Source organism: Pinus tabuliformis, chromosome 5_1 (assembly GCF_031772625.1).
Source record: "Pinus tabuliformis cultivar Carrire ecotype Pingquan chromosome 5_1, CPIR1, whole genome shotgun sequence".
Lineage (NCBI taxonomy): Eukaryota > Viridiplantae > Streptophyta > Pinopsida > Pinales > Pinaceae > Pinus > Pinus tabuliformis.
In genome coordinates, this window is record NC_142305.1 from 980461209 (window position 1) to 980533297 (window position 72089).

The 72089-nt window shown below is 36.3% G+C and overlaps 1 protein-coding gene, 1 long non-coding RNA gene and 1 pseudogene across 3 annotated transcripts; all 3 read left to right on the forward strand.

Annotated features, from left to right (window-relative positions):
• Positions 1-30672: 30672 nt before the first annotated feature.
• LOC149168015 (uncharacterized) lies at positions 30673-31401 on the forward strand (annotated as a pseudogene). Its single transcript, XR_016260987.1, has 2 exons — positions 30673-30867; positions 31002-31401. The product of XR_016260987.1 is annotated as an uncharacterized LOC149168015 (transcript).
• Positions 31402-31635: 234 nt separating this feature from the next.
• On the forward strand, positions 31636-32322 carry LOC149168016 (uncharacterized). Its single transcript, XR_016260592.1, has 2 exons — positions 31636-31732; positions 31981-32322. It is a non-coding gene; the product is annotated as an uncharacterized LOC149168016 (long non-coding RNA).
• Positions 32323-33456: 1134 nt separating this feature from the next.
• LOC149168017 (alcohol dehydrogenase class-P-like) lies at positions 33457-35175 on the forward strand. The gene is made up of 7 exons (XM_089430669.1): positions 33457-33484; positions 33569-33651; positions 33847-33928; positions 34024-34094; positions 34286-34381; positions 34528-34689; positions 34877-35175. The coding sequence occupies exons 1-7, from the start codon at positions 33457-33459 to the stop codon at positions 34994-34996; spliced, it is 642 nt and encodes a 213-aa protein (XP_089286795.1). The 3' UTR covers positions 34997-35175.
• Positions 35176-72089: the final 36914 nt, after the last annotated feature.

Consider the following 72089-nt stretch of genomic DNA (forward strand, 5'->3'; position numbering starts at 1 on the left):
CTTGACTCGTGAACTGATCTGCTTCACCTGTCTCGTGGTGACGTGTCTAAGGAAAACCTTTCCCTTATGAAGACTACATCATAGTCTTTGTCTTCCAGCATTGCAATAGATACCAAGTTTTCTTCAGCCCTGGCACATACTTCACATCTATCAAGGTAATGCGAGCTCCATGGTCCCTCTGAAAAACAAATGTGCCTACTCCTGAGACACTATACTTTTCATCATTACCCATTGCTATGAGTATCTGGAGATCTTTCTCCTCCAAGGTATTGAACAAACTCTTATCGCCGGTCATGTGGAATGAAGCTCCACTGTCAAGAAACCAACCACATCCCACCATGGATGAAACCATGCATATGAATAATGTGAAATCCAACTCGAACTGTGAGGCCAATGCCTCACCTTCAGATCCTTCCTTGGATCCCATCTTGGATTTCTTCACTGGACAATTTGTAGCAAAATGGCCCACTTCATGACAATGAAAGCATCACACTTTCGATTTGTCAAACTTCTTCCCACCATGGGAAGAACTCAATTTGGGATGAGAATCTTTCTCCTTCCCTTTCTTTTCCTTACTCGCTAAGGCGTAGTTTTCTTCATCCTCCTTGGATGAAGAACCATCTCTGGTGCTTCTTCTTATCTCCTCCTGCATCAGATCCAACCAAAGTCGTTCCCAATTTGGCAGTTTCTATCTTCCATTTACTGAGTCTTGGTAGCTATGCCAACTCTTCGGAAGACCGAGGAGTGCAAGACTCACCATGTCATCATCGACTATCGTGATCCCTACACTTCCAAGCTCATCCCTGCAAGTGGTGAGCTTGTTCAGATACATAAAGATCGTATTGCCCTTTTCACACTTGATTTTCCGAAGCTTGTCTTTCAGTGCTAGCTTCCTCTGATTGTTGTTGTTCTGATATAGATCTTTCAATGTTTTCCACATCGAAAATGGTGTCTCCTTCCCATGGAGGCTCGAGACAATGTGGTCTCGAAATCCCTCCACGAGGATTCTCCTTGCTCTAGCCACACATTTCTTCCATTCCGCCAATTCTGTAGCATCAGTCAGCTTGGCGACTTCTTGATCAATGAAGTCCTTTAGACCATTATCCTCTAATACTACTTCCATGCAATCCTTCCAGGCTATATAATTCGAGTTGCCATCAAGGGCATACTCGAGTTTGAAACCGTTGAACGCCATTGGTGAAATTGAGATGTGATAAGAACTCGATTTCTATAATCAGGAACTTGAAACTTCGAACTTCTCCCTTCTTTGTATACTATTCTTTGCTTTGATCACATTTTCTCCGATACCATGTAGAAATTTCTCACTGTAGATCAACAGATTATGCAATATACTAAAGCAAAGTACAAGATCTACTTCTACAACAACCTTTGCGGAAGCTTAATCGAATATGAGCAAGATCAAGTAGAACACATATAACAGAGAAGAAGAAATCGTACACATGAAACAAAGAATAATAACTTGGGGAAAAACTCAACCTAAAACCCCCAATCTCTGTATTATCATATAAGTGGAAATATGTTTGAGTTACAAAAAGAATCAGCTCACAAGCTATCCTGCTCTCTTTGCAATTAAACAATGCTGCTCATAGACAATCAAAGGCTTCTCCAAACCTTCTCCTCTACCCTCCAAGCCTCCTATTTCCTTGTGCAGTTTTCCTTGGGGTCCAGTGTTGCCACCTGTGTGAATTGGCCTCTTCACACACTCACTAACCTCTGATCTAACTGCGCAATCTTGAAGGAGATAATTCCTTATGCATGGATGAGTTTCCTACATAGGAAAAATCCTCCAACTGATAGTACACTGTCCCTTCCTTTGATCTCAATTGGGTCTCTGATTGAACTGACATGCATGAGTTATTTATGAGAGAATATTCAGTTATATGGAGAGCAGTAGTTACATGCATGCAAGAATTAACTAACTGAACTCACAATTAATTCAACAAGCTGTTTCAACTAATCTAACTAGACTTGACTCAGTTAAATGAGCCAACTAATTACAACTCAATATTACAACTCATCCTTATCTCTTTAATTGATGGATAAATTCCTCAATCAATGGAGAAACTGTTGCATGTCCCCACATAGATTTCATGTTTGATTTTCTACAACTAATTAACTCAAGATGAATTAACTAATTATTTTAAAAATAACTGCTAAGATCAAATTCGAATTTTACTTCTCAATTTTAGTTCAGGGATTAACTAAAATTGGAATCCATCCCGAAATGCTATTTATAGCAATGCTATTTTTAGCACTTCCATTTTTCATTCCTTGTTTCTATGTCCAACACTGGTACCTGAACTGCTATTTATAGTAGTGCTATTTTTAGCACTTCTATTTTTAGCATTTCTTGTTGCTATTTTCAACAAAACACAACTCCCACACGGCGCTTACGTAGCTTATGGATGCATCCGTGGCGTTTGACGCATCAACTTTACTTCCGGGCCATGCTAGGCTCGTTTTATTCGTGCAAATAATAATTTTACTTTATACTTAGCCACCGGGGATATCTAGGTGCGCAAGTAGTTTGTGCTCGCCAAACCTCTCGGACCCTAGATCCCTAAATATGGTTGGCTCACTGTCATTCCATAACACTTATCTAACCTGGCCCACATTTAATTCTTTCACGAAACATGTGAACACGAAAATCCCAGATGTTTGAATTCTTGGATATATCCGCTAGAAATATAGCACATCTGGCTCCATGCCTTGAGCACCTTGACAGGCCCCACCATATATTTTGAATGAAATCCAACTTGTGATAATGTCCATAAGTTATACGAGTTTATTTTAAATCTGACACCTTCGCAAATATGCACAAGGGAAATCGGCCCAGATGTTTATAATGTTGATTTTTGTAGCTATTTTTGGTCTTCATAATGTATATCTGAGTAATTTATGTGTTTTTAAGCATGTTCTTCATGATAGAACAAAATAAAAATATTATTGAGTCATGTCCCTTTTGGACTTTCAAAAGAAAAATATTTGAATTTGTCAAAAGACAAATTTTTTGGATGTTACGCAACCAACTCACAAAATAGAAGAAAAGATGGATCAATGACTTAGAAATTAGCCTCTTCGAGGAGGAAACCTCCTTTACATTACATAAATGAACAATTCTTGTACAATACAAATGATTATACCTCCTTGCTATATATAGGAGTCTAAGGGGTCACAATATAATTAGAGCCTACATAACAATAATGATGTAAGGACACAAAAATAACAACAGTGGGATCTTATGGGGCATAACAATAACGATATGGGGGCTACATGGAAAAAATAATAACAATAGGGGGCTACACTAACAATAACAATAAAGGGGCTACACTAGTATTATAGGGAACTAACATGCCCCTCTCCTTGAAAAAAGTGTTGTCCTCAACAGTTGAGTAGTTCTTGATGCTTATGTATAAAATTCCCACGTGGAACCTTCAACAGGTAAGTTCTTCCACTTAATGAGATACTCTGAAATTGATCGATTTCGTAGGTGTCGGGTTCTTGTTTCCGTGACTGCTTCAGGCTCCAATATGATTTTTCCTTCTTCGTCAAGTTCTGGCAATATTGTTTGAACTGGGAGCTTGTCACTGATAACCTTCTTTAAGCATGAAACATGGAAAATTGGGTGTACTCAAGAAGATGTAGACAACTCCAATTTGTATGCCATAGTACCAATGTTTTGCAACACCTTGTAAGGACCATAGTACTTGGGTGATAATTTATTATCCTTCTTGACTTTCTTGAGGGGCATTTGTTTGAATGGTTGTAGCAGTAAAAATACCTAGTCGCCTAAATCAAAACTTCTTTCACTGCGATATTGATCAGCCTGTTATTTCATTCAATTCTGTGCCAAAGTGAGGTTATCCTTTAAGAGTTGCAGAACTTGTTGTTGATGTCGATGTGATCTTCCATTGCTTGAACCTTAAAATTTTCCCTTAAAGATGATGTGATGGATGGTGAATGATTTCCATAAAGTGCCATACATGGGATCATTTTTGTTGCAGTATGGAAGGAAGTGTTATACCACCATTCAACCAAATCTAACCACTTGACCCATTGTGTTTGTTTATTAGATACAAAGCAACAAAGATATCCTTCCAAACATTTATTCACTATCTCAGTTTTCCCATTAGATTGAAGATGATAAGATGAGCTAACTGAGTACCCAAACAAGAAAATAATTATGTACAAAAATTTCTAGTGAAAATGGGATCTCTATTGCTTACAATAATCTATGGGTTTCCATGTAGCTTTTGAATTATTTCCATAAATGCAGCAACAACTGTACTGACTCTAAATGGATGAGATAATGAACAAAAGTGTGCGTACTTGGTTAGTCTATCAACTACCACCATGATGACACTCTTTCCTTCAAACTTGGGTAAACCTGTGATAAAATCCATTGATACTTCCTCCCAACGTTGACTTGGAATGACTAGAGGTTGTAACAGACTCGGGGTCTTAAGTGTCTCAAATTTATTTTGTTGGCAAACCAAACATTCCGCCACAAAATTCTAAATATCATATTTAAGGCCATCCCAAAAAAATTTCTTTCTTGACCCTGTGGTAAGTTTTTAAAACTCCTAAGTGCCCTCCTAAGGGGGAGCTTTGCAATTCTAAAGGAATCTTTTATTTGAGTTGAGGATTCTTACGAAAATATAAGTGATCTTTGTACCATAATGAATCATTTTTCCAAATAAATGTATCAAATGTATTGGGATCTTTTTGCAACTTTTGAATGAGTGTCCACACCTCTTCATAATTCTTCTATTCATCCCTTGCTTCAGTTATCCAATAAAGTTGGATAATAGAAATGGCACAGAGCAATGCTTGCATATCCTCATCCTTTCTTGAGAGTGCATCTGAAACAAACTTTTGCTTCCCTTTTTTGTAGATGATTTCAAATTCATAACCCAACATCTTGGTGACCCATTTTTGCTGCTCTTCTGAAGATAATCTTTGTTCCAAAAAGTATTTAAGACTATCGTGATTTGTTTTTACCTTGAAGTGCCTTCCCATTAGGCAAGGTTGCCATTTCTTTAGTGCATGTAGTATTTCCAACATTTCCTTCTCAAAAATAGGCTTGTGGAAATACTTTCCCTTGATTAGATGAATTTCAAAAGTAACAGGTCTTCCTTCTTGCATTAAAACAACACCAATTCCATTTCTCGAGGCATCACATTCCATAATAAAGGTTTTTATGAAATCTTGTGTAGCTAAGACCGGTGCTTGGCACATTGCCTCTTTAAGATGTTCAAATGCCTTCGTTGCTTCTGGAGTCAAAGAAAATGCACCTTTATTTAGTAATGTTGTTAGAGGCGTTGTTATTCTACCATTACTCTTAACAAACTTATGATAATACCCTGTCAACTCGATAAATCATCGAAGATGCTTTAGGGTTATGGGGATTTTCCATTCCTTAATGGATTTAATTTTGTTAGGGTCTACCTTAACACCCTCATGAGATACAAGATGACCCAAATACTCCACCTCCTATACTCCAAAGAAGCATTTGGAGGTTTTTACATATAATTGTTTCTCCTCTGATAGTTTGAGTACCCTATCAACATGTTGAACATGATCCTTCCAAGACTTGTTGTATATTAGTATATCATCCAAAAATACTAACATAAAATTTCTAAGGAAGGGTTTAAAAATGGAATTCGTCAAACCTTGAAATGTGGAAGGTGCATTAGTAAGGGAAAAAGGCATGACCAAAAATTCATGATGACCTTCATGAGTTCTGAATGTTGTTTTTGGAATGTCTTCAGTCTTCATTCTAATTTGATGATATCCTGAAGGAAGATCCAGCTTGGTGAAATAAATTTCTCCCTGTAATTCATCCAATAATTCATGAATGACATGAATGAGAAATTTGTCTTTAACTAGTGAGCTTGTTGATCTCCCTATAATTTGAACACATATGCCATGATCCATCCTTCTTGTGCACCAATACTAATGGAGTAGAGAAATAACTTTGACTAGGTTGACTTATGCTGGCTGATATGGGCTTGACCCAGGTTCGGAAGAGTTATTTAGACAAATAAATCCCGCAGCTACCGACCCTTTCGGTAACAGCCCGCGGAGTGCGGACTGAGGTCTCACCCGAGGTAGCAGGGGAGGGTGCTGGAACCAGGTTTCCACACCTTTGGGATGTCTTGATGTGGTCTGGAAGGTTCGCACACCGTCTGCGGTTTTGCGCCACTCTACCCCGCGTAGATCGGGACCCAGGAAACTCCTTAATAGTTGTTATAGATTAGATCTACTTTTTATGGTCTTTAAGCAAAAATTTAGCAGAAATAACCAGTTCGCGCACCTAGAAAAGATATAAATTTTCATAAACTCATAACATAAGCATAACAGTTGGATCAACCATAAATTAGCTAGCTCCACAATAAGTTAGATTTAACACATAATTTCTGAATCAACTTATATGTATTCAATTCCTTCACCAATACATCCATATCCGCCCTGCGCACTCAGCTGCAGGGGTCCGCGCACACAGCTGCAGACTCTACTAGGCCTCTGCGCACACAACTGTAGAGCCTCTATCTACCTGCCAACACCCTTGACTCAGACTTACAGACACTCCAAGGCTTTGCTTCTCAAAAACCAATTACATTTTAGATCCAAAGTACATACCAAAAAGCTACCTTCTACCCATAGAGCCTCGCTCTATTTATACATGCATATGGGTCCCCGGACCATGGGCAAGCCGACTTACTTCCTATTATTCCATATTATTTCTTGGGCGGACAACCCTTTGAATTGACTTATTTACAATTCGCGCTCCGCGCACTTCACGGAGTCTTTACCATACCTTTCCCAAAATTGCGGGCTTTGAGCCCCAAAACTATTACGCAGGCCCTCTGCTACCCAACAGTTCCCCAACACAATCATCGTGACTCATCCCGAGTCACTTGGCTGGTGTGACAATCTTCATATGAAGGTCAGACACCGATTTTTGTGGTTTTCTGGTACTTGCAGCAAACTCATCTGCAATCTGCTGTACTCGTTCAATGCGTGCCACCAACACATCAATCTCTACCATAACTTTTGCGCCAGGTGCATACTTTGCTTGCATGTGTGCCACCTTGCGCTCAATGGCGGTGGAAACCACGAATGCCTCATCGATCCATGGCTGGAGACATTCTTTAATCATTGCTTCTTTTTGGCGAGCAAGATCAACTTGGATTTTCAAATCCTGGGCCTCCTTCATCTTGGCCAAGCACTGCATAACCACAACCATCTATGCGGTCCCTTTGATATTATCATAGGCTTGTTGGAGCTCTCTTGCCTCATTTTCCAGTCACTGTAGGGCAGGATCTTCCTGGAGTGAAGTGAGATTAATAAGCGACTGAGTCAACAAGTCAGTGCATTCCTTCATGGAACGTGTGATCTTTTCCCGTTCGAAGCTAATGATGCTTTTGTGCTGCTCGGTGACCTCTGGTGGTGTCGATGGTTGTGCCTGCAGCTTCAGGTCTACAATCTACAAACTGAGCTCCAATTGAATCTTTGCGGCCTCCTTCTTTGCTTCACGGAACCCATTAGCTAGCTTGTGGATTCGTATGCCAACAGGTAAATCGGCCACAATCTCCAACTCTGGGGCACGACATGCTTCCCATACCAGTTGCTCCACTTGTTGACTCTATGCGATGGCTTTGTCCCTTAGAGGCTCAACTGTTCTATATTAATTCTTTGTTCACTGAGTACCTATTACACGCACCTCTCCCTGGCACAGAGCTCTATCGTGGCGTTATCCTGGAGCTGGTACAAGCTTTCGCGCAGGAGGGCAGCCAAATTGAGTCCCAGCCCCGTAAGCCGTCCTACCACAGCTCTGTCCTCCACATTTTCTGTTATCAATGCTCCTGCTGGAATTGCGATAGTATGAGCTAGTTGGGCCTTCAGCAGCTGCTCAGTGGCTGACATACCTGTAACCCCATGAGTAGCGGTGGTTCCCGTCTGCGTTGCCCGTGTCCCAAGTTCTTGTAGCTACGTGCGGAGCTCCCCCAACACAATCTGTTGCTCTGACATGGCGTCGTCTATTGCATCCCGAGTGGCTTTGCGAATGGTGTCCCCTATGTCACCTAGGTCACCCTTAGTCAAGGTGGTCAGTTCTTCGTCCCATTTAGACGCCTTGGCCTTCTTCTGTGGCTTCGTCCATTCTGTCGGTGCTAGCCGCTTTAAGGGCACCCCTGGTGGTTGATGGTGTTCCTTCCATCCCTCTCTCCATGGCCATCTCTTTGGGCACCTTCTGACGGCTTTCGTTCGTTGCAACTGCTCCAGGTGGTGGTTTGGCTATCGAAGTTTGTGCTTCCCGGGTCGCTCGAACTTCCACAGCGTGCTGTTCATTGCGCTTCTGCTGTGCGGTACGCTTTGCTTCAGCCTTTTGTTTCTTGATGGTGGCCTCATCGTGCCCCACCGCATCAGGTTTGCGCCATTCCGGTGGCCAAGTATCCAATACTACATCGATAACTTCATCAATGGCAAGGAAAGGAAGTGTAGTCCATGTTTGGTTGGGGTCCTTGCACGCCCGGATGTAGACAAAGTGCATGTCTGCTTTAAACTCAGCTATATGCTTCACACTATCATAGATTTCGGTGGACAACTGGGGTTGCCGGGTGACCCCGTGTCGAACGTCTTCCTCCATCAATATCCCAAAAATATTAATGCCCATGATTCTTTCAGCATCCCTGGTTGCCCAGAACGACGCAAATCTGGCGGCTTTTGGCCAATCCTGGTCCAAAGAGGGAACTGACTGTCTTCAGGTAGGTCAGTGGTAACCAGTACAATGGAAAACAACAACCACGCATAGTGGAAGGTCTTTCCCTCCTCTTGGAACTCCCTATAGTTGGTCAAGTATTCTTCTCACATGAATTGCGCCCAATTGAACCGTTCTCTAGCTGCACATTCCTTAGCTAGCACAATGACGATCGCTGGAACCTCGGTGCTGCGACATTTCCGCATCACTTTCCTGGCCAACAAATGGGTAGCAATGCAGACTTCTCTATCCGAGATACTATCAATAATGTACCCTCACTACCCTTTCTCTATCTTATATTCTTTTTCAGGGTTTCGGTCATCGTCACATCGCCGCTCTTATCGAAAATTTCCTTAGGGGTCTCTTCCTTCGCAGGGAAGTAGTGAGATCCTATGTATGAGTTTGGCTGTGATTTGGATGGGTTGGCCAAGCCATAAGTATCCGTCATGCACTAGACTCAGCAACTGTCTGATGACCAAGATTGTAATAGGGGGCCGGAGAAAGTGGGGAACAGATAGGAGACAGAGCAACCCGACATTCTCCACCTTTCGCAGCCATTCCTTTGGCTGAAGTGTCGTAACCATCCCTTTCGTGCTCTACTCCATTAATTCGTTAGTCGCCAAATGGGGAAATTTTGCTGTATCTGCAAGGTCCCAATCTTCAAATTTCATCGTCGTATACGGCCAGTCACCATACTTTCAATTGGAACCCATTTCGGAAGAGAGGGGGTGGTGATTATATTGTCAACATCATCCAGATTGGTAGGGACCTTAGCCTTCCCTTTGCTTGGAGGAACATACTTGGGACGACACACTGGCTGGACAGTTTCCTCGTCGCGATTTACTTCTTCGACATATGTCGGGGATCCCTTGTCCTCCTCATCGCTTTCAATGGTGATAGTTTTCCCCTTTTCTTCCATTGTGAGCTTGCTAGAGCATGGATTTTGTGGCGACCGCCTCACTGGTCCTGGTATCTGGGGGTCATTTTTGGTTCACGGCGTCCTGGGTGATTTAGGGAGTTTGGCTGCCTGCAGTGTGGGATTCTTTGGACTCTCTTTGGTAGGGTTTATTGACCTGAGGAATGACTCTCGGTATTCCTTTGGCAGTGCCTGAAAACACGGGCTTTCCTTCAATATTTTGTCATTCATCTTGCTCCTTTCGGCCAGAACCCAGGGTATCCAATTCTTCACAAGATCAAACTTTGTGGTATGCCCCTTTGCGTGCTTGATATATATGATTTCAAATTCAAAATCAGCCATTCACCCCCCTCGTGGCTCATTAATGTGAATTTGGTGGTTATCCTTATGCCTTAATTTCCCACTGCCTGCACCTCCGTGTCTTAAATGGTACATCTTGTCATGAGCAGTACCTGCAACGGTCACCTTCCATTCCCTCCCCGCAGCAGCGCAACCCTTGGTGCGTGGGTGCGTTCTATGCAGTTGACCGTCCTTACGCAGCTTTTCTGCAACCTGTTTTATAGTTCCATGCCGTCTTCCAACTACGTGGAGCGCTAGGAGTGGGCCTTCTATATATAGTTAGGTGGTCGCACCCGTCGTGTGGGTCTTCTGCTTCCTTACTAGCCCGGGCTGTGAGCACCATTCACATTCCTTTGTGTCTGATGGCGTATCACAGTTTGTGTTTCCGTGTGCCCTAGGGTGCAGGCACAACCATGCTAGTAGGGTCGTGGCTTGTCCTAATAGTGTAGGAGAGCCGGCCAGGTTTGGTGCCTTCAATAGTTCTTGCGTGTGGTTTGTGTGGGTAAGTTCTAATTTGATTTTATCAATTTCTTCATCTAGCTTTGCACTTTTCTTTCATAGTCTATCACTCATTTCTGCTAACTTGCAAAGTCTCATTTTTCCAATCCGAATGTCTTCCCATAACTGTTGAATTCTGTCACGCAGATCTTTAGGTGCAGGTCAGACCACGGGGGAAATGGCCTGTCCGACCGTGGATAGAGTTCCCTTGGCATACCCGACGCTAGGTATGGTCGTATTGGCCTAGTGGACCCTTGCTACACGCAGATTCAGTTGGTGCGATGAGCACACAACATATGGCCATGCCCTCTGTTGTAAATGGATGATTGCCCTATTCCAGTGTGCACGTCCTCCAATCTGTACACGGAACCGTCTTCTTCTTCTAAGCTTCCCCTGGGCATGCAACGCTTCGTCTGACGCACCATGCTACTTCTGGGCGACGATTAAGGTGCTAGGGTTGACGCACCGCCCCTCACTGGTTGTGTCGCTGTCTGCTGACCATGACCTTACTTCAGTGGTTACGCGCCACAATGATCTAATCATCATATTACAGTTGAGAGTGGTGACTTCCTGCAATATATTATGCCATCTTTCCATCTCCTTATCTGTATCTGATGTGCACGAACTATCGCGCTCCCATGAGAGTCTTCCGTCCAGTGAGGGATTCACTTGATCCTGAGCTCGCGCTGTTATCTGGTATATGCAGTCTAGTTCATCATCATTGTCCTCATCGTGCACCGGCTCGGTGTAGCGCTCTTTTTCAGCCAGGTCCAGCGGGACAATTACCCGTAGTGACTTTTTTCGAACGTCTTTTTCCGTCTTTACAAGTTGATGACCCCATTCATGTCCATGGCCCAATCAATTCCTAGCAAAACAGGGTAGGGATTAGTGTCATCCACAATTTCTATTACCTCGAAGTCGGTCTATGTACTTACGCCTTCAATGTCCATTATCACCCCTTGCAGTCAGCCCATCGGTAGGATCTTTTGCTGGTTGGCCATCCGTAGTTGAATAGGAGACCACTGTAGTGCGGGCCTACCCATGTGTTCCCATGTTTGCTTAGGTAACACATTCGCATCCGACCCTAAATCCAGAATGACCTGGTCCATCTCGTACTCGCCGATTTGCGTTGTCATACACATCTCCCGTCTAGTACACAGAGCATGTCTTCCCAGTTTCTGGACTACGCGTGGCTCGCCCGACCCTACGCACTTAGTGATCAGCTCTTATAGTCCCTTAACGACTGTACTGTCACGCAACAACTTCATACACGTTTCTTAAAAGGTAGTAAGCATATAGGGATCCATCCCTAGCTCAATTGGGTCCCTCCTACCTGGAGTAGAGACTTCTGTGAAGCTCTTCGGAGCTTCCTTCGGCATCTTTGTCCCTTGTTCCACTTCAAATTTGGGTTTCCTTGCAGAGGTATTGCAACCCTTTGCCTCTTTGGTAAACTCGTTCTGTGCATCTCCTCTCGTGGGTGCGTCGCTCCTCAATACCATATTTATGCTGGGGACTTCTTCGCGTGGTTCTGACCTCATCATTTGGACATTTTAGGTTGGAGTGGGATGTAATACTCCCTTTTCATGCATCTGGGCAATTAACGTCGGGCAATCTACCATTTCATGGTCAAACTGCTCACAGTATGGGCAAGATATCCTCGTCGGGTTAGTACAGTCGCGAGCGTAATGTCCTGGCCCTCCGCAGTTATAACAGATCAGCTGTCCACGCCCTCGCTCAGGCCCCATTCCTCTTCCTTGAAATCCCCCGCGTGGCCCTACGGCTAGGTCGAACCCTCGTGCTTCAGTCTGCACTTGATAAGCTAGGGTACTTTTCATCATTAAGTCGTAGATCCGACATGTTCTCTCATCGTGACCCACTGATATACAAAAGTTGCAATATAGCTGTTGCGAGGTCTGGGTATACTTCTGCAACAGGTGGCAGTTATCCGTTGCGTGCTTTCCACCTACTTGAAAAATTGCACACCAGAGTGCGGGTGCCACATTTGGCCTTGCTTGTACCTCCAGTTTTAGTGGCATCGGCCCCCCCCGCCAGATAGTTCGCAAAGACGGGGCAATGGTCTTTGTCGTGTGCTTGACTTTTGCATTTAATGCATCCTACCTCTATATGTGCCTCCGATTTGGTCGCCCTTTCTTGGCTCAAGCTTTGCATTTCTAAGCTCAGGTTTTGTAGTTGCGCGTGGATCTGCTGAACTCCCAACCCTGGATATTGTATTAGGGTTTCATGCAATCTCATTGTGGTTTCTAATGCTTCGGCTTGGGTTGAGATATTTTGCTGTGATAGTGCCGTCCTTAGATGTGGTGTCAAGGATGCCACAAATGACGCGCAGTGCTGCTCATCCGTTAATGTCATGTTAGCCTCGCGGATTGTTCTCTTTAATCTCTGATCCAAATCCCACAGGGTTTCACCTGGTAGCATCATTATCTCTTTGAACCAAATGATCGACTATGTCTCTGATCTTTGTCGACCAAATTCTTTATCTAAGGCATCCTAGATCACCGTTATTCCCGCATTCGGATGATCACTTGAGTACTTTATATACCACGTCAACGCACGGTCCTGCAGTGCACTAACCAGGGTAGCCTTTTTTATGTTATCATCCGTTATGCCTTGGGCTTCCCATACAACATTTACCACAAACCAGAACTGACCTGGTTCCTCATTTCCTGCACCCTACCGGCAACTTGACTGCACTCGCCATCCCGCCCTTCGGTGGTGGCAGAGGTGGGGGTGGAGTGGGTGAAGATGGACTTGACGTTGGAGAAGTAGGTGATGGCATAGAATAAGGTGGTATCAGTGGAAAACATTGCTTAATCAACCGAACTGTGCTTCTTGGAGAGAACCTCGCGAGCTCCTCTTCGCTCTCCCATGAAATAGAAATTAGCGGACTGTTCTCTAATCCTTTGATTCCTCGGTAGCCTCTTCCACTCTGCGTTACACCAGACATCAATAAATGCGCATAATATGTTTTTCACACAACAACATCTTAATCCAAGTGTTCAACGATTTAATATACTTACCCCGGGTCCTTGGAGAAAGCGCCTTTCTGATTCACTATAACTCACAGTTGTGCCTATCACGAACTCAGTAATAAACCCTCCTATTACCCGATCCAACCAGTGATCTTTTGCGTGTGCAATTTTATCTTTGGATGCTTCTAGCCTGTGCACCAATTCTGGAGTCCACACAATAGGTTGATCTAGTCTGCACCTTCCCACACTGTCGGCTAACCTTGCGATCCACTCGTACAATTCTATCGGGAATGTCATGAAGAAGATTTCATGGATATCTGTGTATATGTAACGATCCAACCACCCTTCCTCCGATATCCGTGGGTTTCTGTTTTCCTGAACCACGAACTTGTGAAGCTTCTGATCCAGCCAATATTCAAGCTCTTTCTTTGTAGGGTTCTAGTGTTCCAACATCAGACATCCCTTAGGCAGATCTCGATCCTGGCAATGGAACCATTTGTTGGCTTATATGGGCCTGACCCAGGTTCGGAAGAGTTATTTAGCCAAACAAATCCTGCAGCTACTGGCCCTTTCGGCAACAACGCGCGGAGCAGGGACTGACGTCTCACCCGAGGTAGTAGGGGAGGGTGCTGGAACTAGGTTTCCGTACCCTTGGGATGTTTTGATGTGGTATGGAAGGTTCACACACCATTCTGCGGCTTCGCGCCACTCTGCCCCACGTAGATCTAGACCCAGTAAACTCCTTAATACTTATTAATGCACTGTTATAGATTAGATCTACTTTTTATGGTCTTTAAGCAAACATTTAGCAGAAATAACCAATTCGCACACCTGGAAAAGATACAGATTTGCATAAACTCATAACATAAGCATAATAGTTGGATCAACCATAAATTAGCCAGCTCCGCAATAATTCAGATTTAACACATAATTTCAGAATCAACTTATCTTTATTCAATTCCTTCACCAATACATCCAGATCCGCCCTGCGCACTCAGCTGTAGGGGTCTGCGCACACCGCTGTAGAGCCTCTATCTACCTACCAACACCCTTTACTCACAGATGCTCCAAGACTTTTCTTCTCAAAAACCCATTACATTTCAGATCCAAAATATATACCAAAAAGCTACCTTCTACCCATAGAGCCTCTCTCTATTTATACATTCCTATGGTCTGCGGACCATGGGAAAGCCGACTTACTTCCTATTATTCCATATTATTTTTTGGGAGGAGAACACTTTGACTCGAATTATTTACAATTCGTGCTCCGTGAACTTTGTAGAGTCTTTACCATACCTTTCCCAAAATTGCGGGCTTTGAGCCCCAAAATTGTTACGTGGGCCCTCTGCTACCCAACAAATTATATCGGCCTCTAGCATTTTTGAAACCATATCTTCAATTTCACTCTTTTGGGAATAAGGATATCTGTAAGGCCTGATATTTGGAGGAACACTTCCTAGAATCAAGTGAATAACATGATCATAATCACGAATAGGTGGGAGGCCTTTGGGAGTCTCAAATACCTTGGAATTATTGTCCAAGACTTTTTGGAGATCTGGAGAAATAGATGATTTCAATGTTTTACCTATAATGAGCTTAATTGTGTAGTTATGCCTTGTTTTTATTTCTTAAAAAGATTTGTCATACCATTAGAGCTAATTATCTTCCCTGGTTTCCCTGCATTACCCATTAATTCAATTACCTTTCCTTCCCAAAAAAATTCTTGAAAGGTTCTTGAGAATTAAAAGCTATTGTCCCCAAAGATTGTAACCATTGGATTCCTAGTACAACATCAACACCACCCATTGGAATGGAAAGAATTGAACTATTCAATACATATTCCACCATAGTTAGCCTTATATTATGGCACTTTCCACAACAATTTATAGTTTCACCATTTGCAACCATCACTTGACACTCTGGTGTTGGATATAGAAAGAAATTTAATTCCTTGACTATTTTACAATGAATAAAAGTATGGGTACTACCTGAATCAATCAACACTATTACCTTTTTATTCTTGATATATACATCTACCTTGAGAGTTTGAGGAGTGGTAATTCCCACCAATGCATTACAAGATATGGTCAAATTCATTTATTCTTTCTCTCGGGTTGGTTCCTGATGTATATCTTATTCTTTTTATGTTTCTTGTTCCTTTTATTCCTCCTCTTCACAATCTATGTAAAATAATTTCTTCTTGGCACTCTTATGACCTTTAGTGTATTTTCTATCACAACTATAACAAAGTCCTTTTTCTTTTTTTTCCTCCAATTTTTGTGGTGTCAACCTTGTAGGTTGTGGAAGGCTAGAAGCAACAACACTTCCCTCTTTATAGTTGTGAGTGGTAGACTTCCTTGTTGCCATAATTTTACTTTCAAATTTTCTTGCCACCTTGAATGCCTTCTCTAATGAATCAGGTTCCCCAAGATGAACCTCACGTTGGATGTTATCCTTTAAATTTCCTATGAAGACATCAATCCTCACCTCCTCTGGAATATCATTTACCTTGATATTCAATCTTTGGAAGTCCTTAATGTGCTCCGCCATTGAACCCTTTTGATTGAGATTTATCACTTGGCTATAGAAGGTATTGCTCTTTGTATCCTCATAATGTGCTACCAATTCTTCCACAAAAATTGTCCAAGTGACAATTGATTTACGAGAACAAATCCATCTATACCACACAAATTGATTTTGTGCAAAATATAAAGATGAAATGCGTACCTTTTGTGTATTTGACAAATTATTTAGAACAAAGAATTGCTCCATATGTAGTATCCATGTTACCAGATCCTTTCCATAAAACTTTCTCATATCAATATTTGGAATATGGTGGGTCTTAAACTGAACATTGGAGTCTCTAACATCATGATTAACATTTCCTGTGTTCTCATCATGAGTTTCATGGAATACTTTTTCGCCATTAGGAAGCATTTCTTGTAGCAACTTTGTCCAACCTTCCTTCAAACCTTCTATGTCTACTTTTAAACCATCCATGTCACCTTTTCTTTTTGCTTTTAAACCATCCATGTCCCCTTTTAATCCATCCATGTGTCCTTTTAGTTCATATTTTCCTACTCTTTGTGAGAGTGGAATCTGTTGCCCTTGGTCCCATAATTTTGATATATCATGTTGCAATTATTCCTCTTCATGAGTCATAGTAGAGCTTTCTGAGGGATTAATGGGTGTATAATTCTTTGATTTGGGAGGAATTTTAGAACCAAATACTAATATATATGCTTTAATATTTACTTTGAATCACTTCAAACTATTTTTTCAAACAAAAGTTATGCAAAATTTAAAAAATACACACCTTTTCCTTACTTTTTAGGAGCTCGATATTGAATATGTTGTATCTTTGTAGTTTCAGATCTCCAAGGTCTAAAATTTTACCCTGTGGTAGCCATATGAGTCTTCTTTCCAGCCCCATAAGTTAGACCGATATTGGATTCTTCAAGAAAGAGTTATGCCCAAAATCCTATGATGACCTGATTATAGACTAGTTCAGTAGAGTGAACTTGTATGGAGTTCCACATGTCAATGTTTCCAACCTCGACCCTGAAAATCATACACGAAAAACTATAGTCTATGCACTTTTAGTCACTTTAGAAAAAATTCAAATCCAAGTTTTGGAGAGAAAGTTATGACTATTTTCCCTAGGTCACCTGTTTCAGATGGAATTCTAGAGCCTGCAGAAATCCTAACTTCCTCAGATCACATCTCCGAGAATATAGCGAACCAAGATCTGAAATTCATACACAAAGTTCAAAAATATTCTGTCTCCATGTGGTTGCAATTTCAAATTATGAAGCCTCATAGAAAAAATGTTATAAAAAAAAATCCAACATGACATGTTTGAATAAGTGAAACCCTAGAATCCAAAGCTCTGATACCAAATGTTATGCAACTAGCTCACAAAATAGAAGAAAACATAGATCAATGACTTAGAAATTAGCCTCTTTGAGGGGGAAACCTCCTTTACATTACATAAATGAACAATTGTTGGATGATACAAATGATTAAACCCCCTTGCTATATATAGGAGTTTAAGGGGCTACAATATAATTAAAGTCTACATAACAATAATGATGTAAGGACACAAGAATAAAAACAATGGGATTTTATGGGGCATAAAAATAACAATATGGGGCCTACATGGTCACAACAATAACAATAGGCAGCTACACTAACAATAACAATAAAGGGGCTACACTAGTATTATAGAGACCTAGCATTGGCTCTAAAAGTTAATGTCAGCCTCCTCCTATTCAACTCAGCCTCATCAATAATTCAACTCCAAGTTAAAAGTCACACCCATTCCTTGTCAAGTAAACCTAGAAAAATGCACTATAGTTTTCTAAGATAACTCACACTCTGAGGTAGAAAAGTATGAAGTCTGAGGCAACTGGCAAAGGGAAATATGAGGCAATGAAGATCAAAAGTTTGAGGCAACGAAGAAGGGTAACACTAAGGCAGCTAAGTCTGAGGTCTAGAGTAGTCAGCAAGGGTATATTCTACAATGCGAAGTGTCACCTATGAGGGATAGTTGAGTAGCATTTTTGAGGTAAGAACAAAGTATGTTTTTGGGCCAGATTGACTTGACTAGGAGGACGGACCATGGACTAGGTTTGATCTAGTTATTGACTAAGATGTATCTCTGTTGAATTAAAGATTTCTGTATTGAAAATGTTGTTGGGCTTTCCCCTTAGTGGTTTTTCCTAGGGTAAAATATTGTTCTCTTGTGTAAACTGTTTCTTTATTATTCTAATAGCATTTTGTTTATTGTTGAGATTATATGTGTAATTACTTTATGATGGATAATAAATGAAAAAAAAAAGACTAACTCAAGATTATATCATAAGAAGTAATTGTCTATTTATAGGATCATTTAAAAATTAACATATATTCCTAGATACATCTGATGAGTCCATATTGTATTTGACCCATATACAAAATTGCACCAAAAACATATTAAGACTCGGATACAACTTGATTCTCTACACTTCTGTTGTGGTAAAAAACACAACACCCCCATTTGAACTTTATTAATATCATAATAATAATGGGGACCCTTTTGTGTTTGCATTTGGCTTTTGGATCATTGGTTATTTCATTTTTACCTATTTTGGCTTGTTTTATTTTTAGTTTACCTTAATATTATTTCAATAAAACTTTGTTTTATTATTCATTAATTAGAATAATTAAATCAAATAGCCCCTGAGTCCATGAATTAGGTTATCATATGAATTTAATCCTTTTATATTTGATCCAAAGTGAAATCGGGCCTTGTTGGCTTATATGGGCCTGACCCAGGTTCAGAAGAGTTATTTAGCCAAACAAATCCCGCAGCTACCGGCCCTTTCGGCAACAGCCCACAGAGCGCGGACTGAGGTATCACTTGAGGTAGCAGAGGAGGGTGCTGGAACCAGGTTTCCGCACCCTTGGGATGTCTTGATGTGGTCTGGAAGGTTCGCACACCGTTTTGCGGCTTCGAGCCACTCTGCCCTACGTAGATTGGGACCCAGGAAACTCCTTAATACTTATTAATGAACTGTTATAGATTAGATCTAATTTTTATGGTCTTTAAGCAAACATTTAGCAGAAATAACCAGTTCGCGCACCCAAAAAAGACAAATTTTCATAAACTCATAACATAAGCATAACAGTTGGATCAACCATAAATTAGCCAGCTCCGCAATAATTCTGATTTAACACAGAATTTTAGAATCAACTTATCTTTATTCAATTCCTTCACCAATACATCTAGATCCGCCTTGCGCACTCAGCTGCAGGGGTTCGCGCACACAACTGCGGACTCTACTAGGCCTCTACACACACAGCTGCAGAGCCTCTATCTACATACCAACACCCTTGACTCGGACTTATAGACGCTCCAAGACTTTTCTTCTCAAAAACCCATTACATTTTAGATCCAAAGTACATACCAAAAGGCTGCCTTCTATCCATAGAGCCTCGCTCTATTTATACATTCCCATGGTCCGTGGACCATGGGCAAGCCGACTTACTTCCTATTATTTTACAGTATTTTTGGGTGGACAACCCTTTGACTTGACTTATTTACAATTCGCGCTTCACACACTTCACAGAGTCCTTACCATACGTTTTCCCAAGATTGCGGTCTTTGAGCCCCAAAACTGTTACGCGGGCCCTCTGCTACCCAACAGGCCTTTTAATAAATAACACATTGTCATAATGATAAAAGAATACTTTGGAAACCTTTTGTAAACAATGCACAATACATATAACAAAACCCTTTCACATAAATCACATATCAGTGTTTTTATTAAGTGTCACAACGCAAAACCTGCGATATACTTTCACTTCCAATTACCGACATGCGATATCGCATAAACCTCCGATTTCCGATATCACATAAACCTCCGATCACCAATATCGTGTCACCTCCAATTTGTTCCTATCACCAATGTGCGATATCACATAATCTCTAATTTGCCCAAAGCTCTGATACATGGACCCAATTTTGATTTATGATATGATTTAATTATTAAATTGCATCCGTCCATATCAGAACTCTAAAATAACACCTCCGATAATGCTTAATCTCCAATTGATGATATGATATGTGGATCCGATGTGATTTCTCATTATGTTTTAATGTTATTTCATGTCCACTATATCACAATTTTGAAGTGTATGTCATGTTGCGATTGTTTTAAACCTCTAACTCATAAAATCTCTGATACCTATCCACGTTTTCCACTGGTCACACTATGGTTTGATCATTGCTATAAGGTCGTGTGGTCACTATTTTAAGGTTTCAGGATGTTATTATGGTTTACAAGATTTGTATGATTTATAATAAAACGCTTATTGTTATGTTTTATTCCCATTGTAGGGATAATCCAGGGGTCCGATTCTGGAAGATATTGGACTTCCAATTTTATTTGGACAATTGAACTACTTCAATGCTTAAAAAGAACAGAGATTGTTGATAAAGCTATTCAAGTATTCTATCGGAAACAACCCTTCGACTTATTCAAAGTCTGTTGGAATAGGGTTCAGATTTAGTTTCTGAGATCTGCTAATTTAGGCCAAGATATCTGTTGGAGATTGATTTATTGTTTGTACTTCTGTTTATGTAATTTTAGTTGAAAACCAGTGAAAAATTGTTATTCTTTCAAATGTATAAATACCCATCTCTATTATGAGATCAAGGTTCTGATTTGAATTAAAAAAAGACACTCATATGTGCACTACTTTCTGTAAGTGATATTTTATTTTAATGTGGAACCATCAAGCATTTCTGGAGAAGGCATAACATGATTCTTCTTGGGCACTATTATTCTAGATTTCTCCCATCTTTGTTTTTCAAAATAAATTGTTTATTCCATTCATTCATATATATTGAATTAGACTTGGTATTTTTCACTATTGAAGTTACTGATGAAAGCGATATGCAATTCTGAATTATTCACTGAGTTTTACATGTCTATTGTCATTAAAATATAGTTTTGATTAACTATTTAATCACAATTACTTTTATCATTTAAGAGGTTCACTTCCAATTTTACTTATTTATCTATATTACTAAGTAATATTGGAAAAGTATAAAAACATGTCAACTCAATTAAGCTAGGGTATATGTAGTTAGTAAGTCAATATTTTAGGTTATATTAGAGTAATAGTTATGCAATTCATAACTTAGAGTACATAGCTTATCTTTCATTTATTCCTTTATTATACACTTGTTGTGAAAGGGTAACTAGTCCGACAATACTAGTTGGAGCCACCACTTCAACATATATAGATCTAAGTTATAGGTCTTGAATAGGTGGATTTCCCCAAATGCTGATTAGGAAAATTTTCCCGATTAACATTTTTGGTGCTAGAAGGAGGGCCCTAAGGCTGTGAATGGCAAGAAAATCTAAATAAAAAACTTCAAGTCATTCTAAGAGTCAATCCCCACCCAAATCACCTACAACTTCCAGATCTTCTTCTCCAAATCCCTAATCTGAGATTGCTGAACCATCTAATAGATATCCTAGCCTTGAAAAGGAATTAACCAGTGAAAATTTTGTTCATACTCCTCGGCTTGAGCAACCAATTGAAATTCCTAAGGTTGAAAATCTTATTGAAAAATTGGGTAGTTTTTCACTTTCTGAAAGACATACTGATCAACCTGAATCTTCTGAAGGAAGTATTACTTCCTCATTAAGATTTACAAGAGTCTTAACTTAACTTGTTCCCAAAGTGAGAAGCTTGGGATTCCCCCTTTTGAATTTCCATTACCTTTTCCAAGGAAGAAACTCACTTTTGGTTCAGATTCTATTGCTAGTGAGAATATCTCATCTCCTGTCACACCTTCATTTACCACATCTGCTTCACTATCATCCGATCATCCTCTAATCATCTCATCTAATTCCTCTCTTCAATCATCTTACTCATCTACAGTTGGAGCTTCATCATATACTGTTGTTACTACTTCAATTCCAACAAATCCTATAGTTATCCAAACTTCCACAGGAAATTCCAGAATGGATAATCAAAATCCAAACCCAAATCGAAATCCACCATGGAATAATCCTGGGGCAGTTGCCATGCCACCTCCATTGCATCCAATTCCTAATCACCCTAAAAACTGGTTTCCAAAGTTCAATATATAAAGCGACACTTCGACTGAAGAACACATTAATAATTTCATTCTTGTTATTACTTTAAACACTGTTAATCATGAAGACATTGTTTGTAGATTGTTCCCATACACCTTTGGAGAATGAGCGACCTCATGGTACTTTTATCTTCCTGCTGGTTCATTTGATGATTTGCATACTTTTGAAGAAGATTTTATTAAGAAGTTTAGTGATGATAAAATGATTGCAAGTTTGATAAATGAAATGTCTAATTTGAAATTCTCACCAAATGAAAAGGTCAAGGATTTCAATTCTAGATTTAATAAATTACTAAATAAAATCCCAGACACATCTCGACCCAACAATGAGGTGTTAATTGAATGGTATATTAGTTCTTTATCGGCTAACATTTCTATGTTTGTAGACAGGGCCAATAAAACGACATTAGTCGATAACATGAAAGAGGCCATTGCTGTTGAAAAACACATTTTGTCTTTGGAAAAGAAACCAGTGTCCAATGAAAAGAAAGTTGTAAAAAAGGAAAAGGAAGATCCAAGAAAGAAACCTTCTAAAGATGCATTCGATGTTGAAGGTCTACAAAATCTATTAAGTCTATGACAAATGAAATCATTGAATTAAAGAGATAGGTGGTAGAGAGTTCTTCCAGAAAAGGTTACAAACCCATGAAAATAAATCCACCTGCTCAATCAGTACCTCCTGCATAGATTTCAACTATTGATTCCGATGAAGAAGAGGAAGACAAAATGATGCCAGCTGAAGAGGAAGACGAATTTTTTTTAAATGAAGTTAACAACTTATGGGATTTCTTGCCTTTTTCTTTAGATAATGAAACAAAAGAAGAAGCAATGCCTGTTACAACAAGGAGTAAAGAAGTTGCTGATAATTCACAGAAAGCTCAGAAAACTACAACTACTTCTTATGGTAATAAAGGTATTCCTAAAAATAAATCCTCTTCTAATTCTCCTATTTCATCTTCAACATCCAAAACTCTGTTGATTTCTGACAATATTGATTACAACATAGTAGAATATATGAAGAAAACTAAAGTGAATATTTCTATGTTTGAAGTTTGCAAATTAAAACAACAACAAAGGTTACTTTTAAATGTGTTAAATGTTGTCCCAACTCCTTCTTTGCCTTTTGCTGCTGTCATTAATAAATCTTCAAAAGTGAAAAATTAGTCTTCTAATTCTATTCCTGAAAAATATCATCCTTCTGATTTTATTATGATTGGTGATCGATCAAACTCTCATACACCCCATTTTCTATTAACTTATGAAAATTTCAATAAAAATGTTCACAACTGCCTAGTAGACGCAGGAGATTCTTCCAACATAATGCCATTTTCATTCTATCAAAAGCTCAATGTACAACCTCTCAAGTCTGTTGTCCAAATTGTGCAACTAGATAGAACAAGAGTTAAAGTTATTGGAGAATTGAATAGGGTGTTAATTCGGTTGTCTTCTAATTCCAAAGTTTTCCAAACTATTGACATTCTAGTGGTTGATATCTTTGAGTTATATGGTTTAATCCTTAGCAGGGATTGGTCTAAAAAATTTCACGACTACTTCACCACTAACTGGCCTCACTTATGGCTTCCATATAATGGTAAGCCAAATAATATTAAAGTAGAACGTGAAAAACACATGAAACTCGCAGTCACTGATCTTGAAGAGGAAAACAAACCTGTTGCATTTACCAATAATATTTTGGGAAACTACACCACTGAGTCATTCTTTGGTTGTTTTTCAGCTGATATTTCTCCTTTACCTAAGGAATCTTGTCTCTTCACAGATTGAAATCTACTCCTAAACAGATTCCTCAAAGTGTGAAATTTTGTAGATACAAATGTAAATAACGTCAATGATAATGTAGATAATTTTTGGAAACTTTATTTCTATGGGTCCAAATCTAATGAGGGCGCAGGAATTGGTTGTATTTTGGTTAAACCAAACAAAGAGAAGATCATGATTTCTTGCAGACTCCAATTTGAATGCACTAACAACGTAGCTGAATATGAAGCAATAGTACATGGATTGCAGAAAGCTATCAGCCTTGGAGTAAAATTTCTAAAGGTATATGGTGACTCTGAAATTGTAATAAGACAGGTACGTAATACTATTCATTGCATTTCAAGTCATATTAAACATTATCAATCATTAATTCAGAAATAGATTTCTTATTTTACAACATTCAACATAGTACCAATTCCTAGGATTCAAAATGTTAGCGCTAATCGTTTGGAAAACACTACATCTAAATTAATGCCTCATGAAATTTTTAGCACAAATCAATTTTCTATTGAGTTGATTTTCCATCCTTTTGTTCCCAACAATATCACAAACTAGAGAGTGTTCAACGATGATGAAGATATAATAAAATTTCTCACCTCTGAAGGAACTTACACTGATCAAGTTATTGATGAAGAAGAACATGACAAAAATATTAATACTTCTTCTAATGATAAACTCAGTGAAAATTCTTTACCCATAACAGTAGTAAAACTTGAAGATCTTTACGATTTAAAAGACATATTCAGAAAACAACAAATTGTAAAGTTCAGAGAAGCACACTAAGATTTGAGATAATCAATATTATGACTGATCAAGAACCAAGGAATGCTAATTTAGGCCTTGGATTATCCCTTGATGAGAGACTTAGTTTTATTCAATTATTAAGAAAATACAGGGATGTTTTTTCTTGGAATTATAATGATCTGAAAACTTTTGATACATCAATTATTTAGCACACCATTCTGATGTCATCGGAGGTTAAACTAGTCCAACAAAAACTTAGGAAAATCCATCCCACTTTACAGTCTCAAATCAAAGCTGAACTTAATAAACTGCTCAAATCTGAAACCATATTTCTAGTTCGTCATTCAAAATGGGTATAGAATTTAGTTCCAGTTCGAAAAAATAATGGTGACATTAGGATCCGCATTAATTTTCGTAATTTGAATAAAGCTTCCCAAAAGGATAATTTCTTGTTGCCTCCTATAGAACAGGTTTTGCAAGCTGTAACAGACTCACAACTGATGTCCTTTTTATATGGCTTTTTCGGTTATAATCAAATTCTGGTTCATCCTGATGACAGGCTCAAGACGACTTTTAGGACCAAGTGGGGCACTTATGCATATCACAAGATGCCATTTGGTCTAGTCAACGTTGGAGCTATGTTTCAGCGAGCAATGGAGATTGCATTTAAAGGATTAATTAATAAATTTGTAGTGATTTACTTAGATGATATTACTATTTATTCAAAAAAGAGAAGTAATCACGTACATGATTTGAAATTAATTTTTGAAAGATGTAGGAGATATGGTATTTCATTAAATCCCAAAAAATCATTTTTTGCTTTAGATGAAGGTAAATTGTTGGGATTTATTGTTTCCAAGGATGGTATTTCTATTGATCCTGAAAGAATCAAAGCAATTTCTGAAATTCCTCTGCCCCACAATAAAAAATCAATGCAATCATTTTTAGGGAAGATTAATTTTGTGAAACGTTTTGTGCCTGATTTTTCACAAATCATTGCACCATTACAAAATTTAATTAAAAAGAAAACGGTTTATAAATGGAGTTCAATAGAAAAATCAGTAATTGATTCTAAGAAACATGCCATTATTAATACTCGTCTTTCTTCTCCTGATTTTAAAGAGAATTTGTATTATACACTTTCGCTTCTCATCATTCATTTGTATCAGTTCTAACCGAAAGAAATGAAGAAAATGGAGAGGCTTCGATTGCATTTTGCAGTTCTAATTTATAGGGAGCCGAATTAAATTATTCAGAAGTTGAGAAACAAGCATTTGTTGTGCACAAAGCAATCAAATATTTTCGGCCATTTTTTTTGAAAGTACATACTACTGTCATCGTGCCATTTCTAGCTGTTAGGCAATTGCTAGTGCATAAGGATCTCAGTGAGAAAAGAGCTAACTGGGTGATTGCACTACAAGAATATGATTTGGAAATCAAACCTGCCAAAATCATAAGAGGCCAAGGATTTTGTAAGCTGGTAACAAGTTCTCCTTCAATTTCATCTCAAGAAGACACAAGTAAAGAGGAACAATCAACTGAGGTATGTCTTATTGATTCAAATTCCCAATATTCAGATTTAATTTATTATTTGACTTATGGTCATGCCCCAGCTAAATTGTCACCAAAGAAGAAGAGAGCTTTGAGGCTCAAATAAAATAAATATCAACTTCTGAATGATATATTTTTTTCGCATAAATTATGATTCTATGCTTCTTAAATGTTTGGAAAAAGCTGAGTCTGAAAAGGTTTTGCAGGATCTTCACGATGGACAAGCAGGTGGTCATTATGGAGCAGAAACAACAACTCACAAGATTATCCATGCTGGTTACTATTGGCCAACGCTGTTTAAAGATGCTTACACCTATGCTCGAAACTGCAAAGTCTGTCAAACTAATACTAGAAGAGAAAATAAGGTTGATTTGCCTTTACAACCTATTACAATTGATCAACCATTTGAACAATGGGGCCTTGATGTAATAGGTGAGATCATTCCAAACTCTGCTAAGAAACATAAGTATATCATTACTGTAATGGATTACTTTACAAAATGGGTTGAAGCCATTCCTGTCAAGGTTGTTAATTCTGAGGTCATTATTGATTTTATTGAAAAAATACATCATAACTAGGTTTGGACTTCTGAACTCTCTCATGTTTGATAATGCTACATATTTTTTCAGGAATGCTATGACTGAGTTTGCTTTAAAAAGAGGCTTTAAGTTTAAATATTCATCTAATTATTATCCACAAGATAATAGGTTAGCTGAATCAACTAATAAAAATCTCTTAAGAATAATTAAAAGAACCATTGATGATAAACAAAAGAATTGGCATAAAGCTCTTCTTTTTGTTGTTTGGGCTGATAGGATTACTTTTAAAACATCTTTAGGGACATCTCCTTATAATTTGGTTTATGGCAAGGAAGTTATTATTCCTACCAATATTTCCTTGCCATCATTAGTCCTTGTTCAATCAATTGAAGCCCAACCATTCTCTTCTCTACAATATCGATTATCACAAATCATTAAGCTAGAGGAAGAAAGAGAAAAAGAAGTTAACATTTATGCCAAACATCAGGAAAATGTAAAATCATGGTTTGATTCAAGCTCAGTTGGGCATAAAGCTTTTGATATTGGTGACTTAGTGCCGAAATTGGACAAAGACCATGAGGAAAAAGGAAAACACTCTAAATTTCAAAAAATTTGGCTTGGACCGTTTCAAATTGTGGAAAAACTGGGCCCATCTACCTTTATACTTCAACATTTACAAGGAAGATTAGAATCCCTTCCTGTAAATGGGATAATTCTAATTTTTCTTCTTCTTAAAATTCATGAAATTGATTGTAAATATGTAAATACTCATTTGTACATATCAGTGTGTTTATTTTTGTTTATTACCACCTCTTTGGTTTGACACTTGGTAAATTTTTGTTTTCTGTTAATGAAATTCTTTGGTAAAAGGAAAAATATTTGGTTAATTATCAAAACTGTTATTTTTCAGATTCAAATTTGAAGATCTTATTCCATGAGTTTTTCCTTTTTCATTTTTGATGATCTCTAATTTATAACATAAGAGATAATATCGTTTTACAACAAACTTTTATCATAAACAACTCCTAAAGTAGCAAAGGAAAAAGAAAAGGTTTAGTGTTTTATCACTCTTCTATATCATCCTAATCTCTTAAGGAGAGGATTTGTCTCCCCATCTATGTTAAAATCATCAGAGTGTAAAATAAACTATTATATACCTGGAAGATAGGGGGTCTCCTTACAGAGCCAACCTACCATGATCATGGGCATTGATCATAGTGACATTATCTTATTTCGTTACCAAGCCAAGATAATGGCTTACAATAACTTGTTGTAGGACAAGAGGTCTCATCACGAGCCGACTTGTTCATTACTATCAATACTTGTGAATGGCATTGTCGAAATCTGGTCACCAAGCTAAGACAATGGCTTTCAAAGTAATTTAATGAAAATTGTATTTCCTCTGAAATATAAAATAATAGATGGGATATTGAATTTTCCTTGGGTTAAAAGGTAACCCTGTCAAGGCTATGGACGCTTGCTGGCAATAATGGCTCTACCTGTGATAATAAGAGTTCATCTTTTTATTAAACTCAATTAAAAGCTTTTTCTCTTTAGTTAAAGTTGTTATCAATTAATGACTGTTGTAAACATGTTTTTTATTTTATTATCAATACTAGAGATGTACAAAATGATTAAATTTCACTGTCCTTTACTAAGATTTCATTGAAAAATCTGAATTTTAGCATTTTGATTCATTTAACTTCATTCCTTTTTCTTTGGAGTTTCATCATTATTTTCAGAGATTACTGGTTCTTCCTGTGTGTCGCCATTGTTGTGGTAAAAAACAACAACACCCCCATTTTAACTTTATTATTATCATAATAATAATGGGGACCCTTTTGTATTTGCATTTGGCTTTTGGGTCATTGGTTATTTGATTTTTGCCTATTTTGCCTTGGTTTTATTTTCAGTTTACCTTAATATTTTTTCAATAAAAAATTGTTTTATTATTCATTAATTAGAATAATTGAATCAAATAGCCCCCAAGTCCATGACTTAGGTTATCGTATGAATTTAATCCTTTTATATTTCAACCAAGTGAAATCGGGCCTTTTAATAAATAACACATTGTGAGAGTGATAAAAGATTATTTTGGAAACCTGTTGTAAATAATGCATAATACATATAACAAAACCCTTTAGGATAAATCACATATCAATTTTTTTTATTAAGTGTCACAACGTAAAACCTGTGATATCACTTCACTTATGATTGTTGACATTCGATATCGCATAAACCTCTGATTGTCGATATCACATAAACCTCCAATCACTAATATCGTGTCACCTCCGATTTGCTCCTATCTCCGATGTGCGATATCACATAATCTCCGATTTTCTCAAAGCTCCGATACATGGAATCGATTTTGTTTTATGACATGATTTAATTATTAAATCGTGTTCACCCAGATCAAAACTTCAAAATAACACCTCTAATAATGCTTAATCTTCGATTGCTAATATGATATGCGGATCCGATGTGATTTATCATTACATTTTAATGTTATTTCGTGTCCGCTATATCCTAAGTTTGTAGTGTATATCATGTTGTGACTATTTTAAACCTGTGATTCATAAAACCTCCGATACCTATCCATGTTTTCCACTGGTCACACTATGGTTTGATCATTGTTATAAGGTCTGTGCGGTCACTGTTTTAAGGTTTCAGGGTTTTATTATGGTTTACTTTGTGATTTGTTAAGATTTGTGTTATTTATAATAAAGCACTTATTGTTTTGTTTTATTATCATTGTGGGGATAATCTAGGGGGCCGATTCTGGAAAATCTTGGACTTCTGATTTTAATCAGATAGTTGAAATACTTCAGTGCTTAAAAAGAACAGGGGCTGTTGATAAAGCTATTTAGGGATTCTGTTGGAAACAACCTTTCAAATTATTCAAAGTTTGTTGGAATAGGTTTCAGATTTAGTTTCTGAGATCTTCTAAGTTAGGCCAAGATATCTGTTGGAGATTGATTTATTGTTTGTATTTATGTCTATGTAGTTTTAGTTGAAAACTAGTGAAAGATTGTTATTATTTCAAATGTATAAATACCCATCTCGATTATGAGATCGGGGTTATGATTTGAATTCAAAAAAGACACTTATATGTGCACTAATTTTTGTAAGCGATCTTTTATTTTAATTTGGAACCATCAAGCATTTATGGAGAAGGCATAACATAATTCTTCTTGGGTACTATTATTCTGGATTTCTTTTGTCTTTGTTTTTCAAAAGAAATTGTTTATTTCATTCATTCCTGTATATTGAATTAGACTTGGTATTTTTCACTATTGAAGTTACTGATGAAAGCAATATGAAGTTCTGAATGACTCATTGAGTTTTACATGTCTGTTGTCATTAAAAGCTAGTTTTGATTAACTATTTAATCACAATTACTTTTATCATTTAAGAGGTTCACTTCCAATTTTACTTATTGATCTATATTACTAAGTAATATTGGAAAATTATAAAAACATGTCAACTCAATTAAGTTAGTAAGTTAACATTTTATATTATATTAGAGTAATAGTTATGCAATTCATAACTTAGAGTAAATAGCTTATCTTTCATTTATCCCTTTATTAGGCCGATAGGCCTTCCTTTGAAAGAGACTTTCGTCGTCTCTTTGTTCCTCATGCTGACACCTGGCGGAATGGGCAATTTGCTTCGTATTTGTTCAGGCTTGATTATCACGCTGACACCTGGCGGAGTGGTTTCTGCAGCCGATTTTACAGTCAGTTGTTACCCATTTTACGCCGGAGTTCCAGTACACCACTTGGGTGCAGCACAATCCCAAGTCCAGGTGCATACACCTGTCTGCACAAACTCACTCCTCCCTCTGCATTCGATAGGGTTTAGAGGTCTGTTCTCTGAGGTTCGTTGCTGCAGCTCCTCTTTTCTTCCTCTCTTGATTTTCTTGTTTGCCGACATCGACATTTCTTGTTATTCTTCAGCAGAGATGGCCTTCTCGTCTGTCTCCGTGACGGTGCTGATGCTCTCTGTCGCCTTCCTGTTGATTAATCTCTTCGCACCTTCTGCCAATGCAGAGGCTCCCGCTCCTGCTCCCTCGTCCGACGGTAAGATCTCGGTCTTTTATTCTTTTTTTTTTTTTCTGCTTTTTCCGACATTAAAGTTCTGTTCGGTTCGGTTCATTAGGGGATTCGTCACGGGATTTATAACAGGATTGAAGGAAATTATCTTGATGTTGCAGGCACCGCCATCGACCAAGGGATAGCATAAGTGCTCATGTTCCTGGCGCTGGCTTTGACCTACCTCATCCATCCCCTGGACGCCTTCCCTTACAATCTTTTCTGAGCTGCTGGAGATCCGTTATCCGTTTCTTGACAGAGACTATCAGTTTCTTGACAGAGACGAAAGAAAGGGCCTGGATTTGTATAATAGATGGAATTTGAGCATCGGATTTACGTTAGATGACGATGTCGTGCCTGGCAGATCCGAAGGGTTTATTTTTGGCTGCTATTTGATTTTTCTATTACTATTTGTTTTAGGTATTTGGCAATCTTTCTGATTTTTGACAGACACTCTGTAATCTTCACAATTTTTTGGCTCTGTGAATGCTATACTAAGTCTTTCGGACTGCTTTTGCTCCATTCTTGTTTAATATGATTGGGTGATTTTACTAATCCGCTAAATGTGGCGGTTATTTATGGGGTGTTGCTTCATGAGTTTTCATATGCGGTATCTCAACTTAAAATGCAGCTTGGCACTAATTTGATCAAAATGTCAATGTTTTTGTGGCAAGAGGAAGCAAACGATTTATCGGCAGAGAGGTTTCTTGGGATAGTGGGGAGTTTCGAATCTTTGAAGGAATTTGACATTGGACTTTGGCCATCGCTTGAAAAGATGTTGGTTCCTTTCTACAAGCTACTCGAGAGACTTCCCAATCTCGATCGTTTGGAGGTTCGTTGCATGTCTATTCGGGTAAGGAATTCATTTTTATGCTAATTTCTTCTTACTCTTATTCTCATTATGCATGTATAATGTTAAAGCCTTGCTTCCCATGGTATGATGACAATATGGAGTCCAAAGCTGTGTTGTGTATTTATGTGCATCGTGGGCAAACTGACCCGCTCTTTATTTATGTGCATCGTTGGTGTGCATCAGCAAAGGCTAGGGCTAAAATCTCATCTAGGGCAGAGTTGACTGATATGCTTTCTAATTTAATGCAGGAGCTAGCCAGAGATCCAGTACCAGCACGCTTAAGCATTCCGTTGATTAATCTTCAATTCTTAGGGGTAGATTTAGTTCAATTAGATGATAGGGAAATCGCCGTGGTAGGTTGCTTGCTTTAGAGCACTCCTGCTCTTAAAATTATGGACTTCATCTTACTAGAGGAATATGCGAAGACACAGTATATAAAGTTTTTGGAAAGGATATCGGAATTGGGGAGAGCTTCCACGCAGACAAGGATACACAAAGAGTGGTACCATAGGAGCCGCTGAAAGATACTCACTTCAGTAACCGTTGATTAAACATATAATAATGGAAGATACATATTCATATATTTTATTTTACAGTGTTCAAATGCATTTTAGAGGAATTTCCTTCTCGAGGTTTACTGTTTGAACAATTGATGGTATTCACTGTGTAGGCTTTCGTAAATCACAGTATTATATATCGAATGGACATGATTTTCAGACATCGATAACAATTGTATCAGCGTGAATATAAGTGTAATTTAGGCGTTCAAAGCTTTGACTAAGAAGAATTTGTTAAACACAATGGGCATTAATACTAAATTTTTTTTCTATTATTCTTCATCCTACAGTATTAGATGAGAAACCCAGCTTGTGTTAGACTGAGGTGCCATAAATGGACAAGTTCCTCATTCTCATGTTATCCATGATGATGAACCAGCCCATAGATGGATAAGTTTTACATTATCTTGGAGTTTCAAGTTACCAGCTGCTTGTGTGCAGTGTCTCAAGTATTGTAATTTCTTTTATTACACTAAAATATGTAATGTATTGTAATTTCTTTTATTACACTAAAATATGGAATGTATTGTAATTTCTTTTATTACACTAAAATATGGACTGCTTTTGCTCCATTCTTGTTTAATATGATTGGGTGATTTTACTAATCCGCTAAATGTGGCGGTTATTTCATTTCCTTTTTCTTTTTCTCACTAAACTGGATCTGCTATGCTGAAGTGCACTTCTGTAATCTAATGTTTAATTGTTAGCGAAAGAGATTAGTAAGCTTAACACTGTGGTTCTGCAAAATTAACTGTAAATCAATTGAACTGGAGGGTTAGTAAAGGGTTATTGTTGCATCAGATACACTAATTAAACTGTGAGTTAAATGCATTAAGTTTTAAAGGTTTCAACTTACTTTCAAGTGTTTTCTAAATTAAATATTGATTATTTTAAACTTGTCTAACCTCCTTGGAATGTTACCATGCTCATCTCTAAACACCCCCTGCCCCGCAAGGCCTATATTGCCCTTGGATCTCCTATCAAAACAGAATTTACTCAATGCAGAGCGACTCCAAGTCTGGATGCAGCCTGCCATTTATGCAAAAACTACTTTCCTGAATTGTAGAAGATTTTATAAGTAATTTTGAGATGATAATATATTAAGTTTGACTGAAGAAATGAAATAATTGACCTCGTTGACAATGTATAGTGTTTTACAAAGTGGGCATGTCAATTGCGAGGACTTTTGCTCGCTGTACTGTTAATAATTATAAAATCATTCATAATGGTTTCTTTGATTGGAATTGTTGTGTAAAATTCTTCTCTGTTGTGGAATCAGGGATGGGTGCTACTTTGAACGCAGGCAAATCCAAGAAGGGTTCGATAGTAGCAGTATTTGGCCTGGGGGCTGTTGGGCTTGCTGTAAGTACTAATAACAAGTGCCCTCTTTATGTTCCACTGTATGCATATTAGTATATGTTGCAGTTTTAAAGTCCTCAAACCTTTTTCTAGGGACTATTCTGTTCACTTCCCCTACCTGCATTTTCATTGGGACCAATATGATGAGGGTAGAGTTTAATTATATGTTAGCCTTCTGACCCGAGTTTAACTACGCAGGCTTGTGAAGGTGCAAGAATTGCAGGAGTTGCTCGAATAATTGGAATCGATTTCAATAATGAGAGATATGAACGAAATAATTGTATATTTCCCACTTCCATTATTGGAAAATCTGTGTACATATGTTGATATGTTGACTTGTAGAATTGCCTTTTTAACCCTTTCTTGTAATCTTTCCTTTCTCAGCAAAACAATTTGGAGTAACGGAATTTATAAACCCTAAAGAGTACGAAAAACCTATTCAACAGGTACGTTGAGCTGCCCAAAATGATCATCAAACTCTCTCCCAGATCAGAGTATTGGTTGCTTTTGACTAGTGTGGTACTTTAGTACTTAGGTGGGGGAGATTTTAAGTTTTCGCATGGAGTGCACTCATTCACCATCCATTCAAAGCAGTGTAGACTCTTAATTTCCAAACACTTATAAAAAATGTTTACAGGTAATTGCGGAAAAAACTGATGGAGGGGTGGACTGCAGCGTCGAATGCACAGGGAGTATTGAGGCCATGGTTCAAGCTTTGGAATGCTGCCATGATGTACTAGCTCTTGGTTTCCTTTGGTTTAAGATACATCAATCATTTCAATTCTAAGCTGTAGCTTTAAAGTTTAAACTGATTGCTTCGATTTAATTAAGAAAATGCAGGCAATGCATATGTTTGATATCAGAGTTTTGTTTTTGCAGGGTTGGGGTGTAGCCGTTTTAACAGGGGTCCCTCGTTCAGACGCAGTCTTTAAAACGAATCCTGTAAACTTTCTGAGCGAGAAAACGTTGAAAGGAACCTTCTTTGGAAATTATAAGCCTCGTACTGATTTGCCAGGCCTTGTAGAGATGTATTTGAATGGGGTAAGACTTCATAACATAGTTGTAACAACTTATTCAAACCATAATTGTAGATAATACTGTGTGGTCATATTTCCCAGTTGTTTTTTTTTTTGTCCGTACCATGACGGGAGCAATCTATGCTTATCATATCTAATTAGAGTTATAATTACGGTTTTAATCTTTCCTTCCTTGATTGTTAAATTTGCAGGAGCTTGAACTGGATAAATTTGTTACAGACAAGGTTTCTTTTGCTGACATCAACAAGGCATTTGATCACATGCTTAAAGGAGAGGGTCTGAGAACTGTAATTAAAGTCATCCAGGATTAGTGACAAATATGAACACAGTTGGAATATCTCCAATGTTATGAAGGCATGCTGAACTATTTCAAACTGTTATGTGATTAATGTCGTGGCTTTTATGTGTAACTATGGTATGCAATTAAAGTCCTGGAAAGCATGTAAACAGTTATAATAATTTTAGGGTAAGTATGATGTTTAAGTTTTGACACTGCTGCTTCCAAAACAACCATCCAAAAGGTCATTACTATAATAGCTTGATTAGAAATAGATTGAATGAGAAGGTCCAGATGGGGTATTCAATCATCTCCATCCATCTGTTCTGCATCCTCAGTGCTTACTTGAACAATATATCAGCCTTCATATTTATCCCTTGCAGACATGCTGAAAAGATAATGACATGGAATTTTTCCTTGCTTCTCTGATTCTGTCCAATGATGGGCCAGCTGCAAATTTTCCTGATTGAAATTTCCATTTGACCTCTCTGCAATGTGTTTGGAATCTCTTATCACCTATAGACAATTTAAACCTTTCTCTATTGCTATTTTCAGAATCTACCAAAAAGCATAAAGTTCTGCTCTGTTGTTTGATCCATCTCCTACAGCTCTGCTTTGAAACTGATCTCGTAATTGTCTCTTAAAGTAATGCCTCATGATCCACAATAGCTGGGATTACCTTGACAAGCCTCGTTGAAATAACTCCACACTATTGTTATATATATATCGGGGGATCTTAGTATTATTTGTTTCTTTTCCTTTAAAGGTGGCTGTGTCCCTTAATATGCATATCTATTCTTGTGTCAAACTTGATTAGGAATAACATCTTTGTTTTGAATTCTTTTCATTTCTTGCTAGCCAAATAGCTTAAGTCACTGTACAAGGACAGTCTGATGCCCACATGTAGTTAATACAGAATGTATTTTGAAAACTAGGATTTAGCTTTGTAGTGCTTGAATCATCATTTCATGTTGGTTTTCATTTGTTAGTAGCCAGATCATTTCTCTTACAATATGATTGTAATATATTTTGTTTCTCTTACAATACGATTGTAATATCTTTTGTTTCTCTTCTGTGGGAAATTTTGTACAGGAGTTCAAACAATGTATATAAATAGAAAGATGCAGAAAATGACAGTCAAATTTTGTACTTAGAATTATGACAAGAAAGCCCCTACTGGGTTTGTGAGGAAAGAGAGCTTCAACACCAGTTCTGTCTCCAACCGCCAAGATGATCAGTATGCTACTAACATGTTTAGTGAAGAATTTCTGCTATTCTCTTGTAATTTATAGGCCCCCAAAGCTCCTCATAGATTAGAATATTTGCAGGATGTTAATATTGTTGTAAGTTTGTAGTAATTGTGGAATGACTTACTTTTGTGCTGCTTCTCATCTTCAACAACAAGAGTTTCTGTGGTGAATAAGCAGAATCCATGTCCTGCCTTGTGAAGCAGCTCTCCACTGTGATAGCGTTCTTTGTAATGTCTCTGATAAATCCTTTAGACTTCTATTTCATTCTGTAATATGATGGGATTCACTCTACAGAGTCCATGTCATACCTTCTGAATCAGCTCTCCACTTATGTTAATTTTCTCTGTAATGACCCTAATAAATCCTATATAATGAGATTTCATTTTGTAATATGATGGTATTTCACTCTACAAGATTGGTTTCAGTTTTACTTGTATTGTGGTATATGAAATTTCTCAGTTTTACTTGTAATAGGATGGGATTTCATTCTGTAATATCATGGGATTTCCCTCTGCAATATTTGCTACTAAATTTTACAATTCCAAATTAATAATCCTATCGGCCTCTCTTTGTACCTTTTGGGACAATTGCTAGTTATACACTTGTTGTGAAAGGATAACTAGTCCCACAATACTTATCGGAGCCACCACTTCAATAGATATAGATCTAAGTTACAAGCCTTGACTTGGTGGATTTCCCCAAATGTTGGTGAGGACATTTTCCCCGATCAACAACTTCTTAAGACGTAGAAACTTTTATGAGTTTCTAAGACTTATCCTAGACTTCCATTGATTCATAGTGTTACTTAGAACACAGATTTGTATAGGAATGGAACCTTCATTCAACCAAAATTTCAAACATTGGTTCAAGCTAGAAATACAATAAAGATAATTCAATTACATGCCTAATAACATGTATAAGAGCAAGCTTGGCCATGTATAACATTGATCGATAATTTCAAACACAACAAAATCATATTAATCCACTTAATGGGTCCTATTGTAACTTATTTTTACCCTTACAATAGTTTGTAAATTTCCTTTTATTTTCAAAAAAAAAGGGAAAAGAGAAAAAAAAAATAAGGAAAAAATGGAAAAAAAGAAAAAAAGAAAAAAAAAAAAAAGAAAAAAAGAAAAGAAAAATATTTTTACCCCTGGAATAAGAGAGCACATTGAAATGCCGCTCTTTATGTTTTTATTTGGCAATTTACATAATTGTTTTTTTCAATTAAATATTGTAATAAATGTTGATGTGATTGTCGCCCACCGAAGACTTAATTTTTATGCAGCTTCTGACAGCTACGATCAAGCGTGCTAAGATCAATAATGCAAAGTGAATTGGGGGACCCCCCACTTTTCCGAGAGTTAATGGAGGGGTGGTCCACAAAGTGGTTTCCCTCGATCCCACTTTTGTTACATGTCCGCTCCTCATGCATTGCGGCACCTCCCCACATGAAACCACAAACTGCCACCCCCCCTCACAAACCGCTTATCTTACTCCACCCTTATTCTTGCCATTCTCACTTTCCGCCAACCTTTCGCTATATTTAGCCATGACTATCTCTCCCGCCAGATTTATCAGGTGACCATTATATCATATATTTCTCTCACCAACGTTCAAATGCATTAAATCCTTCGTGCCATTAACAATTATTCCGACAAAAAACCATTATGATTTCCTTATTAAAAGTTGTTATCACCGCCAAACCAAATTATTTTACAATTCCACTTACAAACAGAGCTTCTAGAATGATATCCATGCAGATTTCAGAAAATAGTAGCTTCCAATCATCGTTAGTCCTGGGTAAATTTTCAATTGTTCTCAGTACTTTTTATTTTTCCGAAATGGCCAGCCATAAAGGAAAATCTAAAGTATATGTAGACAATCCTCTGTTACCCCATGTGATCAATTTAGATGATATTCCCCTTATCGACACCCATTTCAAAATTACTGAAACCAATTGTGAATTCGACTTGTATGAGCTTCACAATATGGCATTTTAGAAATATGAAGACGCAAACCAAAAATTATCTTTCTGGGAATCCTTACTCCCTCAATTTTCTTTCCCTCAAACACATCATTTTCCAAAATTTGTCACCTATCGATACCTTCCCAGTCATAGAGTTGTAATTGCTCAAAATAATGAGACTCTTTTCTACATAACCTCTGAGTCAATTTTTCAGGCCCTATAGTTAAACCCTTAGAACTCCCTTCACCCTTTTTCCACTAATGCCCTTATGGAGATTTACCAGAGACTTTCTTTTTCAAAGAGAGTGCATATCTTTGAGTCTTTTCTACCAAAAAATTCTAAATTACCCAGGACAAACCCACCTTATCCCTCTGCAATGTTTCCTGAGATGTCTAGGCAGGTTATTTCCATGGTCTATTGTCTATTAGGATATCCCAATGATCAGTGGGTAGATGAATTTATTTTAGGGTTTTTATCAGTGTTTTCTTCTTGTAAAAAACCTTCAATTATGTTCAATTTTTTTATTTTTTTTTTATTTTTTATTTTAATTTTAATTTTATTTTATTTTTTATTTTATTTTTTATTTTATTTTTTATTTTTATTTTTATTTTTTTATTTTTTTTAATTTTTAATTTTTAATTTTTAATTTTTTAATTTTTTTTTTTTTTGTTTTTTTTTTTTTTTTTAATTTTAATTTTAATTTTTTAATTTTAATTTTAATTTTAATTTTAATTTTAATTTTTTATTTTTTATTTTAATTTTAATTTTTTTTTATTTTTTATTTTTATTTATTTTTATTTATTATTTATTTTATTTTATTTATTATTTATTATTTATTATTATTTATTTATTTATTTATTTTTATTTTATTTTTTTAATTTTTTTAATTTAATTTTTTTTTTTTTTTTTTTTTAATTATTTTTTATTTTTATTTTTTATTTTTATTTTATTTTTTATTTTTATTCATTTATTTATTTATCTATTTTATTTTATTTATTTATTTTGTTTTATTTTATTTGTATTTATTTATTTATTTATTTTTTATTTTTTTATTTTTTATTTATTTTTTTATTTTTATTTTTATTTATTTATTTATTTTTATTTTTATTTTTATTTATTTTATTTTATTTTATTATTTATTTATTTATTTTTATTTATTTTTATTATTATTATTATTATTATTATTATTATTTTTTTTTTTTTTTCAGATGCAATTCATGATATGTTCCTAAAGTTCAGGGTTGAAGCGTCCTTCAAGAACTAGTCAATTTTGGTTTACTTATTTTTATATCATCAGTCAGAAAGGTTCAAGTTTCTTCTACATAAATTGAATGTTGAAGGAAAACCACAACAAATGATTCATTGGACCTCATTAGTGAGGAAAACTTCCAAAGAATTCTTTTTTCAGTGACTTTGTCAATCAATTTTTATATATGGCAATCTGTTTGTTAAGTAGTGATGTAGTTCCTAGAGTTTCCACAAAGATCAAAAGGATTCTACATTTGAGTGAGCAATCTAAAGTTGGAGACTAGTATCTATACCAGAATTTTACAGAGATTAGAATCTATGATTACGAGCCTCCACCTTTCAAACTACCAGTGTTCCTCCCCATGAGGATTTTTGCACTAGAACAAATCAGGTAGATGACGAACATGGATGATGTTCATTTTGTTTCTAGGAAGCAAAAATATCAATTTAAACTAAAGGCATAAGTTGGCCCATTCATAGTCAAGACTAGAGTTGTAGAAAAAGAAGTCAATGATTTGTTGAGTCAGACGAATTTTAGATTAAGTTTTAGTTGGTCATATGATCCATTAGGAGTAATAACATTAATGACATTTGGGAAGAAGTACACACCATATGCGCCCCTTACAAAACCTAAGATTGAACAATATGCTAACAAAGACAAATGGGAAGATAACACACTACAGGAAGTTGAGAGCTAGTTTCCAGTCAAACAACATTGGAAACTCCAAGGATGACAAAAAAATAATTGAAAATACCAAGAGAAAGTTTATCTCCAACAGGGTCAGAGTTACAAAAGGCAACATTCAAAGTGTTTAAGAGAAGAAATACCATAAATGTTGAAGAAGAGTCCTCAAAAGTTCAAACTTATGAAGAACCTACCACAATCATACTTTTAGGAGAATCTACATTTTCATTACAACAAATTGAAGAAACCACCATAGATTCTCCTTCTTCTCCTTCTTCTTCAAGACAACAAAGTATTTTTTCAAAATTCTTAGAGATGAAGAAGAAAAATGAGGCATTAAAAACTTCGACATATGCGGATTTCTGGAAACAGTCTTCCACAACTTAGAATAAGTTAATTTCCGCCTTAGATAGTGAAAGAGGACAATTCCAATTAGAATTTTTAGAATGAAAGGTCGCTCTACCTAAGAGTGCAGAAGATTACAAAACCTCTTTATTTTCATTTGATACTAAACAAATACATCCTATAGATCAAATTGATCTTCACAAGCACGCAGGAGAAATGATCTACACATCCTTGACAAGTTCTGCTTTGGTAACATCCAAGATACAAGCATCTCTGAACAATATTCACTCTCAGTGAAGCTAGAAAATATGTCTTCTCTAGCTAAGGATACCAATATTAAGGGACTATAAGATCTGGTTTTAAAGTTAGGATTGAATCCTAAAGATGTAAAGGCAACTGAAGAAATAATTAAAAGCATAAATGCAGACATTCAGACACTAAGGAAATCACTGAAATTACCAACAACTGAACATCCCCAAGCACAAGAATTAGGCCAACTGAAGAAAGAAAAGGAAACATGCTTCGAATGATTATGGAACAAAATGTGTAGATTCAGAAAATGGAGGCAGAGATGGAAAAATTAATCAAGGAAAGAGAACTTCAAATCAACATTGGAGCAGGGACATCTACAACAACAGTGTCAACAACAAAAACAAAGTCTACTAGTCAGAATCTAGCAGAGCAATTATCAAAAGCTATGGGAGACCTGTCATTATAAGATATAAAGGTTGAGAAGCTTAGAGCTCAATTGGATAAGACCCAGGACAACAAAATAAAGGTTGATAATGCATATCTTACCGAAGTACATAAAAACTTCAGATTAACCAAGAAACTTGAAAAATATGAAAATGAATCATTGATTGCACAAACATTATTTGAAGAAAAAGAAAAAATATGGATTGATATAAATTCAACCATAACTGAACTCTAGACATCTATTGAAATCATTTTTGAACAGGAGGAACTGGTGACAAGGTCAAAGGCAACCATTACAGAAATCAAAGAAGACTTAGATCACAAGCTAGGAGAAGCAACCAAAATAATCAAAGTACTGAATTATAAAACAAAAGAAGAATTAGAGGAATTTAGAATTGAAGACAATACTAATACAATCCTATAAGTAAGAAGATTTGTGACAAAAAGGAACTTAAAGTTACTGTTAGAAAATAAATGTCAAAACTTAGAAGTATAGGTGAAAAAATAATTTAAAGTTTAATGTTTTACTCTAGAAAGGACTTCCATATCTAAGAGATTCTAGTGGCCAATTGATTCCACTAGAAAATTATCAGCACATATTGTATGAGAAAGCAACAGATAGAACAAAGTTTGCTAAAGTTAAAGGGGTAATCAGTGGTAAAACATTCATTGAAGGCCTAGAATATAACCTATTTATCCAACATGAAATTCATTTTTTCATTACTAGGCCAACCTTTGAGAATTATACAGAGGTGGATTAGGCATATAGAAAAGTAACAAAATTTTCTATTCCAGATGACAAAAGATGGGATAAATTACTCGAACTCATCGAGTAAAATAGAATGCAGAATTTTAGCAACTGGTTGTAGTGAAAGCAGCATAAAGAAGGATAACAAGAACATAAAGCAGAGAATTCAGTTTAAAGAAACAGTCATCAAACAACACCCTCAAATTGTGTGCTGATTACTCAAATCAGTTTAGAAAAGCTATTTTTGTGTTCTATTTTGTAATATCCAAATCAATTTTGGATAATATTGTATTTTGTAAAAGAATTATTTTTTAGATCTAGATATTTTTGAATTACACTCTATAAGTATTTTGTAATTCGAATAAAGAAGGGTTGAACCCTTGTGATGATCCAGTGACACTATTGTACTACTCTGAAATATTTCTGAAGATAATCAAAGGATTCTGGCTTCATTCTTAACAACTTTTGTGTTCATGTGAGTTTTTCTTGTTTATTCATTTATGTTTTTCATAATCTATTTCTACATATGTTCAAGGTAACATAGGAGTTAGGGTAAGGCTAGATTGAGTATCAATCTCCCTGACAGCCCACTGCAAAGTTATAATCATTATGGAGATTAATTAACTAAACAATTTGTTTAAGTTAGTTCCTCTACATCTTTTAATTGTTGCCTTTTGTCATCTCTTGAACATATATTGTTTGGCTGTAGAATTCTTCTGCACACATCAACTGTATTTGATTAATTAAATATTCAATATGGATGTTTTATTATCACATATATTCTTATTTTTCACTTTCAAACTCAACTAAAATATTTATGCTATTATGAATGAAAATCAACCCTTTGAACTTCTCAGAAATATTTAGATTTTACAAGTGTTAAAAGTTTAATACATTCTATCTACAAAGATACAACGTTAGATTGGTGATGTTTCCGGGGATCAAAATTTGAAGTTTTCCCCTGGGACAATGGTCAGACTTGCCTCTTAATGGTGAATAAGAGGTCAACAGGCTAAAATATTTCACATGTCGACTTCACTGGTTAAATCTGGCTTCACGCAGGCATTCCAGATCTCATTCAGATCCATATCTTTTCTCTCCTTTATCAGATCCAGAGAGACTTTTTCAAATTACATCAACCAGATGTAGATTAGAAGCTTCCACTTCTTCTTCTCTTCCACCTGAGACACCCTCACAAATTGAGCCTTTTGAATTAATCCCAATACCCAATGAATTATCAGACATTCCACCTAAAGTTTTAGAATTCCTTTCTAAAGGAGTAGATATTCAATATGCATTTCTAATTCATCATCTTGAGTCTTCCGAGTTTTTTGCTTCCCATTCAGAACCATATGACACTGAAGCAGATCCTGAACTTCAATTACTCGAATTGAAACTAGTTGATTTCATTTCCTCTGTCATACATACTTATCCTTCAATTTCTACCAAGCCTAAAGAGGAACTTAGCATTTATAAAAATCCTCTAGCCTTTGAAGATCAAGAGAAAATCATACCTGAAGTTCAAAAAATAGTTGTTCATCATCAATTTTTCAAGAAACCTAAACCTCCATCCCAACCATCTTCAAGCAAAGTTGTCTCTCCTAAACAAATAGTTCTATTACAACACCAAATGGCTAGATTTAGGCCAATTGTAACATCTCAGTATGAAACATTGGTACTTCCACCAGCTGCACAACTTCATGATTTTCCCGAAAGGAATTTGAAACATTTCCCCAAATTCAATGGAGAAATAGGGCCATCTGCAGAAGATCATTTCGCTGCATTTCTTGATTTTGTAGACAATATGAACATTGAACATGAGGATGTTTATACAAGATTATTTGTTCAATCATTAGAGGGAAATGTCAGGATATGGTTTAGAAAATTACAAGCAAATTCTATAAATTCATGGGTTGAATTAACCAACATCTTCAAGAATCAATGGGGAATTAAAAAGGATCATGTTTACTATTTAACATAATTTGAAGATTTGAGAAGAAACGTTGGTGAACCTATTGCAGACTTTATGAAAAGATTCAATAAGATTTCTAACAAGATGCCACGAGATTGTAAACCCCTAATCACTGCAACTAAAGTACAATTTTATAAAGCATTTGATGATGATTTTACTGTAATTCTTAGAGAGAGAAAATATGAAACCTTAATAGACATGTAAACCAATGTAATTGAGGTGGAAGCTAACATGTCAACATCTAGTAAATTGAAAGAAAAGGCGGAAAAAGATGAAAGGAAACTCAAATCTAGAGAGGAAAGTACTTCATCATTAAAGACCAAAGAAGAATAAAAAAAAAGTTGAAGTAAACTCTTTATTAAGAAATATGTCTAATCAAATTTCAAGAAGGGAAACTGAACCTAGAGTAACCCAACAGGTTGTAAATAGAGCTCCAGTTCAATATAGAAGACATTTCCAACCTCAAAGTTTGCAAAGACCAAAAAATGATCAGCAAATTCAACCTCCATTAATGATTGATCATCAAGACCCTGAAGAACCTATCTCTGTTGTTACAAATGATATCAATTATTTTGAAGATCCATAATCTCAAAATTGTATTGTCCCAATCAGTCAGGACCAACCTCTGGCTCAAAACCAAGAGTCCTACCAACTTTCCAAATTTCAAGTTTTTTCTAAGTTTCTCATTGTTGAACTAAATAAAATATATGACCTAAGACCTAGACAAGGTCCTGGTAGACCTGTAAAAAAGGTTACCTTTGATGAGCCTCAAGTGAAAGTTGCTGAAATACCATCTATCCAACCACAAAATTAGTTACAAGAACAATCTTCTACTAAAAAACCTGTTCCAACTGGTTTTAATGTTGAAAGAGAATTAGAAAGGGTAAAAATTCCTATTCCCTTATCTGAACTTTCCATAAATTCAAGTTATAAACAACAAGTCTCCAAATGGATACAATCTTCAAGTGTAGATGTTGAAGGGGATGTCATTAGCCTACAGGATGAGAAGCATTCAATTGTTTTTGGGCCTAGTTCAAATATGATTGATGAAAGTGTGCCACCTTTCTATGTTACATTAAAATTTCATGATTTTCTATGTTACAAATGTATGCTATATTCTGGTGCTTCCCATAATCTGATGCCTAAAGTTATCATGGACCAACTTTAGTTGCAAATTACCAGACCATATCATGATTTATACACATTTGATTCAAATAAAGTACCTTGCTTGGGATTAATCAAAGATTTAGTTGTTACACTTGCTCAAATCCCTGTGAAAAGCATAGTATTGGATATAGTTGTTACAAACATTCCCCCAAAATTTGGCATGTTGTTGTCAAGATCTTGTTGTGCTAAGCTTGGAGGAAGCTTACAGATGGATATGTCCTATGCTACAATCCCAGTTTATGGAGGTGAACATTTAAGGCTGTACAGAGAAGTAAGATTCATAAATATTGTCTGTAAAGCTAATCAAGCAATAAATCATCCTATATATGCTATTGATCAAGATTTTGGATGCTTTACTTTGGCTGCAAGTGATCTCTCTAATCCTCAAACCAGAATTGAAGATACTGTTAATATACCTCAGTTTTCATATAATGATATTTGGAAAATGTATTTTGATGGAGCATTTTCTAAGGATTGAGCTCGCACAGGAATTGTACTCATTTCCCGTGAAAATAAAAACATAACCCAATCCTTCAAATTGGATTTTAAAGTCACAAATAATGTGGCAAAATATGAGGCTTTAATTTTAGGATTAGAATTAGCTAAAAGTTTGAAAGTACAAAACCTAGTAGTATATGGTGATTCAGAATTAATTGTAAAACATATTAGGAATATCTATCAAACAAATCATCCTAGACTCAGAGCTTATAGGAATGAAGTATGGGACTGTGTGAAAAACTATTTTTAAGTTCTTTGGCAATTTCTGCAAGTTCTTTTAAAATACCCGATCCTTTGCAATTACATTACCAGATTGAAGTAAAGTATAAACCTTCCATCCCAGATAATTTAAGACACTGGAAAGTCTTTGAATATGATGAGCAGTTGAAGAATTTCTTACAGGCCATTGATGAATTTTCTGGTTTACATGTTGAAGAAGAAAACAATGATGAAATCAAATCAAATGATGGTGACTTAGATTTGAAATTTAAACAGAAAATTGTTGATCATGATATCATTCAATTATCTAATAATTATATTCCAAAGGGATTATTTCCCATTGAAAAACTTTTTGATCAGAATGATGTATCAAAAACTTCATTTCTAAGTTCATAACAAGAAGATGTACAAGATTGTAATATTGGCACTACAGAAAAATCGACTATCTCAAAATACCAACCAGTTTGCCTCAACACATAAAATAAAAATGTGTCAATTTCTTTAAGCAATATAGAGATGTATTTTCATGGTCATATGAAGAATTGAAAATCTATGACAGAACTATTATTGAGCACAAAATTCCTCTTAAACCGAGAGCTAAGCCATTTCAACAAAAATTAAGAAGGATTAACCAAATCCTATTGCTTATTATTGAGAAAGAAGTAAGAAATTTTTTGGATGCTAAAATAATTGTTCCCTTAAGATATTCTGAATGGATAACTAACCTGGTACCTGTTAGGAAGAAAAATGGAGAAATAAGACTATGTGTCAATTTTAGAAACTTGAACAAATTGTCCTTGAAAGATAATTATCCATTACCAAAAATGGATCAATTGCTTCAAAGAGTATCAAGTTTTGATAGGATTTCAATGTTGGATGGTTTTTCTGGATACAACCAGATTTTGGTTAGTCAAGAAGACAGAGAAAAGACAACATTCACAACTCCGTGGGGTACTTTCATGTATGCCAAGATGCCATTTGGTCTAATCAATGTTGGAGCAACATTTCAAAGGGAAATGGATCTGGCATTTGTTGGTAAGGTAAATAAATTCATAGTCATTTACCTTGATGATTTGACAATATTTTTTGACTCTGATGCTAAACACATCAAACACTTGAGGAAATTTTTTGAGAGATGCAAAAAATTTGGGATTTCTCTTAATCCTAAAAAGTCACTTTTTGCAATGAGGGAAGGAAGATTGTTGGGACACATAATTTCAAAAGGAGTTATAATTGATCCTAAGAGAGTTTCAACGATTCAATTAATCAGTTTTCCTAGAAATAAGAAATAAATTCAATCATTCTTAGGGAAGATAATTTTTTTAAGGAGGTTCATACCTAATTATGCTGAAATTGTTAAAGATATTACTGATATGCTCAAGAAAGATAATGAAGTTAAATGGACTATCCAAGCTAGATACTCTTTCTCATAGATCAAAAAGGAAATTTCAGAAGCTCCAGTGCTTTCCAGCCCATATTATTCAATTTTTTTTAGTATTTTCTCCTTCACCTTAGATACTACCATAGAAACAGTTTTATTACAGAGAAATGATGATCAACATGAGCAGCCAATTGCTTTCTTTAGTAAGGTTATGAGAGATGCTGAACTAAAATATGAAATCATAGAAAAACAAGCTTATGCCTTGGTACAAGATTTGAAAGCATTTAGGATTTATGTTTTACATTCTCCTATAATTGCTTATGTGCCTAACAATGCAGTAAAGATAATGTTGACTCAACTTGATACAGATGGAAAGAGGGGGAGATGGATTGCTAAGATACTTGAGTTTGATTTAGACATCAGACCTACAAAGTTGGTGAAAGGACATGGTTTAGCTAAGCTGTTGGCAGAATCAAACTGCAAAATACTTGGTATTAATACTATAATGCAAATTTCAAGTGAGAAGAATCCACAAGAACCTTCTCAGATTTCAGGTGAGAAGAATCCACAAGAACCTTCTTAGATTTCAGGTGAGAAGAATCCACAAGAACATTTTCAGATTTAGCAGAGAAGAATCCACAAGAACCTTCTTCCAGTTTAGTTCCTATTCCTCTTCCTACACATTGATGAAAAGTTTTTACTATCAGATTGGTATAAAGACATAGTGCATTTTCTACGTGATTTTGAGTACCCTCTTGAATTCACAAAGAATCAATGTAGATCCCTCAAACTCAAGGCCATGAAGTACTACATAGTAAATGAAAACCTGTATTGGAAGGATCCCTTAAATATCCTCTTACTATGTTTGACTGAAAGTGAAATAGATGGAGTAATTGATCAATTTCATGAAGGCGTTTGTGGAGGGCATTATGCCTTGAAATAAAGCATATAAAATATTAAGAGCAGGTTTCTATTGGCCAAAATTGTTTGCACAGGTTGGAGCAAAGGTGAGGAGTTATATCCCTTGTCAGATATTTGCAGGAAAACAAAGGTTAGCAACACTTCCCCTTGTTCTGGTTTCAGTAGAAGCTCCTTTCTTACAACGGGGATTGGATTTCATTAGTGAAATAGTTACTCCTTCTAGTAATAAACACATATGGATATTAACAACCACTGATTAATTCATAAAGTAGGTAGAAGCAATTCCTGTTAAGAATGTATCTGACACAGTGGTGATACAATTCATTGAATAAAACATTTTTTCTAGATTTGACTGTCCAAGGAAAATAGTTACAGATAATGCTCAAGCTTTTAGTAGTATTAAGATGAAAGGAATTTTGTTAAAAATATCAGATTGCCTTACATCACTCTACAACTTATTATCCAAAAGGTAATGGGTTGGCATAATCATCAAATAAAAATATGATTAAAGTCATAAAGAAAGTGTTAGCAGATCATAAAAGGAACTAGGACAGTCATATCAAATATGCGGTATGGGCAAACATGGTTTCACCTAAAAGGTCTACTGCTAAATCTATTTTTCAACTTGTTTATGGAATATAAGCTATCTTCCCTACACAATTAGCATTTCCAGTCATGAAGTTTTTGTAGGAGTCATACGAAGAAGCAAAAGATTTTTTAAGAAGGATAAAATTATTGAGCTAAATTAGGATAGAGATAAAGTTCAACGTAAACTTCGACAATATCAAGACAAGATGAAGAGTTTGTTTGGCAGAAAAGCTAGGGAAAGATATTTCAGACAAGGAGATTTAGTTCTCAGATGGGATACAAGAAGGGAACAGCGGCAAACATGGGAAGTTTGATAACATATGGTTAGGACCTTTCAACATTGCAGAAGTCAAAGACAATCATACATTCATCCTACACAATTTGGAAGGAGAATATTTCTCATTGCGAGTCAATGGGAAATATCAAGCATTATATCTAGGATTGAGTGCTTTTTTATAATAATCATTGTACATTTCCTGTTTTTCTTTAAAATTCCAGAGCAAGTGCGATTTCCACAGCAAAGACTCCATAGTATGAGGAGAAGGCACATGGATGTATAGGTCCTCTGCATCTTGCAGGGGGAAGCAGTCCCTAGATGGAGCTGATGTTTTAACTTATTTTTACCCTTACACTAGTTTGTAAATTTCCTTTTATTTTCCAAAAAATAGAAGAAGAGAAAAATAGAAAAAAAAAAGAAAAAAATGGAAAATAAAAGAAAAAAATCAAAAGAAAGAAATGAAAAATAAAAGGGGAAATAAAGAAAATAAAAGAAAAGTATTTTTACCCCTAGAATAAGAGAGGATATTGAAATTCCGCTCTTTATATTTTTATTTGGCAATTTAAATAATTTTTTTTTTCAATAAAATATTGTAATAAATGTTTATGGGATTGCCGCCTGCCGAAGACTTAATTTTTATGCAGCTTTTGAAGGCTACGATTAAGCGCGCTAAGATCAACAATGCAAAGTCAATTGTGGGACAACCCGCATTTCCAACAATTAATGTGGGGGGGGGGGGTCCTCAAAGTGGTTTCCCTCGGTCCCACTTTTGTTATGTGTCCGCTCCTCATGCATTACAACACCCCCTGCTTGAAACCACAAATCCTTTATCTCACTTTGCCACTATTCCCACCATTCTCACCTTCCGCCAACCTTCCACTATGTTTAGCCATGATTATCTCTCCCGCTAGATTTATCAGGCGACTGGTATATCATTTATTTTTCTCGCCAACATTCAAATGGATTAAATCCTCTGTGCCATTAACGGTTAATACAACAAAAATCCGTATGATTGCCTTAATAAAGGTTGTTAATCCTGCCAAACCAGATGCTTTTACCATTCCACTTGCAACTAGAGATTCTAGAATGATATCCAAGCAAATTTCAACAAATAGTAGCTTCCAATCATCGTTACTCTTGGGTAAATTTTCAATTGTTCTCAGTAATTTTTATTTTTCCCAATTGACCAGCCATAAAGGAAAATATAAAGTATCTGTAGACAATCTTTTGTTACCCCCTATGATCAATTTATATGAATTTCCCCTTATCGACACCCATTTCAAAATTACTGAAAAAAATTGTGAATTCGAATTGTACGAGCTTCACAAATTGGCATTTAAGAAATATGAAGCCGCTAGTGACAAATTCTCTTTCTAGGAATCCTTACTAAGTTTTGTTTCCCTCAAACACATAATCTTCTAGAATTTGTCACCTGGTGTGGAGCCCGATACCTTCCCAGTGAGAGAGTTGTAATTGCTCAAAATAATGAGACTCCTTTTTACATAAACTATGAGTCAATTGTTCAGGCCTTATTGTTAAACCCTTAGAACTCCCTTCACCCTTTTTCCACTGATGCCGTTATGGAGATTTACCAGAGACTTTCATTTTCATAGAGAGCGCATATCTTTCAGTCTTTTCTACCATAAATGTTTGAATTACCTAGGACAAACCTACCATATCTCTCTGCAATGTTTCCTGAGATGTATATGTAGGTTATTTCCATGGTCCCTTGTTTGTTAGGATATCCGAATGATCAGTTTGTAGATGAAGTTATTCTAAGGTTTTTATCAGTGTTTTCTTCTGGTAAAAAAACTTCAATTATGTTCAATTACAGTCAATTTCTGTCATATGCAATTCATGATCAGTTCATAAAGTTCAATGCTAAAGGGTCATTCATGCACTAGTCAATTTTAGTTTACTTATATTCATATCATTAGTCAGAAAGGTTCAAGTTTCCTCTACAGAAACTGGATGCTGAAGGAAAACCACAGCCAGTGATTCATTAAACCTCAATAGTGAAAAAAACTTTCGAAGAATTATCTTTAGTGACTTTGTCAATCGATTTTTATATATGGCAATATGTTTGTTAAGTAGTGATGAAGTTCCCTGAGTTTCCACAAATATCAAAATGATTCTACATTTGGGTGAGTAGTCTAAAGTTAGAGACTGGTAATTATACCAGAATTTTACAGAGATTGGAATCTATGGTTGCGAGCTTCCGCCTTACAAATTACCAATGTTCCTCCCCATGAGGATTTTTTCACTAGAATAAATGAGACAGATGATGAACATGGATGATTTTCATTTTGTTTTCAGGAAGCAAAATTCTCAATTTAAACTAAAGGCACATGTCCACCCATTCATAGTTAACACTAGTGTTGCTGAAAAAGAAGTCAATGATTTGTTAAGTCAGATGAAGTTTAGATCAAGTTTTAGTTGGTCATATGATCCATTAGGAGTAATAGCATCAATGAGAGTTGGGAAAAATTGACACCATATGTGCACATTGAAAAACCTGAGATTGAACAATATGCTAACAAAGAAGAATGGGCAGAGAACACACTGTAGGAAGTTCAGGAGCTAGTTTCCGGTTAAGCAACATTGCAAACTCCAAGGATGATAGAAAAATAATTGAAAAGACCAAGCAAATGTTTATCCCCAGCAAGATCAGAGTTACAAAAGGCAAAATTCAAAGTGTTTAAGATAAGAAATGCCATAAATGTTGAAGAAGAGTCCTCAGAAGAACCAACCACAGTCATACTTTTATGGGAATATACATTTTCATTACAACAAATTGAAGAAACCACTATAGATTCTCCTTCTCCTTCTTCTTCTTCAAGACAATAAAGTATTTTGCAAAATTCTTAGAGATGAAGAAAAAAAATGAGGCATTAAATACTTTTTAGGTTACTTTTTTCCTTAGATAGTGAAATAAGACAATTCCAATTAGCATTTTTGGAACCAAAGATCCCTGTGCCTAAGAGTGCTGAAGATTACAAAACTTTTGTATTTTCATTTGATACTAAATAGATACATCCTATAGATGAAAATTGATCTTTCCAAGCAAGCAAGAGAAATTATCTACACATCTGTGACAAGTTCTACTATGGCAACATCCAAGCTACAAGAATATATAAACAATATTCACTCTTAGTTGAAGCTAGAAAAGATGTCTTCTCTAGCTAAGGATACCAAATTTAAGGGATTAGAAGATCTGGTTTTAAAGTTAGGATTGAATCCTAAAGATGTAAAGGCAACTGAAGAAATAATTGAAAGTAGAAATGCAGTAATTCAAGCACTAAGGAAAAAACTAAAATTACCAACAACTGAACACCCCTAAGAATAAGATGCAATTCAGATGGAGAAGGAAAAGGAAAACATGTTTTGAATGATTGTGGAACAAAATGTGTAGATTTAGAAAATGGATCCAAAGATGGAAAAGTTAATCAAGGAAAGAGAACTTCAAATCAACACTAGAGCAGGGACATCTATAACAGCAGTGGCAACAACAAAAACAAAGTCTACTAGTTAGAATCTAGCAGAGCAATTATCAAAAGCTATGGGAGACCTGTCATTAAAATATATGGAGATTGAGAAGCTCAATGCTCAATTGGAGAAGACCCAAGACAACGAAATAAAGGTTGATAATGCATATCTTTCTGAAGTACCAAAAAACTTATGATTAACCAAGCAACATGAAAAATGTGAAAATGAATCATTGATTGTACAAACATTATTTGAAGCAAAAGAAAAAATATGGATTGATATAAATTCAACCATAACTAAACTCTGGACATCTATTGAAATCATTTTTGAATAGGAGGAACTAGTGACAAGGTCAAAGGCAACCATTATATAAATCAAAGAAGACTTAGATCACAAGCCATGAGAAGCAACCAAAATAATCAAAGTGATGAATTCTAAAACAAAAGAAGAATTGGAGGAATTTGGAATTGAAGACAAGACTGATACAATCCAAGAACTAAGAAGATTTTTGAAAAAAAGGAATTTAATGTTACAGTTAGAAAATAAATGTCAAAACTTAGAAGTATAGGTGAAAAAATTTCATAGAAAATTTAATGTTCTTCGCCATAAAGGACTTCTATCTTTAAGAGATTATAGTGGCCAATTGATTCCACTAGAAAATTACCAGCACAGATTGCATGAGATAGCAACAGTTATAAAAAATTTGTCTAAAGTCAAAGGGATAATAAGTGGTAAAGCGTTCATTGAAGGCCTAGAATATGATTCTTTAATGCAACATGAAATTCAAAATTTGTTCATTACTAGGCCGATATTTGAGAAGTATACAGAGGTGGATGAGGCATTGTTGGTACCATTTCATTACCATCATTTTCTTCTAGAAACACCATCATTTGTCTATATTTTTCTTCCATAAACCCTCATATCCATCGAAATTGATTAATCAATAGCTTATAGTTTTTAGTTTACATTAAAATTAATTTGTGAATTTTTATGTTAGAAATTATGAATTTTCAACAAAAAGATTACAGGATGTCATAACTTCTTGTAAATGGTTTATGATGTGACACGTGGCATGATAGGCAAGTCAAAGCAATGGATGGGAACGTGATCTGTAATGTACGTGCATGGTGAAAAATCGATTCAACAGCAAATCTAACACTCCTGGATATGCGTTCAATGCTGGTCAAACCCAGCCCTTTTGGACACAAAGGCAGCAAAAATCCATGGTTTCCCAAACTGATTTCGTTTTGCTTTTGGAAATCGGTTTAGATTAGAAAGGAAAAAAATCACTCTTTTGTAAAAGCAGAAACATCTGCTTAATGTATGTACATTCGATTTAGATAGGAGAAAGGCAGATAAAGACTGTGTATTGTATTGTTTCAAAAAAAAAAAAAACGATTATTATCTCTGTGTATTATTCCAGAACGCTGCTCTTGTATGTGATTTCAATCTTTAGAACTTAATTACAATCACCGTTTTACTCCAACAATGTTTATGCGTTAATATTCTCATCGCTTGAAGTTTCTTCAGTGTGCCAGTGAAACGTGGACGGGCCCTACGTGGAATTGGTATACTGTTAATTTCATTTCCATAGCATTTTGAATTTGAATAGTGTGCATAGTGTTTAATGTTATTTCCATGCCTGTGAGTTTATCGATTTGATTAGGAATTCTTGCAAATGATATTTATGGTGATAGCTTAAAGATCTGATTGTTAGATCATTGAATAATATCTTGTAAAAGATTTGATCGATCATTAGATTTTAAGGCATCTCCGTAGACTCTGTTTCCATGCATTTAAAATTCAGTGTGCTTTTGATTTTCATGAATGCTTAGTGTGTTAGCTATAAAGAGCTTTTGTGCATAACATCCTCGTAAGAGGGTTGAAAGCTCAGTCTAGCAATACATTGTATCTTTAGGACAGTTAGATAAACTAGATGATAAACTAGATGATCTGAGTGCTAAAGTGTGAGAGGAAACATATTTTAACCTCCTGTAAAGGAGTGCTGTAACCTATCACAGTGAACACTTAGTTAGGTAGCCGAGATCCTTTTAGGTCTATAGACTTTAGATGCGTGCCTCTAAGTTTACCTACCCTGGTTGATAATAAATCTAGTCTAATCTACCACCCTAGATTGACCACTACAGGCATATAGAAAAGTAACCAAATTTTCTATTCCAGATGACAAAATATGGGATAAATTACTCGAACTCATTGAGTAAAACAAAATGCATAATTTCAACAACTAGTTGCAGTGAAAGAAGGAGAAAAAAGTAGGATAACAGGAGCATAAGGCAAATAATTCAATTTGAAGCATCAATCATCAAACAATAACCTCAAATTGTGTACCAATTACTCAAATCAGTCCAGGAAAGCTATTTTTGTAATATCCAAATCAGTTTTGGATAATATTGTATTTTGTAAAAGAATTATTTTTTATTGTTTAGATAATCTTCGGCAAAATCACATAACCAATCTTTTGTCGACGCGTTTCGAACCAACCAGTGTGGTTCATCGTCAGGACAAGCTGAAGAACCAATCCGGCTTAGCTTGATTAAATAGAGTGTGCAGAGACTCCAACAGCTATAATGCTAACGGCTAATTTTGACCTAATGATCCTGGTCAAACCACTAAAATAGTTAATTAATATTTCTCGAAATAGGTAAATAAAGGCATTCATTTGTTAATTAAAAATAGATATATTATTGTTATTATCTCAAATATTAAGAGAATTCATAGTATAATATTAATATTTTAATTATAATGGTCATTAATAAATTATATATATTAAATAATCTATATTTAATATTATTCCAATATAATACAAGTAAAAGGTAATCAATTATTTTTAGAATATAGTTACCTAGATAATTGAGTAATAATTATTCAATGGTCCTTGGTAAGTTAGATCTTCATTATTTTGTTTTTTAGATTATATCATATTTATTATTTAAATATAATGGTCCATTAAGATAATAATAATATATGTTTATTAATAATCTATATCTAATTTATAATCCCAAACAAATTGATAAATCAATATTATTCCTAGAATTTAGTCACATTAGGTAAATACCATAGTATAGGGTTGTTAAAGCCAAGTCTATTAATAATAGAATAACTAATATTATTGGTATATCCTAATTTATTCTATAAACCTAATGGTCAAATAATCAATATTAGTTCAATATTTATTAATCCCAATAAAATATTAAAGGTAACTAAGACCTTAGGTAAATATATTATTACTTACAAGATAAATATCATAATTTAGGGTTGATAAAGTCCATGTTTATTACTATAACTAATATTATTGGTATATCATAATTTATCAATATTAATTCAATATCAAAGTTAACTATGTCATTAAGGTTTAAAAAGGGGTTTTTTAGACATTAGTTAAAGGGAGATTCAATTCTAAGGTTATAATAGAAATAATTATGAAATTATGGAAAAACAAATCTAATTATAACATGCCCAATAGTATCATAAACAGGTTAATACAATACTTAGCCCGAAATTAATTCATAACATATTAATGACTCAAACACTCCATAGTAATAGGACAAATCTGCCAAAAGAAAAATTAAAGGAGGGGGAAGACAGAAACCCTAAGACCTAACAAAAAGGGAAGAGGAGGCTAGGAAGACAAGGCTGGGACCCAGCAACTACTAATCCTCCAGCCATCATCCCTATTAAGATTGTGCGGCCTCTTCTCAATCTCCAGGGCCTCTCTAAATTTGCGATGGTGAAACTGCGCAATTTTGGCAATGACTTGAGCCTCCTCTATACATACATGATGCATAGTCTTTCCCGCATGCTCAGCCAGGGCCGAGGACTTAGTCCTCCCATGTCTTAAGTCAGCCGAATGCTCGCTAATCCGCTGATTGATAGAGCGACCAGTCTCACCAATATAAGGGGTCCCACAGGAATAGGGAATGACATAGACGCCCTTCATGTCCTTAGGGTCAATTGGGTCTTTCACAGACCTGAGGGAACCACAGATAGTATTGAGAGGTCTAAAAGTAGCGGGCACATCATACTTCCTCAGAATCCTCGCAATCCTGTCCATGGTTCCTTGGATGTAAGGAAGGTTCACACCCATGCTATGATCATTAGGAACCCTTCGGATTGAAGGCTCCTTCTTGGCCCTGAGGAAGGATTTTTGCCCGAGGTGCCTATTGTAACCATTCTTCTCAAAGACTTCTAGGAGGTGAGCCTTCTCCGTTTCCAGGCTCTCCTCATCCGAAATTCTAACAGCGCGGGTGGCAAGCGTGCTAAGAACCCCTAACTTCTGAGCGGGGAAATGATGCGAAGAAGCATGCAAGTATTGCTCAGTATGCGTCTTCTTTCTATACACCTGATGCGAAAAGGAACCATCCACCTTCTTAGAGATGAGAACATCCAAGAACGGAAGACAACCATTATCTTCTTTTTCCATCGTGAATTTAATGGCGGCGGATTGGTTATTGAGGTGACTAAAGAAATGATCCAGCTCGTCAGGACCATGAGACCAGACAACACCAGTGTCATCAACGAATCTCCTCCAAAGCTTTGGTAAGAGACGAGAGGAGGCCAAAGCCTTAGACTCAAAATCCTCCATGAAGAGATTAGCAACGACAGGGGACAAGGGGGAGCCCATGGCAACTCTGCAAGTCTGCTCATAGAATTCTCCCTCGAAGCTGAAAAAGGTAGAGGTAAGGCAAAGCTCAACTAACTTAGCCGTATCAGGGTCAGTTAGCTTATTAATTACCATCATGGCCTCATTGATAGGAATGCAAGTATAGATAGAGACCACGTCGAAACTTACCAAAATGTCCTCGGGCTCAGTGAGATATAACTTAGTTCCAGGAAAATGAATGCACTATATGGGTGGTTTATCAATTGAATTCTCTAAGTTAGCAGTGTAGGAGTTTGGATCCCACTATCTAGGTGGTTTATTAAAATATTGAGTTAGCACATAAGTGGTTTATCAACCCCAAGCCTAGCACTTAGTGCTTTATTAGTCCTTCTAGCTAGCACCTAGGTGTCTCAACCTATCAAGTGGTTTATCATCCCTCTAGCTAACATCCCAGTGGTTTATCGTCCCCAAGGAAAAAACTAAATGATTCAACTCCACTGAACTCTCATTGGTCAACCAATTCATAGGAAGGCAAACTGGGCTTAACAAAATATAGGGAATACCATCCTAATCATAGAACACAATCTAGAAAGGATTATTTCTCCTTATAAGATCCATGTCCATTGCGAATTATACACCCTATATTCTCTTGTTCTTCTGCTTTCACTTCTCTTTTCTCAGTGAGTTCTCTCATGGTTTTTCTTTCATCACTAAGCATACTTGTCTCTTCTGCATATGTTCTCTCTATTTCATCTCTCCCAAACACTTTGCTTCACCTCCTTCTCTTACATGTTGACCGCATCAACATGATCCATGATGACAAAAACTATATGGATCATCCTTCACTCAGGAAACTATACTTGAATTCAAGGCTTGCAACAACTATGCCATAAATCCATCAGGGAGATAGGTGTTGAAATAAATATAGTGGCTTGGGTTTACAAAAACTCCTCCTCCTTAGACCTCTGAATTTTTGCCCTCTTCTCTTAACCTATCATTGTTTAGATTTCCACATTATTCACATGAACTACAATTCATAACAATATTTACAAGAGGGATAGAAAAAGGGTTGTACCTATTGTTATAAGAAAAATCTACCTTCCCACCTCTTAGGCTAATTCAAGGCGTACATTCTTAGCATGTCTTCTAGAACCCTATTTACTCTTTCAATCCGTCCATCTATTTGAGGATAATATGCTATACTAAATGCTAATTTTGTCCCGAAACCAACAAACAATGCTTTCCAAAACTTAGAGGTAAACTTGGCATCCCTATCTGTAATGATTTTCTTAGGTACCCTGTGCAGTCTAATTATTTCTATGATGAAAATGTGAGCAATATCAATTGGCTTGTGTGTATACTTGACAACTATAAAATGATCTACCTTACTCAGCTTGTCCATGACTACCATTATGGCATCGTGTTGTCTAGATGTCCTTGGTAGTCCTATGATGAAGTCCATAGAGATGAAGTCCCACTTCCACTCAGGAATGGGGATTGGATGTAATAATCTTATTGGATGTCTACAATCGACTTTTACTTAACACTCCAAGTGCCTAACAATATACTCAACAACATATTTCTTCATTCCTGGCCGATAATACATCTCTTTCATGGCTGTTTTCATTTTCTGATAACCAAGATGACCCGAATAATGTATTTTGTATAACTCATTAGAGATGAGTTTCTTCAAGTCGCTCATACAAAGAATAAACCATCTATCTTTGAATTTTAACAACCCATCCTCTATGAATGAGAAATTCTTACTCAATGCTCCTTTTGACTCTTACTGTAAGCGTTACATCACTTGTTGGGAATGATCATCCTAATACGTTTCCTCTTTGATTCTTTATTTAATGTCAGCTTCACAAGTGCTAATGGTTGCCACATGAGCCACTTGTACCCTCTTGTTGAGTGCATCTACTAATTTGTTTTCCTTGCCTTTGATGTATTTTATTTCAAAATCAAATTCACTAATCAAGGATAGCCACCTTTCCTGTCTTGCATTCAAATTGGGTTGGTCAAATAAATATCTCAACCCTCCATGATTTGACATCAAAACAAATTTCCTTCCAAGAAGGTAGTGCATCAACATTTTCAATGCATGCACTATCACTGCCAACTCCAAGTCACGAGTGACATAATTTCGCGCATGATCATTCAAATTCCTTGATTCATAACAAAACATCTGTCCTTATTGTATTAGGATTGCATAGAGCCCTTCATTGCAGGCATCAATTCACACCGCAAAATCCTTTTTTGGGTCTATTATTATCAATATTGGTGCATGTGTGAGCAGATATTTTAATTTCTCAAAGCTAACTGCACATTCTGTTGTCCATTGGAATTTTAGTTCCTTTTCTCTATAATTTGTGATTGATGTCCAATGTTGGAAAAATTTTAAATGTGCCTATAGAAATAGTTGGCTAATCCCATGAAGGATCTAACTTCTACCACAATATGAGGAGTATGCCACTCCATGGTGGTTTTAATCTTCTCTGGATCCACTTCTACTACTTTTTTGGAGAAAGTGTGTCCCAAGTATTGAACTTGTGACTAAAAGAAGTCACACTTGTTGAGCTTGGCATAAAGCTTGTGTTCTATTAGCAATTGAAATATTGTTGCCAAATTTTCTTCATGTTCCTCCTTGGTTTTATAATAAACCAAAATATCATCTATAAAGACTAATACAAACTTTTCCAAATATGGACTAAGAATGTTATTCATTAAACACGTAAATGTTGTTGGAGCACTGGCTAGTCCAAACGGTATCACCGCAAATTCATAATGTCCATACCTCAATCTAAATGAAATTTTGTAGATTTCTTCATCCTTAATTCATATATGATGGTACCCAAACCTATTGATGGTGCTAGAAATTTGTCAACCAAAGGGGTCTCCCCAGTATGAAGTCTGAATTAGACCTCACACTGTTTAGAGTATAATCTCCAACCAGAAAATAAGGCCGGTTTCCATTATTGTTAAGAATTTTCCTCGGCTACAATAATCAACATAAGAGATTATACAAACAATATTTGAAACAAGCAAGTAAGTTGACACTATGAGGCATATAACTGCAATGTATATAAGGTAATTTCATGAAAATGAAAACGAGAGTGAGCCTCTAGAAGAAAAGTAATAGTCATATCCTAAAAGAGATACACAAGAGCATGGAAAGAATCAATGATCAACCTGCAAAGTTGTTCACAAGATAAAAACGATGATCAAAGGAAATAACAATGCACATTCAACAAGATACATACCAAAGCCAAAAAAATAGTTTATTTTCATTAGTATGTGTTAACATAAACATGTGTTGTAAACAATGAAAGAATAGTCTTACAACCATTCATGACATATGCATGAAAGTGTGATGGATTTGAGAGCTTCATATATTCAGTGAAATTCCTAAGATACACAATTACAATGCTGCCACAGTAACCCCAATAGTGGAACGTTAAGTCACCACTTGCTCCTCCAAAAAATGATCTTCTCTCCTATGCCAAACTAGAGAAGCCAAGGTGAAAGGTCCCAAAAGTCCCATCCCTTAATATATTAGGATGTATTTATAACAAATGAGGCGACTCTCCACCTCCCACATGACTCTTCACCTCCCTCATGACTCTTGAGCTCATACTATGACTTTTTGAGTTCTTATGTGACCTTTGGGATTCTAATGACTCTAGGAATTTCGAGTGACCTTTCACATTCCATGTGGTACCCTTGGTCTTCCAAACATTTTAGATTTTATCATTTTTGAAAATACGATAATTACATTCCACAAGTGACGTGGTGAAATAAATTGACACATATGACTTTTATGGTGACACTTTGACATGACATGGTTTGGAAATGATGACATGGAAATTCATTGTGATGTGTCAAGGCCAGGCTTCTCTTTTTCTTCTATCTTCACATCATCATGATAGGTCTTGCATGTACTTCATATTCATCCTCCAAAAGGCTAGAAGGATAGGGAGTCTTCAAGGTGATCTTGATCTTTATTCTTTTGTCGTAATCTAGTGTCCCTTCATCTCCTTGCTTGATGATCTCTTCACAGTTTTAACTTCACAAGTGTCTTCCTACAATATCTCCTTAGCATTCTCTTTGAGAATCATCTTGTTAAGTCAAGATACTAGCACCTGCAAATGGAATTCACTAATGACAAGACGACGTTAGTCCCAAAATATCTTAGTTTATCTTGTTGCTCATGCAACATGTCAATTGAGATGGGATAGTATATAGGATTGAGGAAGAGGCTTAGAAATTGTGTAGTGCACAAAAACACGAGGAAATGATTAGGTTCTAGTCACTATGACTACACAATGCATAATGGATGAGGGACAGGAAGAGGCAAGCTTACTCATTTTGATTATGCAGTTGAGTAATTCAAGGAAAGAGACATGTCCTAACTATTGAATGAGAATGCATAGTGTACAGTTGAGGCATTAATGGGAAAATATTGCGTAGTTAGCAAGAGCAGGAAGCAATGACTAAGCACTGGGATTGAACAATGCGTGGTTCTTGGAGGCAGTGACTACGTAGTGTGCAATTGCAGGAGGCAAGGATGGCTGACTGGGGCTTGATACTATGTAGTGCATAGTTCAGGAAAGTAAGATGAGGAGTGATTGGTCGGGAAAGTTGAAAAGGCAAGAAAACTCAAGAATTTACCAAGTGTGGGATCAGTAAAGTAGAAGGATGAGATTGGAGCATGAACAAGACTTAAACATGATCAAACAGTCATAAACAATCCACCACATGAAAATTAAACACTTAACACCCAAAATCAACACGCGTCCATTTAGATGACAATAAAATGACACTTATCTTCAAGTGCGACACTTGAAACGTAGCTTTGTGACACTTGTAACACAAGTTATGATACAAGTGTCGAATGTAACCAGAATGTGCACTAAGCTATGGGAGAGTGTCCAACACATATTTTTATGATATCTATGATTAACTAATGTAGAAGAGTGTGATAGAGGTGCCTCTATTGGTTCGTTAGAGTGTGACACATGCAGGAGTGAAAAAAATCGAAAGTGACACTTGCGACAGTAAGAATAAGTGAAAATGACACATGCGAAATCTAAAGAAAGAAAAAGTGACACTTGAAAAAGTGAAAGAAAAAAAAATATACTCACAAAAGTGAAAGTGACACTAGCGAAAGCAAAATCACACAAAAGCAACAATTGAGAAAACTCATGGGGATGATGGTACACTTTCAACTAAGAGTGACACAAACTTTCAATCGAAATTGCACATTATCTGTCCACATGGATTGTGCAGTCCCTGTCCTTGTCAACTGTGCAAGCACTGTCATTAGGGATTTCACAACGTCTGAGAGTTGCGTAATGTCTTCCACTTGTTAGGGTCCTATAATTTATAGGATATCAAGGTAATTGAGTGATGTATCTCAAGAATCCTATTTTGTAAATACTTGTCAATCTGCCAATGATTTCCAAATAAAAAGAAAAAAATGAAATAAAAATGAAAAGAGGGTATAAAGAAGAAGAATAAAGAGAAAAATAAAAATATTGAAAAGGAAAAAGTTTGAATCCCACCAAAAAGAAAGAAAATAGAAAAGAGAATAATACTGAAAGCGTTGCAAGTCTAAATGCCAATACTCATATATAGTTTTTTGTTTCATTTCTGTAAACTAAATTTGTGTGCAGCTTGTTCAAAATGCCACAATAAATTGCTTTAGTTTAATCATACTTTTTAATCATGATTAGAATTCTTTAAATTTCTATAAATTATATAGAGAATGAAGTTTTATCCAATAGTTTAATCTGGATAAATCATTAGTTAGGTAGAAAATGACCTTTACCCAACAGTTTAATATGGGTCAATAGGAGAAATAAGGGATAGGTTAGATAGTTTTTCTTTTTACATAAAATAAAATGAGAATGGGTTTGCTAGTCTAAATGCACCCTAGAGATTAAATAAAAATGGTAATCTAGCTAAGGGTAGGAAGATTTGGTGGTTTTCTTACATGTCAGCATGCATGAATTTTATCCTAATTTTGAGGATAGGGAAAGAGGAGAAAAATGAATGTTATGCATTATCTATTTCAAAAAGTTTAGTGCTAATCCCTTATCCTAAGTTTAGAGGATAAATATGCACAGGGATAAAGTATTTCATTTCCCTATTTTTTCCCCTATCCTAAGTTTGAAAACAAAATTATGTGAGCACAAGCGGACAAAGCATTTTTTTGTTTGTGGTTAAATTTTTGTCACCTTTGACACCTCAGGATTTGGTCCCCCGTTTCATCCATGGCCATCATCCCTTTTCGCCCCCCTACGCATTCTCCCTTTACCGGGGGGGGGGGGAGGGAATCCAGAAGGCGGTTTTTTTTGTCAGGCCCTACTCCCTACGTGGCGCATCCTCGCGATTTCGCACCCCACCCATTGATACCACTTACCGCCCATCACCCCCTCTGGAAACCACCATCCTACATCTACTCTTTCCGCACCCCCACCACTCTTCCTCTGCCACTCTCTGCCTGCCACCTGTCCCGATCGTTGCCCCAATTAAATGCTTTCCCGCTTGATACTCATTCTGCATTTAATTTTCCCGGGTAATCGTTCAGTAACGGCTCCGCGCCATCTCTATTGTGACTGTGCCTCTGCTTTTAAAATGATCCAGAGCCTATCACTGCCAATCTTTCACTCCTCGTTATCTTTCTGTTATTCATAGTTTCTTGTTGTAGTCTCTATTAGAGCTTCTTCACAACCAACTTCCTGACAATTGCTGACCTCTTTGATCATTTTCACCTGACAGACTATTGTTTCAGAGCTTGGTAAGCCTCCTTTGTCTATCCATTTTTCTCAGAAACTTCTCCATTCATGCCTTGTAAAGCTAAAACCCAAGACCAGGCCGTTAGCCAATTGATTCCGCCTTCTGTAGACCTGGATCACACACCATTGGAAAACATAGATCACTGGATCACTGAAACACTCTGTGACTGTGATTTCCTCAAGTTATACTACTGGTCAGAGGAGAAACACACTGATAAAACATATGAGATAGGACTTTGGGAGTCAAACCTTCCCCACTATATCTTCCCTGTGACTTTTCAAGCCCCATAATTCACCAAAAGATGCCAAGCTTGCTATGTACCTACTGAAAGATCCATAATTGCACCTACATGGGACATCCTCTTCACCATTAGAGTCAAATCAATTGACCAAATGATGCTGGCCCCTTCTGTGGAAAATTCTACCCTTTTCTCCCTAGAAGCCCTCACCCAACTTTATTAAAAGATGGATTTTTCCACGAGAGCTAGGATTTTTGAATTTTTCCTTCCAGAGAGTGCCCAATTGCCCAAAAAGAATCCTCCTTATCCTTCTTCCATTTTCCTTGATCAGGCCAAACAAATTATTTCTATCCTTTCTCACATTCTAGGCTACCATTCTGATCAGTGAGTGGATGAGCCTATTTTAGGATTCCTTTCCACATTTTCCACAGACAGCAAGCCCTCTACAATTTTCAATTTCAATCAATTATTGGCTAACAATATCCATGAGAAGTTCATCAAGTTTCCTACAGAGTAGGTCTTCAGTTACACCTGTATTTTAGTGTACATGTTCATCTATTACCAATAAGAAAAATTCAGTTTTTCCTTGCAGAAATTGGATGATGCAGGTGATCAACAACCAATGATCTTTTGGACATCACTGGTCATGAAGTAACAACAAGAATTCACCTACAAATAGTTTGTAGAAGACTTTGTTCATCCATCCATGAACATTCTCTACAGTATAGTGCAACCTAGGATCAATGAGGAGATCAAACAAATACTACATCTATCCGACCAAGCCAAGACCGGAGATTGGTACCTATACCAAAATTACAAAGAGATTAGAGTTTATGGGTGTGAATTGGCCCCCTCCAAGCTCTCTAAGTACCTCCCAATGAGGATCCTTGAACTAGAATATATCACACAAATATTGAACTCAAATGAGATCCACTTTTTAGTAGCAAAGAAGAAGGCACAATTCAGGATTAAAACACAGGTAGACCCATTTGTATATAACACAAGAACAACTAGGGAGGAGGTAGATACGATACTGAAGGAAATGAAGTTCAACTTGAGCTTCACATGGTCTTATGACCCCTATGGCATCATTTCAAAACTCAGAGTGGACAACAAGAACACTCCCTACATTCATACTTCTAGGTACGAGATAGAACAATATGCCAATTAGTTTGAGTGGGCAGAAAATGCCCTACAGGAAGCTAAAGAGTAGCTGGTTTCCACTTCTAGTTTATAGATTCATGTTCCTCAAGAAAAATATAGCAAAAGGCAGAGGGAGAAAGGGTCATCATCTACAACTGGGAGTGAAGCCAAATAATTTAGAATCAGTTATAGAAAGAGGCCCAAGGTGACTCACAAACCAGAAGTGGATAAATAAATGGAAGAAAAGGCAGCTATCATCATCATAGATTCTCCACCAGCCACCATGCAGTTCACTACTTCTCCTTATGAACATTCATCTTTAGAGGGTCATAAAGGGATCGAGCTGGAAAATCACACTGTCTAGACAGAAAAAGAAAAAACAGTGTTTGACATATACAGGGAAATAAATATTAGAAATGAGATTTTGAAGAACAACACCTACAACCAATTTTGGAAGCAGACCAGTTCACAAAGTAGACTTCTGTTAGTAAATGATATTGAACATGGAAGAATGAAAATTTCATTCCTTAAGGCCTAGACTTCACAACCCAAATCAACAGCTGACTACAAGAGCACCATCTTTGAGTTCAACACAAAGGACATACATCCCATTGATCAAATGGAGATGCAAAAACAAACTGGTGAGATGATATCCTCCACTCTCACTAATACTGCCATGTATTTATCCAAATTGCAGGTTTCTTTTGCAAATGTACAATCACAATTGAAGATGGAGAAGGTCTCCTCCTTGGCCAAAGACAATAGGATCAAGTCTTTGGAAGACTTGGTGATCAAGATAGGGTATGACCCTAAGGATGTTATTGCTGCTGAAGAAATTATTAAGAAGAAAAACTTGGACATTGTAGCATTGAGGAAACAACTTAAGCTGCCAGCTACAGAAGATCCAATGACCACGGAAATTGCATAAGATGAAGCTCAAAAAGCATATATGATGAAACTGATTATTGACCAAAACATACAGATCAGGCAGATGGAAGCAGAGCTAGAAAAACTGGTAAAGGAGAAAGAAGACAACTTGAAGATGGTTACTGTCCCCTTAGATGTTGTACCTCTTTCTTAATTTCCATAAACATGAACAACTAGTACACCTACTACTTCAACTCAGACTCCCAGTGCTAAACAAGTAGCACAGACACTGCAAAAGATGTCCTTGCAATCAAAGGAGATTGAGACCTTACAGAGCCAACTTAAAGCCATGGAAGTCTAGAAGGCCAAAGCTGAAGCTGCTAGTATTGCTGAATTGGAAAAAAATCAGAGAGTTTTGGAAAAGCTGCGCCAGGTAGAAAGAGACACATCTATTGGCTAGACCTTAGCCCAAGCCAAGGAAAAATTTAGATGAACATACTTGACTCAATGAATGAGATTTGGCCTTTTTTTTGTTTTTTTGTTTTTTGCGCGTGGTTCATGGACACCTTCGGTCAACGGGTGGCGCTACTTCCATTGGAAAAATTTGGGCTGACGCCCCTCGGTCTACTGCAAGACCTGACCCCAAGAGCTTTTGGGAATTGATCCTGTGACCTTTCATCTGGCGAGGCCCCGACTTGATCGATTGAGCTAACCCTTGGGGCTTAGAGATTTGGCCTTCTATTCAGATTATATTTGAACATAAAGAGTTAATAGAGAAGACCACTCAGACCATTGTGCTAGGAAGGGAAAAGCTGGGAGAAATGCCAACTTAAGCTACCAATATTATCAGGTTCTTAAATTCAAAATCTGGATATCAGTTGGAGGAAGTGGGAATTAGTGACAGAACTGCGACCATTCTAGAAGTAAAGAAATTCTTGACCAAAAGAAATATTATTGACCAGTCGGAGGAAAAGTGCGAGACCTTGGAGCTACCGGTGAACATATTTACCAACAGGATTAAAACCTTAATGCAGAAGGGGCTGCCCAATATTTATGTTATCAATGACAAGCTGATCACTCAGGAGGACTACATCTAGAAAATGAAAGAGGTAGCCAAAAGTAGCACCAAGTTCAGTGGGATAAGAGGAAGTATGACAACAAAAGCGTTTTTGGAGACTATGTCAATTGATTTCCACGTGCAGAATAAGGTAAATCATATTTTTACTGTGAAACCAACTTTTGCTAAGTATACAGAGGTAGATGAAATCTACCGCAGGGTGACTAAATTAACAGTTCTAGATGAAAATAGATGGGAAGATTTACTGACTTACTAGACTGAGCAATAACTCAGCAACAGTGAAAGGTTTTTCCAGCACAGCAGCCAGCGCAAGTTTCAGTTCAACATCAAATTCTATTTTGAATGACTCAGCAAAAGAAACCATCCAAACAGGGCCACTATTTCCCTCAACAGCATATGTGGTCTATTTTTTCTACCAGATTAGATGATGTTAGTTTGTAACTAGGCTAATAATAAAATTTTTGTTTGACAATGATCTTGTAGAGCATTATTGTAATTTTTATTATAAATACTTCATTGTTTGAAGTATTAAGGGTTGATTTCCGAATGTAATTTTTGCTGCACATTGTAATTTTGAAGTACTTGAACATCGATAATACAGGGACCTTTTAAATGACTCATGTGGTGCCTTGAATGGTGTTGTGTTTCTTGTCTTTATCTGTTTAAACACTGCTATTTCTTTCCTTTGTTTTCTAAATCTGAATTAATCAACAGAAACCGTGAAAAATAGGATTCGTTATCAAGAACGCCCATTTTGGATGTTGTTTATTTTAATGTTTTCCTTTGAAGTCAGGATAAATAATTCTTAATTTCTCTTTGTTATATACTAAAACCTCACCCTTCTGCCTTTCCACCATCCATTTAAACTCTGAAAAGATCCATTTACCGCACCTAGCTTTCCCTGTGAGAACTCCTTTAAAAATTTATGAACAAACTCCAGTTTAGTTTATAGACTCCATAACCCAATGGAATTATAACACTCAATTCAACCAAACCTTTGAAACAAAACAAACAAGTATAGTCATAGCTAGCCTAAAATTCACATCAAAACAAAGCTAAATTAAATAGAGAGATCCCTCGCTAAAGCTGGCAGGGCTAGATCCCAGCTTCCAAAGTGGTTTTAATGTTGTCCTATGTGTTTACTCCCTCAAACTCCAAAATACAGAACGACAACACCAATAAAGACTGTACAATCACTGCTACCAGGGACTACATAGGTACTATTCTCAAGGACTGCGCAATTCCTGTCTCCAAGAGTAAACATTGACTATTGAGCTTGCTAGGAGGAGGGTTGCTTGAGAATGCATCAAAAGGATAAGCATGTGTAAGCAAGTGACTATAAGAATACATCAACCAATTACGAAGCGAATATGATCAAACTAGGAACGAAAGATCGTAAGATCACAAGGAGGCTCAAAAATTAAAGTGTAGGCAAAATTTTGGAGGGTGTTTGTCGCAGTGACAAGAAAACCTCAATTCTATGAAAATAGCATAACTCTTCTCAGCTGGTAAAATAAGTCATCAATTCTTGACATGGGATACATATACTTTATTGTGGACTTATTTAACTTCCAGTAGTCGATGCACAATATTAGTTTCTTTACGGATAACATTAGAGATGCTAAAGGCAATAGGTTGGGTCTGATGTATCCTCTATCCAACATCTCCTTTAACTACAATTTTAAATCCATTAGTTCTAGTGTTCTCATGCGATATAGATCTCTTGACACCAGTGTTGATCCTAGCTATAATTTGATTGAAAATTCAATTTATTTTCTTGATGGCAGTGCTGGGATTTCCTTAGGAAACACATCACAAAATTGTTTGAACATGGGATACTCTTCCATTCTATATTTATCAACCTCTGATTTGCTAGTTACTTGAATAGCATACAATTCACACCCCTTCTGACTACATATTTTTAATTGCAATGTTGATATTTGTTGAACCATCATAAGTTTTCTCTTCCCTTGCAGTGTCATTCTTTCCCTTTCTTCGTTGAGACATTATATTGACTTGTTATAGCACTCAATTTTGGTTTTGTGACTTGCTATCAAGTCCATGTTGATCAACACATCACATGAACCTAATGGAAATAGGTTCAGGTCTGCACACGTGGGAATGTAATTTATCACCATTATGTATGACCTCACCATGTCTTCAACTCACCTATTAGTCCCCTTTGCTAGCTGGACTCACCAATATTTTTCACAGACCATCTTATGCAATGCATAGTTCTCTGCAACCCTTGGAATAATATAACTGAAATTAGAACTTGGATCTATCAAAATTAAAGCAGGTTGATTACTAACCATACCTTCCATCTCGATAGCTAATGCTTGGAGATCAACTTACCTATTGTCTATCACAACATATATTTGTGGCATGCTCTCTGCCACATCCCTTATTGTCTTCACTTCTTTCACATTGTACAAACTAGGGATGTTCCTCTATAGCTGAGGGAAATCCCTCTGTAAGTGGTCTTCACCATATTTCCAGCACTCTGTGGGTCTTATCTTGGATGCCTCTATTTCATATCTTGCAGACCTAGAGAGATAGTATGGATTAGTAGTAGTAGATTTATGCTAAAGCTCATCCCTTGCAAGAGTGGTGAACCTCACATTCCTACTTGGATGACGCCTATAATTTTCTGCCCTTTTCCTCTAAAGCTCAGTTTTCCTTTTGCTTTCTGATCAGTTCATGACTTAGTCCTATGCTTGAAATGTTCATAGAAGTACTTGATCTTTCAGATGGTGCCTTTTATAGTTTGTGGCTCATCAAAATCTATTCTACCCCTGAATGCTTATAGAAACCCATTGAGATACCTTTGAGTCTTCACCTTCTCATCCTTGAGGTAAGGCACATGCCTCAACAACTCCAAGAATCTAGTTGTATATTTATCAGTTGTCAACCGCCCTAGTTTGTGCTCATAAAGTTCCTTGTCCTTGTTGTCCTAATACCTTTTAGATATGTAATTTACCCAAAACTATCTCTAAAATATTCTCTACGTTAACTCCTCCTCTTTAATATTATTTACATTCTTCAGGTCTTCCCACCAGATATCAGCCTTGCCTTTTAAGTTAAAAGTGGCTACTCTTGCCTTCATATTTTTAGAGTAATAATGAACCCTGAAATATTTATTCATTCATAGTAACCATGCTTCTACTTCCTTAACATTCTTCACCTCTCTATCACATGTAGGACTTTTTGACTTCTTAAATTCTTCTGGCAGGAACCCTTTTTCTTTTGTTTTATGTTGGGTGTGTTTCTTAGTTGTAGCACTCGAAAACTGCTCATGACTACTTATCCTCCCCTCCAGAGTACTTAGTGGAGTTCCACCTCTCACTGTATCCTCCCTTTCTTTCCTATGTATTTTCTCAGATCTCTTGACTTTTAAACCATCAGTCTTTCAAATAGGTACTTTTCCCAAAAATATCTATAAAATTTTCTCTAGAACAACTCCTCCTCTTTAATATTATTGAAATTCTTCAGGTCTTCCCACCAGATATCAACCTTGCCTTTTAAGCTAAAAGTGCCTACTGTTGCCTTCATAGTTTTAGAGTAATAATGAACCTTGAAATATTTCTTCATTCATAGTAACCATGTTTCTACTTCCTTAACCTTCTTCACCTCTCTATCAAATGTAGGACTTTTTGACTTCTTAAATTCTTCTGGCATGAATCCTTTTTCTTTTGTTTTATATTAGGTGGGTCTCTTAGTTGTAGCACTCAACAACTACTCATGACTGCCTATCCTCCCCTCCAAAGTACTTAGTGGAGTTCCACCTCTCACTTTATCCTCACTTTCTTGCCTATGTCTTTTCTTGGATCTGTTTCCTTTTAAAACATCAGTCTTCAATTCATGCTTCCAAAGTGCAGATGAGCCTTGCCTGTATTTGTACTTTCCTAGGTGGCTGGAACCTAACTCATGTCGCTTCTGTCTTTGCAAGTCTAGTAGGGTCTGCAATATAACTTCATTTACTTCAACTTGCTTCTCCTGAGATCTGAAAATCTTATCATTGTCAACATTGCAACAAATTCAACTTTTAAGCTTCTAAGAATGTCCATCCAATTAGGGGAGTCTTCCTCTCTCCTCTTTTCCACTAACTATTATTCATGACCATACTGGGATTTAACAATGTTGTATTGCACCATTCTACTGCTCATCCCTTTACTCTTGTTGTTCTATGTTGTATTCTTATGTTTTGTTATACACACATAAATATTAGCCAAACCAAAACATGAATAAACACATTTACCCATCACCTTTGCTTATTTCCAATAAGCATGTTGATGTAAGGCTATATGAAACACCAAATTTTAATTTAGTGTACCAGTTAGAAAATAAATTGACATATCAAAAACTACTATCTCTATCATTTCAAAATTATGATATAAATGCAGATATGCATACAACACACAGTATGCAACGAGCACCTAGTTGCACGCAACAAGCAATCATTAGAAAACACCACACTCTATAACAAATTTCCAAATTTTTTATTTTTATTTTTTTAATCTCCAAAGGTAGAGTGTAGAACCTTCACTCAGATACCACTCCGTAACACTCTCTCCCACCCCCTTTGACTTCCCAAGAAGATGGGAGGCTTTTGTTTTAATTAACCCAACCTCTAAGGTCTTGTTATGGAAATGGGGTTACAAAATTTATTTTCTCCCAAATTAACTCTGGACAACACCATCACATTCAACTCATCAAGAGCTTTCCGACGATATAAATTTTACCTCAATCCAATTATTCGATTGAAAGTTATGCCCTCTCAAACATTGGCCATTTAACTCCTACCATGTCAATTGGGTCTACCACATGGCACCCAAATGATACTCACGTGGCCTTTCCACATCAACCAAAACTCCCACACGGTGCTGAGACAGCTCATTGACACATCTGTGATGCTTGCCACATCAAATT

Coding starts and splice junctions, on each gene's coding strand:
- LOC149168017 (XM_089430669.1), top strand. CDS start 33,457: ATGTCAATTGCGAGGACTTTTGCTCGCT. Junction 34,095..34,285: donor ACGAAAAACCTATTCAACAG/GTACGTTGAGCT, acceptor AAATGTTTACAG/GTAATTGCGGAAAAAACTGA. Junction 34,690..34,876: donor TAGAGATGTATTTGAATGGG/GTAAGACTTCAT, acceptor TTAAATTTGCAG/GAGCTTGAACTGGATAAATT.